General features: G+C 49.5%; 1 protein-coding gene across 1 annotated transcript; it reads right to left on the bottom strand.

Moving 5' to 3' along the window:
- Window positions 1-587: 587 nt before the first annotated feature.
- KCNK12 (potassium two pore domain channel subfamily K member 12) lies at window positions 588-47,715 on the bottom strand. The gene is made up of 2 exons (XM_069495096.1): window positions 47,325-47,715; window positions 588-1,489 (listed from the first exon to the last, which is right to left on the bottom strand). The coding sequence occupies exons 1-2, from the start codon at window positions 47,713-47,715 to the stop codon at window positions 588-590; spliced, it is 1,293 nt and encodes a 430-aa protein (XP_069351197.1).
- Window positions 47,716-60,948: the final 13,233 nt, after the last annotated feature.

The following is a 60,948-nucleotide window of genomic DNA, read 5'->3' as shown; positions in this document are numbered from 1 at the left end:
TCTCATTGCATAATACTACACCATTCTCTGTGTGTAGTGGCTGTTCTATATATATACATCGGGAGGCAACATATGGCTCTCCCCACCCCCACCTGTCAAAACTGTGACTATATCACTTCTGACGACCAGAAGGAAGCTGCTAGGCCGGGCCAGGATTCTAAATGCTGAGGAGGTAATTCAGAGCCACGAAAAGTTGCACCATATGCTTTGGGGTTGCCGCTGCTTGTGTGCATGGGGACGGGGTTTAGTGCCAGTCTGCAAAGCCCAGGGACCGCACTCTTTCCGCTGCGGTATGCACCTGCTGGGGGTTTGGGGGTGCCACTTTTTCTCTTCCTGGAGGAGAATCTTCTGGGGGCCACGGTTCTCCAAGAGGGGGCTCACAAGGGAAAACAGGCTCCCCCAAAACCTGCCCTTGATAACATCAAGCCTGGCCAAATAGTATTTCTTTAAAAAACCTTTTTTTTTTTTTTTTTGGTTTCATTTTATTGGATAAAGATTAAGAAAGCGCCAGCGTCTGAGAGAGGTGAAGCAAACCACGCCTGGCGGCCCCGCAGCCCGGCGAGGGTCCCGGCGCGCGGGCGGGCGGTCTACCTGGAGGCGCTGGTCTCCGCCAGCCGGTTGTTCATGATGCCCAGCGCGCCCACGCCGCCCGAGAAGCCGTTCTGGCGCGTGTTGACGCACACGCTGCGCGGGTAGCCGTTGGCCGTCTCGGACAGCTGCTTCTGCAGCAGCGCCAGCGACACCTTGTTGGAGGCGGTGAGGTCGCGCATGGAGATGAGCTCGCCCGACAGGCGGCGGCCCTCGGCGTCGCTGTCGCGGGCCGCGGGGTCGGCGCCGAGCGCGGCCAGGCGGCGGCGCAGCCGGGAGCCCGGGGTGATGGCGTTGCGCCGGGCCAGGGGCGCGCCGGGCGCCGGGCAGCAGCGCGCGCAGCAGCGGCAGCTCAGCTTGCGCAGCATCCAGTTGAGCACCTGCTTGATGAGGATGGAGATGACGTTGAAGAGCGAGTAGATGCAGCACACGCCGAGCAGGATGAAGAGGAAGTTGCCCAGGCGGTAGAGCCCCTGGTTCCGGTAGGCGGCGTGCTGGCTGCTCACCAGGTCCCCGAAGCCGATGGTGCTGAAGGTAACGAAGCAGAAGTAGAGCGAGTCCACGTAGTCCCAGCCCTCCACGCTGGTGTACATGGCCGAGGCGCAGCACGACAGCAGCACGGCGAACAGGCCCAGGATGAGCAGCACGTGGTACACCGAGGGCTTCCAGCCCGCCAGGCTGTCGGCCTCCGACAGCGCCGAGCCGCGGCGGAAGGTGGCGGGCAGCAGGCCGCTGCGGCGCAGCTGGCGCTCCCGGCAGGCGCGCATGATGAAGGCCAGCAGCGAGATGATGCGCTCCAGGAAGAGGTTGAAGAACAGGATGGTCCCGGCGCAGCCAAACAGCCCGTAGGCGATGAGGAAGGCCTTCCCGCCCACCGTCGCGGGGGTGGTCATGCCAAAACCTGCGGAGACAGGACAGGGTCAGCGGTCCTGGCTGGGCAGGTGGTCCCTACCAGGCGGGGGGCGGGGGACAGCGTATGCAGGTGCTGGCATGGCTCCTATCCTGAGTGGCACCACTCCGGTGGAGGTAAACAGTTCTTAGACATTTCCCTCCCTTGGTGGCACCAGAAATGGTTCCTGATCTCCTCCAACCCCTGAGCGGCTGGAGGAGACACTGCCCTTCATGATGGGGATCTATACACCGGGGTGGGGCAGGATAGTCACCAGGAAAGACCCTCAGGACACGCAAAACAGAAACCGCACAGAACAGATGCCCACAAAGCCAACAAGTGGCACCTTCGTTCCCACCCCTAAGTTTCTTTTTTTATGTAACCCGTGGCAAACCTGGGAGACAGCCTTGTTAGGACAGAATTCCTTAAGGGCCTTGCCTTAATTGGGATTGTTCACTCTGGAACCAGGCAGAGTGTGATCAGGTAGCTATAGTTAATGGTTTGTGAAAAGAGCTTTATGAAACTGACAAAAGAATTTTTTGAGAGTGAGTGTGGCTCTGCCCTTCGGTGTCAGCTCCTTCTTACCCAAGGACCACCGTTGATCACCCTTGCTCACATTTGTGGCCAAAGGTCCTGTGCTCCTGCTATGTGCCTGGGGTTGCTTTTGTTCCTGCACTGCAGCTTATTGCTATGGACCCTTATATGCAATTCTTACCCACTTGTTCAAAGCACAGGCTTTAAGGGAGTCTTTATCAACTGATTTCGGTAGGAGACTTGGCTGCCCACCAGTATGCTTGCCCTACCATCCAGGGCAGTGCAGAGTAGCAGCTCTGCCCTTCCATCCTGAGCTCTCTGCCTGCTGCTGGCTGTGGTCTCTCTGTGGGACCCATGGTTGCCTGACTCTGGTTATGGGAGGGGGTTTAATCTCTTGATGGGGAGATTCACCTGCTGCTTGCAGTCTAAGCTGAAAATGTATCATTTCTCTGAGCAGCACCAAGGCACCTGCCAACCCCTCTGGCAGTGAGGGGCATCCCTGTTTAATCCATGCCCATGGCAGGAGGGCTACCTACGTGATGCCGGCGGGGTGGAGTCAGCCCTGGGAAAGGGGTGGAGAAGGGTTTGTTGCATTTGGCTATTTGCCTAAACAGACTATAGGAAATATTTCTTGTAATACTTTCAGAGTAAATTCCTTAAACCTGTGTGCTAATTTTCTACCTTCACTGGAGGAAATGCCCAATTGCCTGAGCATAGTGTTGATTTTATTCTTAATGACTCAAGTTAGGGGAAAATCTTTAGACATTACCTGCTTTGAGGAAGATGGATTATGTCCCTAGATTTAGAAGTTGGCCCCAAGAGAGTGAAAAAAACCAAAGTAGCAGTGTAACCAGGAACTTGACAGAGGGATTTTGCTACACTTTAAAGCCAAACTCAAGTTCATGAGTTCATAAAGAAATCAGCTCTGAATTTATATGGCCATATATGGAATGGTAGTGTGTGTATTTATAAAATATCCTAGATCAATAACCTGAATGTCCAGTAACACTATTAAACAATTGTCTATCCATGCAAGGAAATACTATACAGCAATGAAAAAACATGAACCACAGCTACTTGCAACAACATAGATGAATTTCACAAAAAGAATGTTGAACAAAAGAATACATTCTGTATTATAATATTCCATGAATATAATCAAAACCAGTTGAAACCAAACTGAAATATTTTCTAGGGATGCATACTTGGCTGGCAAAATTATAACGGAAAGTGAGGAAGTGATCTGGATAAAAGTCAAAATTGGGGTTTCTGCTGGGGGGTGTCAGGGGGTATAGTGACTGGGAGGGGACACAGGGAACCTCTGGGGTTCTAAAAATGTTTTGTTGACCTTGGTGGTAGTGACATGGGTGTTAGCTGTATAATTTATTAAATTGTATGTTTTATGAGGTTTTTTTGCAGTCATAAAAACTTTTAACAATTCCTAGACTATTAGAAGTGTAATGGACTTTAATTCTGATGTACCCCTCACTGAGGGAGTAGGGGCTGAGGGGACATGACCTACAGCTGGGGACAGACTGCCATTGTTTGTTCTGGCTTCAAGCCTGGTGCTTAGACCAGTATACACAACATTGCTTCTATTAGTGGAGGAAAAACAAAATCTCTTGTTGAGGAATCACTTTGCTATTAATAAATTCCTAAGGAAATTGAAACCCCCGAGTCTGGAAAAGTAATACTTTGTCTAACTAAGAGAACGTTGAGTTAGATTCTCCTGTTCTTTGGGATTTTCAGCTAAAGTCTCAAAGCTGAGGGCAATACATGCTACATTACTCCCCATTATAAAGAGAAGTTCTAGACATATCCATGCTGGACTTACTAAAACAGCAAAACAGGTCTGGCAGCCCCCTCCCACCCAGGCTGTACTGAAAGCCTAGCCCAAATCCAAGGATGGTGGGGAGGACTGTTGTGGTGGGGAGAGTGCCTTGGTGGGGGGAGTTCTGGGGGGGCAGTTCTATGGGGGCCATTCTGTGGTGGGGGAGTGCTGTGGTGAGGGAGTGCTGTGGGAAGGGAGTGCTGTGGTGAGGGAGTGCTGTGGGAAGGGAGTGCTGTGGTGGGATAGTGGTGTGGGGAGGAGTGCTGTGGGGGGAGTGCTGTGGTGGGGGAGTGCTGTGGGGGGAGTGCTGTGGGGAGGAGTGCTGTGGGGGGAGTGCTGTGGTGGGGGAGTGGTGTGGGGGGAGTGCTGTGGTGGGGGAGTGGTGTGGGGGGAGTGCTGTGGTGGGGGAGTGGTGTGGGGGGAGTGCTGTGGTGGGGGAGTGGTGTGGGGGGAGTGCTGTGGTGGGGGAGTGGTGTGGGGGGAGTGCTGTGGTGGGGGAGTGGTGTGGGGGGGAGTGCTGTGGTGGGGGAGTGGTGTGGGGGGAGTGCTGTAGTGGGGGAGTGGTGTGGGGGGGAGTGCTGTGGTGGGGGAGTGGTGTGGGGGGGAGTGCTGTGGTGGGGGAGTGCTGTGGTGGGGGAGTGGTGTGGGGGGGAGTGCTGTGGTGGGGGAGTGGTGTGGGGGGGAGTGCTGTGGTGGGGGAGTGCTGTGGTGGGGGAGTGGTGGGGGGGAGTGCTGTGGTGGGGGAGTGGTGTGGGAGGAGTGCTGTGGTGGGAGGAGTGCTGTGGGGGGGAGTGCTGTGGGGGGGAGTGCAGTGGGGGGGAGTGCTGTGGTGGGGGAGTGGTGTGGGGGGGAGTGGTGTGGGAGGAGTGCTGTGGTGGGAGGAGTGATGTGGGGGGGAGTGCTGTGGGGGGAGTGCTGTGGTGGGATAGTGGTGTGGGGAGGAGTGCTGTGGGGGGGAGTGCTGTGGTGGGAGAGTGGTGTGGGGGGGAGTGGTGTGGGAGGAGTGGTGTGGGGGGAGTGCTGTGGGGGGTGCTGTGAGGAGGAGTGCTGTGGGGAGAGTGCTGTGGTGGGGAGAGTTCTGTGGGGGGGAGTGCTGTGGGGAGGAGTGCTGTGGGGGGAGTGCTGTGGTGGGGGGTGTTGTTGTGGGGGGAGTGCTGTGGGGGGGAGTGCTGTGGTGGGGGGAGTGCTGTGGTGGGGGGAGTGCTGTGGTGGGGGGAGTGCTGTGGGGAGGAGTGCTGTGGTGGGGGGAGTGCTGTGGTGGGGGGTGTTGTGGGGAAGTGCTGTGTGAGGGAGTCCTGTGGCATCCTCCCCCTCCCCTGCAGCTCACTTCCCAGCTGGAGGCCAGCTGAGCTGCAGACACATGGTGAGAATTTTGGGAGAACCAGACAGCCAGACAGTGTACCCTGGCCGAAGCTGTGCTGGAGAGTTCTCTGGGTGGGAGGTTGACTGGGGCAGCCCACACTGGCAGGGGAGGAAGAGGGTGGTCATGGGAGCAGTTTGCACTGCTAGGACTTGCTGTGCCAGGATGGGTGAGGGTGCTGCAGGTCACTGGAGGGGTAACAGTGGACACTGAAGGGAGGGACCAAAAGGGACTGCCCAAGAGGGCTGCCTGCTGGGGAGGGGGCCCTAGCAGGAAGAGACCCAGGGCAGAGGGCTGGAGACAGCAGGAGGGGTAGTCACAGGAGGGAGGGTGGAGAAGGCAGCGCCCACTCAGGGAATGGGGTAGGACGGTGGTCCCGGGGCCGGGGGAGGGGGGTGGTGGCACAAGGACCCATAAATGGGCTCCACGAAAGCACTCATGCCTGTTCTAACAGTGGGCATTGCAGCCCCACCAGCAAAAGCTAAGAAAGAATGGTAGTGGCTCCAGTGATGTAAGACTGAGAGCAAACATTACCACCCTCCCCCAAACCCCTCTCAGGTCCCTGAGCCACATGTCAGGCCAGAGCAGGGGCAAGGGAGGCTAAGCTTTGATTAGAAGTGAGTTTGGGCCTGGCGAGGTGGCTCACGCCTGTAATCCTAGCACTCTGGGAGGCCGAGGTGGGTGGATCGTTTGAGCTCAGGAGTTCGAGACCAGCCTGAGCAAGAGCGAGACCCCATCTCTACTAAAAAAATAGAAAGAAATTATATAGACAGCTAAATATATATATAGAAAAAATTAGCCGGGCATGGTGGCACATGCCTGTAGTCCCAGCTACTCGGGAGGCTGAGGCAGTAGGATTGCTTGAGCCCAGGAGTTTGAGGTTGCTGTGAGCAAGGCTGACGCCACGGCACTCACTCTAGCCCGGGCAACAGAGCGAGACTCTGTCTCAAAAAAAAAAAAAAAAAAAAAAGAAGTGAGTTTGGCGTGCACTACCTGGGGAACAGACACGCCTGGAGCTCTGACTTGGGGGGAAAGGCGGTACAGGAGCAACGTATGTAACCTGCAATTCTGTATCCCCCATAACAAGATGAAATAAAAAAAAAAAAAAAGAAAATTACTCTACATAATTCCATCATTAGGGACTACTCCAGGATAATGATCCTAATGGGCAGTCATATTTTTTGAAGAGGAAGCTTAAATTTAGCAAGTCATAAATTTAAGTCCAAAATACAGAGCTATAAACACTTTTTTACAAGAAATTCCTGAAATGACACTTCTTTTATTTTTTATTTATTTTTTTTTTATTTCAGCACATTACGGGGATACAAATGTCTAGGTTACACATATTGCCCTTGCTCCACCCAAGTCAGAGCTTCAAGCCTGTCCATCCCCTAGATGGGCACTCACTTCTTAATCATGTAGAAATTGCTAGATTAAAATTGCCAAGAATATGACAAACCTGCTCAAACTTTAAAATTCATAACTAATTTTTTATTGAATGTTCTGCTACCAAAGGAAAAAAAAAAAAAAAAGAAGTGAGTTTGGGCTGGGCGCAGTGGCTCACGCCTATAATCCTAACACTCTGGGAGGCCAAGGCGGGAGGGTCGCTCGAGGTCAGGAGTTCGAGACCAGCCTGAGCAAGAGAGAGACCCCCGTCTCTACTAAAAATATGCATAGGAAAAATTAGCCAGGCATGGTGGCACATGCCTGTAGTCCCAGCTACTCAGGAGGCTGAGGCAGAAGGATTGCTTGAGCCCAGGAGTTTCAAGTTGCTGTGAGCTAGGCTGACACCACAGCACTCTAGCCGGGGCAACAGAGCCAGACTCTGTCTCAAAAAAAAAAAAAAAAAAAAATGAATTTGAAGATTTGATTTACCATCTGAGAATGAATGTCAGTCTTGAAATTGGTGCTAAGAAACAAAACAAAAGAACTATTTGGAAAACTCTAGCATCTACCCAAGATGTTCAAGGATCCAAAAGGGAGTTCTTGAGACAATAGATGAGACAAAGCCATTTCCTGTGTCAGCCCATTTAATAAACTGGGTCCATCAGGATTTACTTTCTGCTGTGGTGAAGGCCACCACCAAACAGTGCCAGCCCTGCGTGTCTCATCTCACTTCATCTCCACCACAGCCTGTGGAGGAGGCACCAGCTCAGCAGACGAGGACACCGTGGGGTACAGGGTGAAGCAGCTGCAAGGCCCTGCAGCTTAGAAATGGCGGGGCTGAGCCTGAGAGCCAGTCTGCGGGTGTCTAGAGTACATGCTGTTTCCACCACACCGCCTGCCTTCTGAGGGCGCCACAGGACACTCCACGCTCTTAAAAACCAAATTGCAGTCCTTCCGGGCTGCAGCCAGGAAAGCATCTTCATGGGGGAGAGGCTACCCCTCAGTTGTGATTCCTGTTCCCAAGAGTCCTGTGTCCTCTGTGGCCATTACTGCTGCCTCCTGGACAGGGGAGAGGGGCCACTGCTCTTCCCTTAATGTTCCAGCCAAGGTTGACTCCTCACCTTCCCGTGGCACAGCTAAGACAAACTAGGCTATTTAGATGAGGCTTGACCCGGGGCGTGGGGACAGCACAAGCACAAGGTGCAGAGGGGACTGCTGCTTCTGGCTAACATCTGCCCCTTGGGGTCCCCACAGGACTGCCTTGCCTGACCTACTTCCGTGTCTCCAAAGCCATCTCCTCCACCCTCTGGGAACATCCTCAGATTCCTCTGAACTCCTACAAGTCTGGACTCCTGGCTTCTGCCCCAAGACACCCCCCCCCCCATTGCAGTTTAGGATCTAGAATGAGGCCTGCATCCTGACCCCTCTTACCCCCTACCCACAGGAGTGTGGCCTTATGCTAGGGCCTCAACAAGGCAACCAACACCGGATCTGCAGCTGTTAAGACCAACATCAGCAGACATTTACTGAGGACCTAGCTCGGCAGCTCAGAGATATAGTGGGAAACCAGACAGGTGCAGCTCCTGTCCCCACAGAGCATCTGGGCTGCCTGCTTAGGGTCCCCTCGCACTGTCTCTTAAGGGTTTTACACAGACCCTGGCCCTCTGCTGCCAGCAGGCTCACCCCTGGGCAGGGCACAGCTCTTACCTACTGTCCCAACATAGAATCTGGACCAGAACTTGTCCTGGGGTCATCTGGTGGCCCTGGCTAGCTTACACTCAGCATAACCATTTAGCCAGGAGGTCACTGTAGGCCCAAAATCTCGCCAGTTACTGGACCAGCTGTATGGGACTCTCCACTCAGAATGAAGGGGCGAGCAGATCAGGAGGTTCTCTGACAGTGCAGAGGGCAGTCAAGAAGCCAGTGCCCTTCGTATGCTCTGTTTCCTGAGATCTGACTCCCTGGGCCTGCTTCGCTGCCCTTTGCTTTCCTGCAAACCACAGTCAGCTTGGGAGGCAAGGTTGGGGGGGCACAGTCCACCCTCTTGCCTATCAACATCAGTAGAATCTGAGCTCTGGGGGACACTGAGACCCTGGGGACAGGCTTCTTGCTGAGGGCAGTGGGATCTGTGCCTAGTGTCACTGCCTAGCCAGTTGCTCCCCAGACTGGGAGCCAGGCTGGCTCTGGAGAGGGGCCTCAAAGCTTCAGCCAGAGAAAAGGCAAACCAAGCCACCCTGAGAATCTCCTCCTCCCCCAGTCACACCCTGCAGAGGCGTAATCTGTCCCCGGTTTCACACCAAGCCTGCTATTTTGTTTATGCCACAATTGATCTGCCATCCCAGTTTGCAAAGAGCAGACACTTGGGGGCTTTATTATGCCACTTTGACAAAAGCTGTGAAGCTCATTCCCACAGCCTGTCTGGTGCCGCCTTCGCAAATGGGGCCCTGGTGACAGGGCCTTTGGAGTTCAGCTCAAAGAGCAGGGAAGCGAGATGCAGAGGCCAGCACCGATCTGTACCGTGCACCCCTGGGTGGCAGCCTCTATTAGACCCTCGATACCACCCCCTCCCGTCCCCCAACCGCTCTGTGAGGGAGGCAGTGTTACACCCAGCTACACAGGCACTCAAGTGGGCAGAGGGAGATAAAGGGACTCATCGACTTAGTTTGTAAGTGGCTGGGCTGACCCTGAAGCCCGTGCGCTTTCCACTGTGCCAGACAGATGGGAAGTCTTGGCTCATTACCCTCTGGGATCTTTTCCTGCTGGGCTCTGCGCTGTCAACTCTGAGGGAGGGAAGTATGATTTACTGTATTGTCCAATCTGGGATACTTTTGAGAGTAAAAGTGGCACTACGAATAACTACCCCAGGACAGCATGTATAAACCAGGATGTTCCAAGCAACTGGGATGCATGATGGACATGCAGATTCCAAGGTTAGTTTCACTGAGAGGTATATTTAGTGGGTCAGAAAAGGTCCCTAGCAATCTGCAATTTAACAAATATCCCCAGATGAATCAGATGTAAATGGGCTAAAGCCATTCCTTTAAGAAACAGCTTTAATACGGTGTCCCAGATGACCCTACTAGTTGGAATCTGTCCCATTGCAAATATTTTTATTTAAGCTCCCATCAACCTAAAACCCTTGTGGTGGACGTTGTAGCTGTCTCCTTAACAGCCATCCCCCCCACCCTGGACCGTGTAGCAGCCGGGCCACTTGGACAACTGACCCAGCTCCAGGAATGGGCTCTGTTGGTGTTGGCCAGTGAGGATAATCCAGTTCCTCACCATGACTGGCAGCCTACGTTAGTCAGTGCAGGGCATTCCCATGGCTACAGAGGTTGGCTCAGGAATGGGCCTGTGACCCCATTCAGGCCAATGAGATGAGAGAATAATTTTTCTGAGCATTTCTGGATTAAAAGCTTCTCACTCTCATAAGAGCTGCCCTGGGCACGCAGGGAGCAGGAGGTGGTCCCAGGTGTGGCTGGCAGCCATCTGCAGCCACACGGAGAGCCGGCTCTAGGATGAAGGTGATGCTACACAGGCTGAATGGAAGGAAGGAGATCTGGGTTACCCTAATGAGCCGTCAGATCAAGCCAGCCATGCTGCCTGCTTTACCTCCAGACTTGCACCTGCAGGAGCCCAGGAACCCCTCTCCTGCTTGGGCCTTCAGTGACCTGCAATAAACACACTCCAACTGGGGCCAGTGGTTAAGGGACCCGATTAAGCAGCCCAATGACACGGAAATGGTATCAGTCTTGAACTCTGTTGTGGCCTCTATCAGCCAAGTGATTGAAGCAAGTCACGATCACTAAGTTCTCTGAGCCTTGATTTCTTCAGCTAGAAAATGTAAACCTCCCAACATGACCCTCTTTGCAAACTGTAATACACTACGCCAAAGTGGGTTTCTTGGGATAACAGGTGTAATGGGGGTGGGGTGGGGAGAATTCCCATGATTTTTTCAAAAAGATAGGTCAAATAACATGAGAAAAATTTATTTACATCAGGACTTTGCTGAATGCTTACTGTGTTGATGTGATTTATGAATCCTAGCACTATTCTGGTTCCCCAAGCTACTGTGACCACAGAATGTATTTGACCAACTCAGTTGACTTGAGTGTTTCAGAGAGCTTGTCTGAGCTGGTCAGTGCAGCCCTGAGATGCCAGGGAAGGCTTTGCCCGGTGCCCTCTTAGTGTCCAGTCCTCTTCAACGGAGCACGGCCAGGAGCCTCCCTCCCACTCCCAGAGAGTCAGTCACACCCTCCACCCCGCAGCCCACCCTGAAGCCCACCCCACACCTCCCGCTCTCCCCTGTTTGGAGAGGGAGGGACATGGGAGGGCCTGGCCTTGGGTGAGCCTTTGGGATCCTTGATTATCAAAGTGAGGCTTTTAATCCCAACGCTAGCCAGTCAGGAAGGATCAAACGAGATGGGGATAACATACAGAACACCCAGTTAGATATGACTTTTAGGTAAATGAGAAATCATTTTTTGGTATAAGTATGTACCGAATGATGCGTGGGACAGACTTATACTAAAAATGGTTGAGTGTCTGAAATTGAAATTTAACCGGGCATGTTGTATTTTTATTTGCTAAACCTGACAACTCTACTCATGACCTGCTGTGCCGAGCTGACAGGCAAGGTCATGAGTAGGCTTGTCAGGTTTAGCAAATAAAAATACAACATGTCCGGTTAAATTTCAATTTCAGACACTCAACCATTTTTAGTATAAGTCTGTCCCACGCATCATTCGGTACATACTTATACCAAAAAATGATTTCTCATTTACCTAAAAGTCATATCTAACTGGTGTCCTGGCAACCCTAACGAGCCATGGACCATGCCCAGTTCCTTTTTTTTTTTTTTTTGAGACAGAGTCTCACTCTGTTGCCCAGGCTAGAGTGAGTGCCGTGGCGTCAGCCTAGCTCACAGCAACCTCAAACTCCTGGGCTTAAGGGATCCTCCTGTCTCAGCCTCCCGAGTAGCTGGGACTACAGGCATGTGCCACCATGCCCGGCTAATTTTTTCTATATATATTTTTAGCTGTCTATATAATTTCTTTCTATTTTTAGTAGAGATGGGGTCTCGCTCTTGCTCAGGCTGGTCTCGAACTCCTGAGCTCAAACGATCCGCCCACCTCGGCCTCCCAGAGTGCTAGGATTACAGGCGTGAGCCACCGCGCCTGGCCATGCCCAGTTCTTGAGTCGTTTCCTGTCCCCTGCCCACTGAGCCCACACCTCAGCCTCCTCACTCTCTCTGATATTTCTCACCCTTGGGGTTCTTGAAATTTCTACTTCCAGTCAACAAATAACTATTACTGCCTACTTTGTATAAGATTCCCCTATTCATTGTAGTGAGTAGAAGGATTAATAATAATAAAAACCTTTACTAAGGGCTTATGGATGTACTTACTAGGCACTGTCTTAAGTGTTTTACATATATTAACTCAATACTCACAAAAAAATCATTGAGGTAGGTATTGTTTCATCATCTCCATTTTACAGATGAGGAAACTGAGGCACAGAGAAGTTGATTAATTTGCTCAAAGACACAGCCAGGGAGTGGTGGAGCTAGGATTCGAACCTGGGCAACCTCGTTCCAAATAGCCAATATGATGTGGCCCCTACTTACAAGGGGTTCCCAGTCTCATTGCGGAGGCAGGCCCCAAAAGGACAAGGTTCAGACAAGCCCTGAACCTTCTGGGAGCGCTGGTACTGAAAGAATGACTGGAAAAGTCATTAAAGCATTTACAGGGTAAGGAAAACGTGGGGGGATGATAACAGCTGCCATGTATGGAGCCCTCACTATTTCCAGGCACCGTGCCAGGTGCTTCGTGCACATCAATTCATTTAATCCTCACAACTCTATGAGACACTGAGTTTCATTGATTCTAATTCACAGCTTTTTTCCTTCACATTTTAATATCTCTGAAATCAGAATACATCTTACAGTCAATGGCCTGACAATTTTTTTGGCAGCATTTAAAATTCTTAATGGTACGTGCAGCAATGCTGCATTTATAATCGATGGTGTCTTAGATTTGACGAACTGTCGTGGGAATGATTATCATCCTCATTTGTGAAATGAGTATACTGAGTCACATTTAATAGATAAAGATGTTGAAGGTAAGTAACTTGCCCAAGATCAGAGAGCAAGCAAGTGGCAGAGTCGGGATTTGCAACTAGAGGAAGGAGCTTGCACTGTGATAAGGGAATTTGGAAGGGAATTTGGAAATATGCAGGAATTTGGAAGAAAGAGTAGGTTGCTTTTGGCTAGAGCAGCAATGCTCACCTCTGGCTGAACAATAGAATCACCTGGGGAATTTAAAACACGTCCCAATCCCCAGCTGCATGCAGTTCAGCTGAGATCCGAATCAGGGCTGAGGTCCGCCTGGTGGAATCATGAGCAGAGGTTTATGGAGCAAGGGGTGTGTTCAGTTTTAAAGATGGGATTTCAAGAGTGAGGGAGCAGAGGCCTGAGCTTAAGAAAGGCGTCCCCCGCGGCAGAGTGCCAGAGTGCGGTGCACAGGGCTGGCCAGTGGGGTGAGGGATTCAGCCTGCTGGTGTCACACCATGCCTGGTGTGGAAAGTGTTCAGGAATCTGAGGAAGAGGGGAAGGGAAGAAGCCGAGAGCACCTCTCAGCCACCTCATACCCTACGGAGCTTTATGGAACGAGTGTTGCCTGGCACCACCAGTGGCTTCTTCAGTATCTGAGCCTGGCGCCTGGTAGTGGGCCCTGCTTTGAAGTTTCCTTAGAAGTTTCTTTAGAAACTTCTAAGCTCTGAAGCCTCACGCTGAGAAGATAAACTCAGCGAGTCTCCACTCCCGCAGGCTTGGGAAGGGCCAACACCACCTTCCTCGGAGAGTTGGGAGCAGAGCAAGGAGCAGGGGCTGCGGCACAGGCTGTGGCATCTCCACTTGCTCAGGGGTGGACACATGACTCACCCTCTCTAACCCTTGGCTTCTCCCTCCAGAAACGGCCCAATGCCCGCGCCCACTTCTGAGTGTCATAGTGAGGGTTAAATGAGGACGTGCTTCCCACGTGCTTCCCACAGTGCCCAGGCACAGTGACTGCCCCCAAAGCACCAGCCTCAACTGGGAAACGCCACGGGAGAGGCATGGCCCTTACAGCTGAGGTGCCCCAGGTGGAGCACGCAAGGATGGGCAGATCACTGCAGAAGGGAGGAATTCTGGCGGCAAGGAAACGTGCCTGTGTGTACATCCAAGCCTGGCTCTGCCACCGACGTGCTGTTCTTTCACTTCACTGGGCCTCAGTTTCCTCACCTCTGGGCTCACTTCCAGCTCTGGACCCGCGCTCAGTTGGAGGCCCAGCTGGAGGTAGGTACCGTCTTTCCCAGTCCCCACATTGAGTGTGTGCGTGGCGGGGGGTGGGGCAGATTAAAAAATGGGACTGCTGACTGTGGGCTGCTGCATTTGTTGGCGCTTGTGGATTTGTCTAGTTTGCAGAACTGGATGGTCAGGTCCCTGAGAGCAGAAGCCCTTGGTTTCCCTCCCTCCGCGGCTGCGTGTGGGGTAGGAGTGTCCGTAGCAGGCTGGCTGCTCAGGGACCCAGGACAGCGAGACACCTGGAGCAAGTGGTCCTCCTCCCTGTCCTCCTGCTTGCTCTTGGCTTGTTCTTTGGGGGCCTTGGGGATGATTTTCTTCACTTGGTGACAGCAGGAGGTGGGTTGGGGACGAGAAGGAGAGCTAGGAAAACAGGACTGAATGGTGATTTAAACAGTTTTGGTAAACTATGAGCAGATAGCAAGTGACTCCCTAGAATCGGCTTTGGAGCAGTTCAGCTCGTCTTTGCTTGCCAGTGGGGCCGACTTCCACCCCCCGTTCTGTACTTTATCTCTGGGATTAAGGTTTGCTCTCCTCACCAGAAATCATTCAGCAAAATGAGTTATTAAAAGCTGGTTAACTACTTCTGCCTCCGGGTAGCTAGTGCTTAACAACCTCTCCTGGGGAGCAGCTGTCAGGCTCAGGCCCGGGAGCTGGCGGGAAGATGACTCATTTACATAGAGCCCGGCTCCATCCTGGCCCCCAGATCCGTCCCTGTCGCTCAGATGACTAATCCTCTTCAGGGATGAGATCACCTCCCCTCCTGCCCCTGACAAAAAGGGCAGAGCCCTGAGCTCAGCCCGGAAGTTTAGGAGAAGACTGAATCCAAAACCAGGGAAGGCCTTGGATGGGACAAAGCCTGGTCGACAAGTACCTGGAATAAGGGGCAGCAAGACGAGGAGGCCCTGCAGCCCCCACCTCAGGGTGCCCACACAGGGCTGTGGTCACAGCCGATGGCTCGGCCGGGGAAGAGCTCTGAGGTCACATCACCTCTCGGGAGGGAGACAGACCATCAACCCCAACTTGGCATGTCAATGCAATGTCAACTCAGTCACACTTAACTTCAAGTCCTCTGTGATAGAGGAGCAGATTTTCAAAGGAAATCTGGTTTTGTAAAGCAAAGAATCCTGCTGTCAAGCAGACAGTTCCCACCCACTCAGTCAATTCAGTTTTTATATACCTGGAGAAGCATCCCTCATCCCTGTCCATGTAGCTGCAAGGCACGTCTGAGGGCCTCAGTGCCCAGGCCAAGGGGCATGCAGGGAAAGGGCAGAGCCCCTGAGGAGCCAGACACTGAGCCTGGGATGTAGCACTAGCATGACTTGCTGATGCAGACAGGCCAGTCCCCAAGGCCCTGGCCCTATCCCACTGAGGTACCCCACACCTGGCCTTCCCACAGAAGGCAGCCTGGTTGGCTGCTTCAAAGCTGTGGTAAAGATGAGAAGGTGTGATGAAAACAAACCCATAATTGACAGCTGCAGCCAGGGAAGTACCCTAGAGGGCCCCGGAGAACTCCGTGTCTGCCCCTCAGTGACATGGCCCTACCCCATGGGCCTGTAGAGGGGCTGCCACCGCGCCTCAGCACAGGGTCTCTGCCAGGGGCTGGCCTGTGGCCCTGGGCGGGGCTGGGCTGGGGAGCACCCCTCCTCCAAGCAGGGCAGGGCTGGTTCTCACTGCACATTCCACTCTCAGCGCACAGGGGTGAGGGCTGGAGGGAGCTGGATTTGTGGAGCCCCCACCCAGGAGGTGTCATCATCCAAGGCTGTGAGAAGTAAGGCGGTGAAGGGACAAGACAGAACACAGGTCCCAGACCTCACACCCACAGGCCTTTCCTTGCCGCCTCTTGAGGCCTGGCTCAGCCTTAGGCTCAGAGAACACAACTGTGATTTCGTCCTGAAACAAGCATCCAGGTGTACCATGCTGGGGGACTTGCTATGGCCAAAATGTCCTGGATATGTGGCGTGAGTTTGTACCAGATCCTGTGTGACAGGAGGAGATGGAGGCTAAGGCTCAGAGATGTTAATGACCTTGAAGGTCAAGGTCACAGAAAATGACACAACCAGGACTGCAGCTCAAGTTTGCCCAACTTCGAATCCACCCTCCTTCCACGTCATTGCCCTGCCTTTGGTCCTCCTTCCCTCATGCGCACCGAGGCCCTGATGACCTGGCACCTAGACGCCTTGGTTTTCTGGAAACATTCTCTCCTTTAGGTCCATTCTGCACACTGTCCCAGATCCGTGGTATTGAGGCGCAGCTCTGCCCCTGTCACACTCCTGCTCAAGCCACTCTGAGCTCCCCCGACCCCACCTTTCACGGTCAGGAATGATTTATTTCCTTTTCTCTTCGCCTGTCTGGATCCCCTCCATTGTCTGGGGCACTTTCAGCTCGCCAGGCATGGAGTTCCGTGCTGCCTGTGACAGCGCCTGTCCAATCAGCTGTTGTTCCAAAGTAGTACTTAACCCTTTGTGTTTTTCTGTGTTGCCTTGCCAGTGGGGACACTGCCATGTCTCAGGCTTTCTCCCACCCTCTATAACGCAGGTGCTCAGGGCACAGCTGCTAAGTTCCTGACAGAACTGGCAGTTTGTCTAGTGCTCACCACCAGGCCCTATACCAGAAACATATTTTCATTTTACCATGTTTTAGTTAATTCATTTCACATGTTTTTGAGACCTGCTGTGTGCCAGGCATGAGGGCAGGGGAAGGAATACTGTGATGAGTACTATTGTCTATGGCCTGCAGCCAATGACCCCAGGAACACACCAGCAGCCGAACACAACTGGGTTTACTGGCTCATTGCAACAAGGGAGACTGACACCATGGGGAGTTTCAGAGGGGACTAATTCTAGCATGTGGGCTAGAGTTGGGTGATTTGGGGAGGGCTCCAGGAAGCAAGGTTTTGCTCTGGATGGGATGCTGCCAGGGAGCAGGGGTGGTTCTGGGATTGGGCATTTTAGTAATTCTTAGCTAGTACATAGGAACAAGGGCTAAAGCTGTGATTGGTCAAGAAGCAGCAGCTGCTCCCGTTAACTAGATGGGTGATGTTTGGTCTGTGTCTGGACACGATAGTGGGGTGAATAGTCTTGCTTTTCTCTCACTCCGTCACGGTCATAAGGTGGCCTTATCTGCTGCAGGGGCTCCAGGAAATGCTTGTGCTCCACAGGAGAACCCCCAGCCCTGGCGTGGGTGCCAGGCCAGCTCCTGGCACTCAGGGGCTGCTTTTATCTTTCTCAAGGTGCTTCTGCACACAGAGGCTCCTAACAGCATTTTATCAGATGCTATTCATTTTTTTTTTTTTTTTTTTTGAGACAGAGTCTTGCTCTGTTGCCTGGGCTAGAGTGAGTGCCGTGGCGTCAGCCTAGCTCACAGCAACCTCAAACTCCTGGGCTCAAGTGATCCTACCGCCTCAGCCTCCCGAGTAGCTGGGACTACAGGCATGTGCCACCATGTCCAGCTCATTTTTTCTATATATATTTTTAGTTGTCCAGCTAATTTCTTTCTAGTAGAGACGGGGTCTTGTTCTTGCTCAGGCTGGTCTCGAACTCCTGATCTCAAATAATCCACCCGCCTTGGCCTCCCAGAGTGCTAGGATTACAGGCATGAGCCACCGCGCCCGGCCTATTCATTATTTTTTATAAAAGAAATTCTTTCCAGCCTTCCAATTTACGTGGCTATGTATGTGCATGTGTGTGCACGCACACATACTTGGTTCCATATATGGAACACACCTCTAGGTTGTAGAAATATGGGTCATTTTTATTTTAAGTTTCTTCTATATGCTTTTGTAAATATTTCACATTTTCTATGGTGCAAATGATGTAGTTACTACTTTTGAAACCAAAATTTTACCTCCAACAATCATTGTTATTTATTTATTTTTATTTGACACAGAGTCTCACTCTGTTGCCCAGTCTCACTCTGAGCCAGGTGTCAGCCTAGCTCACAGCAACCTCAAACTCCTGGGCTCAAGCAATCCTTCTGCCTCAGCCTCCCGAGTAGCTGGGACTACAGGCATGTGCCACCATCCCTGGATAATTTTTTCTATATATTTTTAGTTGTCTAGCTAATTTCTTTCTATTTTTAGTAGAGACAGGGTCTCACTCTTGCTTAGGCTGGTCTTGAACACCTGAGCTCAAACAATCCACTCGCCTCGGCCTCCCAGAGTGCTAGGATTACAGACGTGAGCCACTGCGCCCAGCCCATTGTTATTTTTTTAAGTTTATAAATAAAAATGAATAAGATATGGTTTCTGCCCTCAAGACAAACAATGATCATAATACCCTAGGAAAATGACAGCAAAGGAGATACCAGGAGATGCCAGAAGACAAGAGAAGAGGCCTGGAAGGGCTTCCCAGAGGAGGTGTCACTGAAGCTGAGTAGTTAAGATGCCTTAGCCAAGCAGGTGCAGGAAGTGGGGGAGGGCCTGGGAGGTCCAGGTTGGCATTCAGGGGTTCAGAGGTCATATGGATAAGATTTCCCAGGGAGCACACACAGTATGAAAATGGGGACCCCAGGATTTAAAGGGCAGATGAGGAGCCTCTGAAGGAGGCTTCATTCATTCAACAAATGTTTACGGAGGGCCTACGATGTGCCAGGATTCATCAGTGATCCACACAAAGTTCCCTGCCCTTGTGAAGCTTATGTTTTCGTGTGGGAGATGGATAATAAACTGTAAACATAATATGCAAGCAAAGTATGTGATACGTTAGAAAGTGGCAAATGCTATGGAAAAAATAAAAAGAGCTGGCTAAAGGGGTGGGGCATGGGTGGAGGCAGGTGTGGTATGAAGTGGAGCAGGCCAGGGAGGCCTTATTAAGGAAGTGGCCTTTTTATTTTTTTATTTTCTCCTGAGACAGAGCCTTGCTCTGTCACCCCAGGCAGAATACAGTAATCCTCCTGTTTCAGCCCTCCCTTCCGAGCAGCCAGGACTACAGGCGTGCGCCACCATGCCCGGCCAACTTTTCTATTTTTTGTAGAGACGGGGGTCTCACTCTTGCTCATGCTGGTCTCGAACTCCTGATCTCAAGGGATCCTCCCGCCTCAGCCTCCCACAGTGCTAGGATTACAGGAGTGAGCCATGGAGCATGGCCAGGAAGGAGGTGAGATCTGGGATAAGAGCGCTCCAGGCCAGTCAGTAGCCAGAGCAAAGGCCCTGAGGCAGGGGGCTAGAGATGGACACAGAGGGGAAGAGGGACAAAGAAAGAAAATGCTGGACAAAGAGATTAGCCAGCAAATCCCTCATGTGAATCATCAGGGCAACGTTTAGGTGACACAAATGCCCTAGAAGGTGAGAAAACCTACCACTCTCATTTGATTGTGGCATGAGGTAAAGCAACAGTTTTACAAAAAGCGGGAGAAATATATATTCAAGTAGATTTCAAGCAACAGCAGAGATGCTGAATATATTTGATAACTATCTTTTGTTTCTCCACCAGCAGAATCTCATGCTACTGTAGAAGGCAATTAGATTAAAAGAACAACCATCAACATTTTTTTTTTTTTTTTGAGACAGAGTCTCACTCTGTTGCCCAGGCTAGAGTGAGTGCCGTGGCATCTGCCTAGCTCACAGCAACCTCAAACTCCTGAGCTCAAGCGATCCTCCTGCCTCAGCCTCCCGAGTAGTTGGGACTACAGGCATGCACCACCATGCCCGGCTAATTTTTCCTATATATATATTTTTAGCTGTCCATATAATTTCTTTCTATTTTTAGTAGAGATGGGGTCTCGCTCTTGCTCAGGCTGGTCTCGAACTCCTGAGCTCAAACGATCCGCCCACCTCGGCCTCCCAGAGTGCTAGGATTACAGGCGTGAGCCACCGCGCCCGGCCGTCCATCAACATTTTTAATAGCTCTGAACAGCACGGAGCAGATTTTTATGTCCTGCCTAATTTGGTCATCACCATAACCCAGTAAAGACAATGTCATCATTGTCCCCATTTTGTAGATGGGGAAATTGAATCCATGGGAAACAATGTGGCTTACATGACATCTCACTTCCTCAAGTCTGAGCCAGAATTTGTTCTCAGCCTCATCTCTCAAGCCCTTAGTCTTTCAATTATAACAACAGAAATATGTGAAGGTCTATCAGTTTGTATTTTATGGCTATTATCTATGTACTCTCAATCAAAGTTTATCTATTACAATTTCTTATGTGGCAGTAATGAAAAACACAGTGTCTCTCTGGCTGCAGTGTTGAGGACAGATCGCAGGACAGGATCGGCAAGTCCAGTTCGGAGGCTGTGGACCAAACACGTGGGGGTGGCCCAGACCAGGGCAGTAGCTAGAAGGGGACAAAGGAAAGGAGGACAAAGGCCACAAAAGCAGGAGAGAATGAGATTACCAAAACTGGAGGAGGCAAGCAGTTCAAGAAGGAAGGAATGAAGGGTCAGGGGACCAGAAAATTCTAGAGGGGTCTAGTCTAGTAAGTGGAAACCTGACAGTTGCCCTGGGATTTGGCAATTGGGAGGAAGCAGCTCTAGGCAGGAGAGGAAGGGCACAGCCTCGTGGATGCCAGACTGCAGAAGGTGCCTGAAGGGGAAGAAATGGTCACGAGTAAGTGAGGCTGCCACTGAAGCCACTTCCTGGGGAGGCCAAGGACACCCACGCCTGGAACTTCTCAGGACCAGAACAGACACTTCACTGTCTTCACTTTGGAGAGGCCGAGTGACTTGCCCATGTGTCGGAGCACAGTGGCTAAACCACGGGCCGTGGAATCAAACATTTGTGTCTGTCCATCCCCTATCACTCACTGGTGGCCTTCAGCAAACTACTCGCTATGCCTCAGTTTCCCCAGCTATCGAATAGAGATAGCACTACCTCACCTGGTGCTTGTGAGGATTAGATGGGATGGTTTGTGGACTTAGCAGAGAGCTTGGCACAAAGTGAACACTCAGCAATATAGTCCGGAAGCTCCTCCGTAGGGTGAGACTCCCTGCAGAGGGCAGAGCAGGGAGCAGAAGGTCTCGCAGGGCAGACCTCCAGCTTGGAGAAAATACAGACAGAGGTCCTAACATTTCACAGCGGTCCATCAACTCCCTCTCAGTGTACACTCAGCTAGTTACTCACTTTCCTAACACGAAGAGCTGAGCCCATGCCAGCCGAGAGGTGTGGTCACTGTGCCACGGGGCTTAGTGCCTGGCTGGGAGTCCCAGGGCACAGGCAACTGTGAGCACTAAGTCCCCTTCTGTGGGAACTCCACGTGCCATCTCTATGTGCAGACAGGTCATCAGAAAATATGAATAGAAACATCCATTTGAAATCCATTCCCGTGTCTTGTGTAAAACCAAAGAAAAACCATCACTGCCCATGTCCCTTATTTAAAGGTCTGTGAGATTCCCTCCTCCTAGAATCCGGTATCTGGAGTGCTGGTTTCCTAGAGGCACTTGTTCAATTTATTGAACTGAGTGCCCTGGTGTCCGCTCTGACCGTTCCAATGGGGAGCTCAGGGCCAACGTGGCAGCCATCGCCGCAGTGCTGCTTCCCAGCGCTGGATACGTCTCTCGCCTCCTCTCAGTTACTGTGTATCTTCCTTCACCCCTTGTCCTCTCCCTCCTGTCTGCAAGGTCCCTTGAGCACGTGCTGTGTGCAAGTGCTGTGCCAGGACACAGTCTTGCCCCCTTAGAGCTTGCGGTTCAGCTTATTCTGGTTTTAGCACTTTAATTTGTTTAAACCCTTTGAGGAAACAAGCTGCCTCTTAGTTGTATATAATCAGCAACAGCAATTTCCAAAAACCTCCAGGTCACAGTAGTGCCATAAAATATGGAATCCCTTTCTCTAAGGTGACCTCCTTCACCCAGGAAGGTTCAGGTGAGTTTCAGGCTGAAGGCAGGACGGATGGTCTCAGTGACCTCCTGGGTCCCTGGACGGGCTGAAGTGTGTTCCCCCCAAACTCATATGTTGAGGTCCTAATACTCCAGTACCTCGGAATGTGACTGTTTCGGTAGATATGTCCTTTAAAGAGGTCATTAAGGTAAAAGGCCACTAGGGTGGACCCCAATCCAATATGACTGGTGTCCTCATAAGAAGAGATTAGGACACACACAGACACACACACACACACACACAGACACACACGGGGAAGATCACGTGTGGACCCGGGAAGGAGATGGCCGTGCACTAGCCCAGGAGACAGGAGGCAGAAGAAACCAACTCTGTTGGCACCTTGGTCTTAGACTCCTGGTCTCCCGAATTGTGAGAAAATAGGTTTCTGTCATTTAAGCCCCCAGTGTCTGGTGCTTTGTCTCGGCAGCGGCAGCTGACCAAGACAGTGTTTGCTTCACTAGGCCCCGCGTTGCTGCACCCTGGCTCTTTTTGTGCTGCGGCAGCGGCGGCGGGGAGCCCCACATGCAAAGCGTAGTTTCTGAGCCCTGATCAGGAGGTTGTGTTTATATTTATCCCACTAACTGCAGGGGACTGTTTATACCCAGAGAAATAACCTCCCAGGTGGGATAAGGGCAGCCAAGGAACCAGCTGCTTCCTCCAGGCCTGCTGGGTTCCTCCAGGTCCTCGCGATGCCACCTCCCTCTGGGCTCTCCTCAGCCCACTCCGGCTCAGGCCCAGGGGCACAGCCCAATGACTGGTGCCTCTGCAAATGGGTCACAGTTCTAGTCTCTCTCAGATTCAGTGGAACACTGGCACTTAGTAGGTGCTCAATAAACAGAATAACAAGGGGCTTTTTGGTTATAAAAAAATTAGTCAAACCTTGATAAAATGTAAAATGCCTCTGCCACCCACCTTCCCTTCTTGCTCCCCTTTCTGGGAACTCTGAGGGAAGGTCTCCTGGGGTGGGTTCCAGCAACCCTGGGCTTGTTCTGGGGTTTTGCAGCCAGGCTGGGCTTTCAGGAGCCCAGGAGCTCTCAGGAGATTTCAGCTGCACCCTGGCCACACTGCATAGATTTTTGTTTTATCAGAGAGTCACTGCCACACTGTGACTCTTAAGGTACTCAGCAAGGATGGCGTGAGGTGAGAGTACCAAAGCCAGGTGGAGGTGCCCGGGCTGCTTCTGCCATTGAGTGTGTGGGACGCCAACACATGTCAGAGCAACAAACAAGAAAAGACACGGGAAAGCGTGCAGGTTTTCAGCACTGGCTAGTGGGAACACACTTTATACTTCTGGGTGAACAAGTACACGGGGGGGGGGGGGGGGGGTCAGTGCACACGTTGACATGTGAATGTGTTCTTTTTATTTTTAATTTTTTAGAGCTGGGGTCTCGCTATGCAGCCCAGGCTGGAGTACAGTGGCTATTCACAGTCATGATCATTGTGCACTACAGCCTTGAACTCGTGGGGTTAAACCATCCCCCTGCCACAGGTACGTGCCACTGTGCCCGGCAAATGTATTCTTTTTCAAGGAATTATTTGAGGTGGGAACTTTAACTTACTTAAGCAGATGTGTCAATGTAACTGTGAAAAAAGAGCTCCCAGAATCTTATACTGCAGACCCTGACACAACCACTGCCACCACAACAAATAGCAACAGCCACCACTAAAATGAGCACAAAGGACAACTTTTTCTTTCAGCTCTGATTGCTATGCTGTGTCTCTTTCCTCACTAAGGCTTACGTGGGATTAGTGATCATTTGCACACAGTTTATTTACCATGCTCCACAACCATCTAGTGAGACAGTTTTTATCCTCAGTTTTTAGATGCACAGTCTGAGGCTCAGGAAGTCATGGGCTAAGGTCACTCAGTGAGTAGGTGATAGAGGTGGTGTCAGGATTCAGGTCAGAGGCTCCACGGTGGCTGACCCTTCCTTGCGGATCTCTGGCAACGCTGTCTGGGACTATCAGAGCAGAAGCTCATTGGAAGCTCAGACGTACTGCTGGGTGTTCCTGTTCTGTTCCTGGAACCCCCAGGAACAGGCAACAGGCTATATTCCCCAGGACATGTGCTCTTTGGGAGAAAGGACAGAGTATGGGATCAGGATGGTCATGTGGCCCTGGATGCTGCCAAGGGGCTGGTCTGAGAGCTGGGCTAGCCAGCTGGGGGTGGCGGCTGGGTCATTCCCCCTCCTCCTGCTGTCGCTATGACTCTGGAGATCTGTAAAAGGATGTTTAACATTTTTAAAGTCTCTGTTTCCCATCCCTCTGCCAAGAAGTGAGGCATCGCCTACCCAGCTTCAGTTCTCATAGCTACTTCTGCCACTGAAGGGAGGAGGGCAGAGGTTCTTCCCACCCAGGGGCCAGGAGGATGCCCATCCCTGCCCCTGGGGGCTCCCAGATGTGCTGCTGAGTGGCCAGGGCTACCCTCCCTCACCTCTTGGTGGCAGCGAAAGACCAACAACATTCTAGAAACATCAACACCCATTTCACCTCTCTTTCTGTTGGACTGACTTTGTTGCCTTAGACCTTCAACCCAACATCCAACCCAACATCAGGCACGCAGACACGCACGCACTCACGTCTTGCACTGCCCTGGGGTCCCTACTTCCCCCTCATCACACGCATGGTGTCAGGAATAAAGCTACCCCAGAGGATTTCCTGCAGCAATTCTTAGTATAGCCTTAGCCTGTAAAGCTTCCCTTTTGAAGAACTGTCCCTCTGGCAAGGCCTCTTGACTCAGGGAACCCCTGGCATCTCTGCACGGCGCATAAACCATACTAGCTCTGAATTACAGGGATTGTTTACTGAGAACAACATTTGGGAAAACCTTTCTCTTTTAAACCCTTCCTTCCCAGGCCCTAGTGATGGCTAACATCATTGTTCTAACATCAATGTTCCCACTAAAACACATCAGTCCTGTGTGAGTAACACGTAGATTGCAAAAGCTATAATTTCAAGGGATTTGTTTTAAGTGCCCTTTGTTGGCAGACGTGGGCTCAGTCTGAGCACTCTGTAATTTTCCAGCCTCCTAATGGCCCCCCTGTAGCTAACACATACCACGCACCAAACATAACCCACCCTCTTTCCACCCCCGAGACAAGCCAGTTACTCACACAGTCTTCACCAGGGCCCTCCTGGGTGGGTCCCCGGGCAGGTCCCGTGGGGGATGCAGTCATGCTTATGACGAACTATGGCACAACCTCTCCAAGGAGTACTACGCATCCAGCAACAGGGATGCTTTAACAGTTTATTTCAGCGTCACGTACCAATACACAACAAGCAAGACCCCAAACTTTCATCCAGAAAAAAGACTCAAAGGCAAACAAATCTCTGTAATACTGTTTTAGTGGCGAAACTGTGGGGATTCTTTTCCCTCTCACTTCTTTGTGCTTCTTTCTTTTACAAGTGTTCTAAAACAAGCACATATTAGTGAAGTAAAGAAAACAGTGCTCAGACATGAAGCTAAACAAACAAACAAACAAACAAAAAAAAAACAAAGAAAACTCATTCTGTCAATATTTTTTAAAGGCAGGGTCTGACAGTTGGGTGGGCCAGGCAGTCACACACGAGTTAGGAGACGGCATGGTGGCGGGGGGTCAGGCCACCACCGGCAGAGCCAGGGGAAGGAGGAGGCGCAGTGAAGCCTGGATGGGCTGGGGGGCTCTGCAGAGGGAGTGGACCTGCAGTGCCACGTGGATTTTGGACACGTGAAGGGCAGGGCACGGGCACGGGCACTCCAGGCAGAGTGAAAGCTGTGACAATGCCTGGAGGTGGACGGTCCAAGGTCTTGCTGACTGGTTTGGCTAGAAGTGAGGCTGCAGTTTGGAGAGGCTGGGGATGGTTGGTAGAAGCCTGAAATGCAGTAGCCTCTCCCGGAGGAAACCAGGGAGGCTGCCACCAGGGGACGGACCCTCTGGGAGGCCTGGGCATGGATCGGTGTCTTCTCCCAGTTTAGTCATTTAGAAGCAGCCTGTATGTCTCCAAATTCCTCATCATTCCTGCAGCACCAGCTTTCTGCGGGGGGTGGCAGGGCCCAGCGCTGCGGGTCCCGGCGATCTGGTCTGGAATCCTACGGCAACTCTGCCCTTATTGCAAAGGAGTATGAATCTATTTTTTCATCGAGCATTGTTCACAACCTGAATTTTCTCCTACATGCTTGTGCTATTATTTTCCAAAAACATGTAAATGGTTTTCTGATGAGGAAAAGACACACTTCAAAAAAAAAAAAAAGTGCTATTGAATTAATTCAAAGGACTTTGTGTGTCAATACGTATTTTCCCTATTAATTAATGGATACTGGAAGTATATATGAATTCTATCATATCAATGCTATGAAAATATTTCTAGCATTTCAAGTGACCCTCACATTTCAAAAGCTTGGGGGACTTCTGGTTCACGATGATCATCTACTCACCCTGTTAAAATGATGGTAAAAGCATATGAAGGCGTAAACCCGCAACAACACAGAGAACGGGCAGAGGGTTTCCAGTAGATGAGAAACTTCCACATACTTCTGGAAGACGGACAGCTGGAGAGAGCGGTGACTAATGAAGGTGGGCCGAGGAAGCCGCAGCTCAGAGAGGGCACTGCTGAGCAGGGGAGGGAGGTGACCTGCCCCGAAGAGTCCTGGAGAGACTGGGAAAGGCCATGTTGACAAAGGCTGGCTGCCCGCCCCCGACCCAGAGACAAAGCTGGCCGTCCACACGCCCTGCCTACGCAGGGAGCTTCAGTCAGATTTGCTATTTTGGATTCTTTGGTGTGAGTGGATAGCCACAGTTCAGACATTTGGGGAAAGCCTGCATCCTCTCTCTCTCTCTCTCTCTCTCTCTCTCTGATCTCCGCCTGGCTCGGCCTCCTTCATCTTCAAGGGCACCGCTGCTCCGTCTTCAGATCTCTTCTCTTCTGGCTCCCACGGTTACACCCTAGGACTCCAGGTTCCAACCCTGGCTACAGCGGGAATTACCCGCAGGAGGAGTTTTACAAAATACTAATTGCCAAGTCCCCACCCCAGAGAGGATGACACAATTGGTTGCAGGGGACAGGGTATAAGCTGGGCAGCAAGACTTTTAAAAACTCCCCAGGTAATTTTAACATGCAGCCAGGGGTGAGAGCTCTAGCTGATCTTTGGCTGGGCTTTAAATAACACTTGAATAAATAACACCCCTGACTGCACATTGGAATCATCTGGAGAGCTTTTAAAACTATCATTTCCCAGCCCTGACTCCCAGAGGTTCTGATTGAATTGGGCTAGGATCAGATCTGAATGCTGATTTAAAAAAAAAAAAATTTCTAGAGTGATTATATTGCTGTAGCCAGGGTTAAGAATCAGTGGTCTATAGGTTGGCAAATCCCACATTAGTATCTCAAACCCAACCTGTCCCTTGAGCTCTGGACTCGCATATCCAACCATTTAACTGGCATCCAGCTTGGATGTCTGAGTCATCTCAAAACTAACATTTCCAAAACTGAGATCTTGGTTCTCAGCTGCTTCCCAACCATCCTCTGCTTCATTCAACTTCAGCCTTCTCTATCTTCGGAAATGGCAACTCCATCCCTTCAGTTGCTAAGGTCAAAAGTCTTAGAGTCCTTTTTGGTTCTTTTTCTCTCTCTTACACCCTATATCTGATCCATTAACAAATCTTGCCACTGCACTTTCAAAACCTATCCAGAATCTAACCACTGACTTTTGCTTCAGGCCATGAGGGAGTAGCTACATCCAGACCTCCCTCCCACCACAATCAACCAGGAAAATCTATGAGACAATTATTTAAAGACATTGGAAAACAGGTAGTTCAGGACCATGGTCCTTGGGAGAAGGGGAATAAACAAGGAGAGCCCTTCAAATGCCCTGGTTTTCTGCCTGGTGGCAGTTTTCAGACAGCAATAGTGGGAGAGGGCATCCAAACAGAGCCCAGCACTCTTGCTGAATTGAGGAGAGAGATTGAGTTCAGGGAGGATAAGGCAGCTATCACTGCTTACCTACTATAACTGCTACAATTGCTATAGCTACCGTAGGGAAGATTCCCGGAGAGGAAGGAACTACCAAGAATAAGAGCTCCAGAAATCTGCATGGGACTGAATAATAATCTGTACAGGTATAGGGTAAAACCTAGTAAAAAACAAGACCAAACTGAAAAACGACTTCCAGGAAAGAACAATTGTCCAGGAGCTACAAACTACACAGTTCCCAGAGTACTCTCAGAGCCAGGAATCACCTGAGTCCCACTCAGGGTGGGAAGTCTTCGCTGAATACAGAAGACATTCAGTAGAGACTCCAGAAAGTTAATGCCTTAATTACATGGCTAAACTAGTCCCAGAGAAAATGCTCCTTTAGATCTGCCTTTAAAAAGCTTGAAACAAGCCTGGAAAAGATCAAACAGATCTATGGGTAACTCAACTATCCGGCATAACAAAGTCCTTAAGAGAGTACAACACAATCAAGTATCAACAATGTAAAATTCATGATGTTCTGATCTCTAATGAAAAATTATCAGACATGCAAAGAAGCGGGAAGAAGTGACCCACAAATAAGAGAAATATTAGTCAATAGAAGCAGACCCAGAAATACCAGAGATTAAGGAATTAGCAAAGACATTGAAATAGCTGTTATAAAAATATTAAATATGCTCTAGAGTCAAAAGACAAGATAAACAGAATGAGTAGAAAAGTGGAAAAAATAAAGAACCAAGTAGAATATCTAGATATGAAAAATATAATGTCTGAAATGAAAATTTCACTGGATAGGATTAACAGCAGATTAGAGACTGCTAAAAAAAAAAGATGGAACTTGAAGACAGCAATAGCACCATCCAAAATAAAGCACAGTAAGGAAAAAAAAAAAAAAGACTGGGAAAAAAAAGGAAGCATAAGAGCCTCAGCTACCTGTGGGACAATATAAATTATACTAACATATGTGTAATTGGAGTTTACAAAGAGAGCATGGGCTGGGTGTGGTGTGTGCATCTGTAGTCCCAGCTACTTTGGGAGGCTGAGGCAGGAGGATCACTTGAGCCCAGGAATTTGAGGCTGCAGTGAGCTATGATTGTATCATTGCACTCCAGCCTGGATGACAGAGTGAGACTTTGTCTCAAAGAAAAAAGAGAGAGGGTGGGGGTAGCAAAAAGAATATTTGAAGAAATAACGGTCAAAATTTTTCCAAATTTGCTAAAACAAAAACAGATCCAAGAAGTTCAATAGCCCCTAGATAGGATAAACACAAAGGAAACTACACAACAGCAACATCAAAATCAACCTGCTGAAAGTCAGGGATGAAGAGAAAATCTTGAAAGCAGCCAGAGAAAAGAGTAACATTAATTATAGATAAACAGAGATTAAAAATATTCACAGAAAAAAAAAATATTCACAGACTTCTTATCAGAAACTGTGCAAGCCAGAAAACAATCTTTAAGGTGTTGAAAGAAAAACAAGAAGAAAACCCTCACCCTTCAACCTAGAATTCTATACCCAGTGAATGTGAATGTACCTTTCTTTTCTGAAAGATTTAATCACTTCTCCCTGGCTTTCCCAATCACACCCTGGTCCAAGTCACCATCATCTCTCACCTGGAATATTTTTGAAAAGCTTGCTAACTGGTTCCCATGTTTCTACACTTGCCACTTATATTAATAGTTCTTTATTGGATGAGATTGGGTGTGTTCAGGGTGGTATAGCCATAGACAATAGTTCTTTATTGGAACAGTATCCAGTGTGACCTCAACTTAGAAGTCAGATCATCTCACGCCTCTTTCCTAAATCCTCCAGTGGTTCCCCATTTCACTCACAGTCAAATCCAAAGGCCTTGCCATGGCCTGAGAACCCTGCATGATCTAGTGTCTGGTTATTGCTCTGACCTCACATTCTTTCTTTCTTTCTTTTCTTTTCTTTTTTTTTTTAGTGACAGGGTCTCACTGTGTTGCCCAGGCTGATCTTGAACTCCTGGGCTCAAGGGATTCTCCCACCTCAGGCTCCTGAGTAACTTGTACTACAGGCACATGCCACCATGCCCAGCGTGACCCCACATTCCAACACTCTCCCACTTGCTCCTCCTCCAAACACTATTCCATCCACACTGGCCTCTTTGCCACTCTTCCAGCAAACCACGTGAGCTCCTGTGTAACCAGGAGGTTCACATGCTAGGGTCACATGCTTGGAAACTTGGAACATGCTTCCTCTAAGTAGACCCTTCACTCAAGGGTCACATCATCAGAGAAACCCTTTCTGACCACCTTATCAAAAATAGCACCCCACTTCCATCACTATTCTCTTACCCTGCTTTTTCTTCTTTGTAGCATTTTGTAATCTGACATTTGTTTATTTACTGTCTCCCCCAACTAGTATGTTAGCTCCATTTGGTGGAGACTTTGTCTACTTGTTCACTACTGTATCCCCATGGATTTTAACAGTTTCTGGCACAATGGAGTGCTCAATAAATATTTGCTCAAAAAATAGATGAATGGGGATCATGTTTTCTGGATTCCAAATTGGAATACAGGGCCTGCTATGTGTTCTAGAAAATATGGAATGTGAACTCAGTGTTAACCACTGCCCCCCGCCGTCGCTGTGTCCATACCTCAAGTTTTTCTGGTGCTCTCCAATTCTAGACTCCTTGATACATAAAAACATATTGGTGCTAGTTCTGGAGAAGGCAGGCTATTGGTTTCAGCTTCAGCTCCAGGCACAGGCTGCCCTATGCATAGCTCCAAGGGGCTGCAAGGAGCTCTGAATGACATGTGTCTCACCACAGTAGCATTACAGGAGAAGCCTGGAAACATTACAAGGGAGAAGAGCTCAGGGCCTTGCAGATGCCAGCTCATCCGATCCTGTAACTTAGACAAGTTGGGCTTCTTCCTGCCGAGTCTACATCTTCTCCTTCTTCCCTGCCCAGCCCTGGGGAGGGGGAAAAGGTCAGGAACTGGGTTAGAATTAATCAGAGTGCTGTACTGGCGCCAAGTCTGCAGCTAGCGTGCCCTGTAGTCATAAACAGCTATAAAGGAAGTTTTTAATGAAAAAACATTAAAAAAGAAATAAAGCAGGAATTCAGATGGAAGTGAAGGAGATTCTAGGGACAAATATGCCATGATTTAAGGTCATCACTACACACCTGCCTCTGCTGCCTTTCCCACCTGCCAGTGCCTTTCCCCCCTGCAGGGCATAGGAGGATGCCCTCGGAGGTCTCTGAGCAGGGAGGGCGATCAGGACTGCCCTGCTGAGCCCAGCGTTGGAGGAGGGGCTTCCTCCAGCCTCAGCCTGCTTCCTTCCCCAGCTTCTATGCGGCTGCAGCATCCTCAACTGCCTTCCTCCCATTATGAGACACATACACGAATCTCCAGGCCCACAGTCAGGCCCTGTCCCTGGATATTCATGGGTGGACTTGATGTCAAGAAATGGGAGAGGAACAGAACTAGAAGACCCAAGGTTAGCAGAGGTCATGTTGATTTGTGGTGAGTGCCAGTCACTGAGCCCTGCCATTCAGCCCCTGAAAACGTATCTCTCACTCCTTTTCTTCTGCTCCTTTCCAAAGGCCACGTGATCCCCCAGCCCATCCCTACTCCCCTCCACCCAATTCACTCGGCACACAGATACCCAGCATCCTGGGATGCCCCATAAGCAAATGAACAAACATTTACTGGCTTTCAGGCTATTACAATACACAAGGGTCCTCCCCACAATCCTGGGAGGTAGACGTTATTGTTAAAAATACTTATATATAGCCCCTAAGTCTAATGTGCTAGAATCTGCTCACTCTTTGTTTAAAGTGCATACACTAATAGCTGGGAAATTATAACTACCGCAGATCGTGAGCCACTTAGAGCTCGTGAGGAACAATACACGTTGGCAACCGCTTGAGTGAGTCTGGGATCACGTAGCAGTACAGAGCTGAATATACAAACCAAGTATGTATTCCTCAAGGACTGACCACCCACAGAGACTCGCAAGCTCTTGACAAAGTGAGGGGACATCCGACAGTGGGCTGACTTAAATGCTTGAGTGAACAGCCGAACGAGGGATGTCACAATTGTCTGGTCATTCCCAAGCAATCTAGAGACCAACAATTTAGACTAATGAGATTGACTGACTTAATGGCATAACTATATAGCTACTAAACAGCCAGATTCTTCTTCTAAAACACTCGTCCTCACATTACACCCCTGCTCAAGAGCCACAATGGCTCCCTATTGCTCCATTCCAAGTCTAAACGTTTCTGCCTGGTTTTCAATGTCCTCCAGTATGATCTTAACCTCCGGAAGCAGTTTTACCAGTCATTGTTCCTTACCACGAGTAAGGCAGGCTGGTCCTGACCTCCCTCTCACTTTTCTCCCCCAGGCCCACCTACCCTGCAACCTTAGGGGTGGCATCAGACATGCTGGAAAGAGCAAAAGATTTGGGGTCAGAGAACTCAGCTCAGGGTTTAGCTTTGCCACTCACTGTGTGACCTCAGCCAAATTGTCTATTAATATTAATAAAAACATGAGCCCACTTTAGAGTGCTTATTAAATACCAGGGCCAGACTAAGCACTGACATTCACTGTCTCACATAAATCTCCCAATACGATGTAATGTAGGTGCCATTATTATTCCTATTTTACAGATGTTAAAATGGAAGTTTGGGAATTTCATTCATTTATTGAACAAACACAAGGTGCTGTGCTAGGCAGTGGGAATATTATAGCGGACAAGAGAGGCAAGAACCCTGTTCTCATGTGGCAGGGAGTGAGCAGAGGCCAGGCAACAAACAAGAAAACACTTGAACAGGATGATTTGTGAAGGTGGTATATGCTCCAAGGATAATTAAGACAGGTGGTGCGAGAGACAGCGAGTGGGGGCAGTAGGGGGGACTGCTGCACTCAGGGACCAGGGAAGGCTCCTCAAGGGTGACATTTTGGCTTTAGACATTGAAGCTTGAATGTGAGAAGAAGTCAGCCATGCTACGACTCATGGGGCAGCACTCCCAGGAGCTGGAACAGCAAGTGCAAATGCCCAGTGTCCAAGAAGTCCAGTGGGGCTGGAGTGAGCTGAGCCAAGGGAAAAGGAGTGCCAGTGAGGCTGAGGGGGAGGGAGCAGATCATGCAGGGCCTTCGGGTCATGATGAAGAGTCAGACTTTGTGCAATGGGAAGTCATTGAAGAGTTTCAAGCAAGGGAAGGACTTGACCTGACTTATGCTTTTAAAGATCTCTTTGGCTGTGTGTGGAGAACAGGTTGCCAAGGAGCAGAGAGAAGGCTGGGGGTTGGTTAGAACACTGATGTTGCCCCATTGAGAAATGATGGTGATGGTTGGATAGTGATGGGCAGGGAGACAAGTGGATGGAATCAGAATGCATTTTGCAGATTGAGCTGATAAGATTTGATAATGAATTGGATACAGAAGGTCAGGAAGAAAGAGGAATCAGGACAATGCCTTGTGTGAGTGACATTTATTGAGGTGATGAAGACCGGGGAGGGGAACAGTCATGAATGGGATAGGGCAGGAATCAAGAGTTCTATTGTGGGCTTTTTAAAGTTTTGATACGTATTAGATATCCATGTGGAGATGTCAAGAGGGCAGTTCGACCTGTGGTTCTGAAGCTTAGTGTGGAAGACTAGGGTTACTCATCCACAAAATAGATGGGGTTTAAAGCAGTGGGGTGTGAAGAGGATCAGAGTACACCATCCCTAAATATGCCACTTTGACATAAGGATTATTTTGAGTTGTATGCAATCAAGAAGCAGCAGATGCAGGAAAAGCTCCTTACCTTCCTAAGGAGAGTATTTTTACCCTTCTACCTAAAGACAGGGTATAAATCTCCCTTTGTGAAGGTGTCCCATCCCCTCTCCCATATTCTTAACCGCTAGAGAGATAGCTTGAGATTGAGTGTGCTTAACAAACCTCACTAAAATAGCTCTTATCTTCCATTAATTTCCCCCCATATTTACCTTCCCACAATTTACAACTCTTAGAAGCCCACAGTCCCCTTCCTTCATCTCCATTTCTCCACTATTTACCACTCTTTGTTAAAATGGTATATAAGCCCCTGGGTCTAACAACTTCTTTGGGTCTTCACTTCTTTTCTATGAAGGCCTCCCTATGTATTTGCAATAAACTTTTTCTTCTGTTAATCTGTCTTTTGTCAGTTTAAGTTAGGACCACAGTCATTGAAACTAAGGAAGTGGAGGAAAAAAGTTTTTCCTTCCCTACAGGTGAGATGAGATTGTCCAGAGAGCAGGGTCTGAGGACTGAGCATGGGGCCTTTCAACAATGAGAAGTCACAGAGAGGAGAGGACCCAGCAAAGGACGATGAGGAAAGCAGCAGTGGGGGTCAAGGAGAGGATTCTGAGGGGAAATGGTCAGCCATGCCAAATGTCACTGAGATGCTATGATGAGCACAGGGAAGTCATCATGGATTTCCAGGAAGGAGGCCACTGGGGCCCTCACAACACACTCACTGGAAAGCTTGATGTGGACCCAGGAGACAGGGGGGTGAGAAAGGGAAAATGTTAGCTACTCTTTTGAAAAATTTTCCTATAAAGAGGATCAGAGAAATGGGGGCATAGCTGGAGGGCAGTGCAGGGGTCAAGGGTGGGGTCGATTAAGTAGGAGGAAAATACACATTAGCATGCTGATACAGTATGAATTGATGATGCACAGGGGAGTGGGTAATGGCAGGAGCTAAGTCCTTGAGAAAGAGGCAGTGGGACCCAGCAAAGCAGACATTTGGGAGTGGACAATTCCTCCACTGCCACGGGAGAGAAAGCAGTGCCACATGGTGGGTGGACTTGGGGGTGTAAAGATGAGGGAGTCCCTGTCTGATTACTTTTACTTTCTCAGTGTGGTGTGAGGAAAGGTCATTAGCAGACAGTGAGGGGTATGGGAGGCTGAAGGTGGGAAGATGGGGGATCAGTGGGGAATTGACTAGTAGGAAGTGTTGGAGGGGCTGCCAGTGTGGTGTGTCCTGGTACTCAGGGTCACTAAGTTAAAGTTGGGCCAGTTGGCACCAGTGCATGGTTTTCTCTAGCCATATTCAGCTGCTTGGGGGAAGGTGAAGAACAGGTGGGAAGTTGGCATTTTGATGGTGGCAGAGTGGGGACAGGGGTACAACAGAGGGAGGGAGGGGCAAGGCAGTTAGGGGTCCCTGCAGAGAAAGTAAATTGAAGCTGGGTTAAAAAAGAAATGGGGGCCCAAAGATGGTGGAAACATAGGAGTGGGGGTGTTAATGACCTGCAGGTCATGTGGCTGAAGGATTATTGAATTGGGGACAACAGAGGATGGAAGCCAGAAGCATGGGAGGTGATGGTCAAAGGTGAAATGCTTGGAGTCAAACACTTTGAGGCAGCGTGGTTACTGGTAATAGCAACAGCACAGAACCATGTGACCTGCTAGCACAGGACAGAGAAAAGCACTGCTGTGGATGAGATGGTCAAGGAGCCCAAGTCTTGGATGGGTCACTCGTGGGGGACTGGAGAGGACTGGAGAGGAACTTGATGAGGTGGACTTCAGTGAATGGGCAGGAGACATGTGCTGGCAACCCCAGCAACAGAGCTCTCTATGGTCTGAATGTTTCCTCCAAAACTCATGTTGAAATGGAATTGCTATTGTATCCGTATTAAGATGTGGAACCTTTAAGAGGTGATTAGGTCATGAGGGTGCAACCGTCATTAAAGGATTGATGTCGTTATCCCAGGAGTGGGTTGGCTATCCTGGGAGTGGGCTAGTGATAAAAGGATGAATTTGAACCGATTCTCTGTCTCCCACTCACCATGTGATGCCTTCTGCCGTGGATGCCCTTCCCCAGAGGCCAGCGCCCTCAGTCTTGGACTTCCCAGTCTCTAGAACCGCGAGCCAAATAAACTTCTGTTTCTGTGAATTAACCAGTCTGTGGTATTCTGCGATAGCAGCAGCAAACAGACTAAGAGCTAAAATTCAAACCCAGGACCAGGGCCCTCAGCACTCTCTCCCTAACCGCTATATCGCACTGCAAATTGTTTCCTGGCAATGCACATTTCTCCATTCTTAAAATGGAGACATGAATAATGCATCCTTGCCGGTCAAGGAGCTCTGCAAGGCAATTTCCGTATGTTAGGCCCACAATCCAATCTCTGTTTGACTGCTCAGGAGGCCCAAACAGCTCTGGTTAATACAGGGCATGCGACCCACTTCAGCTCTTGTCATGCACTCTTCCGAATCATCTCCTGGTCATGTGTACTGCTTACTCATGTGACATTAGGGACTGGGCTGCCTTAGGGACTTGGGACTCAAGGGAAGGTAGAATTGGCAGCAAAGTGGACTTCGTGCAGCTCCTGGGTTCCTGACCCACTGCTTGCAAGTCACATCTCGCTCTAAATGCTCTGCTATACCTGGCTCCTTACAGAAGCCCTGGAGTGAATCCCTTCAAAAACTGAAGCTTTCTTTTACAAAGTGAATCATCATCTGATTTGCAAGTGGGGGATTTCTTATTTTACTTTTTTAAAAACAGGTGCCTAGGTAGAGTTGAGAATCTTAGAAAAAGCCACTCATTCAAATGTACATTTATTCCAAAAATATTTCTGCAGTCCTTCCCATGTGCCACAGCCTGCGTCAGGCAATGGGAGATGCGGGGTGGGGGGACAGAGGAGACGGGGTGCTCATCTTCCAGGAATCCAGAGTCTGGCAAGGGAGGCAGATGCTGAACAGTCACAGATGATTCCAGGCTGTTCCAGTAGGAAGTGTGGGGAGTGACGGGGAGAGGGTGCTGGCAGGGCCAGGCCCTGCAGCCTCACTTCCTTCCGCACTGACACAGGCAGGGACCTCTTGCCTGCCTGCCACCGGCACTGCCAGACCTCCTTCACAATTGGCTCACATGTGATCTCAGCTTTCTTTCCTGGCCTTCCGTTTTAGACAAGAACCCAAAAATCAAAAACTGCACGGCCTCCAAAATGCATCTTGGCCCTATAGGAAATGCCAACAAACTCAGCATGGGCAGAGGTTTGTGTTTTCCTTTCCTTCTCGAGCCTCGGCTGTCCCTGCAGCATTTCTGGCAGGTCCTGGTGTTAGCAGCTAAACAGGCTTACATGAGGCGCTCAGAATTCAGAACACTTGGCAGCAGGGAAGGAGATCATGGCCATTTGGAAAGGATTACGGAGAAGTCACGCGGCGTGTGATTTAGGGTTTGCGTTCATCTCAACTGAAACTTTCCAGAAAGCTGGGACAACCGATTCTGACAAAAGCTTCCCCAAGTATTTTTGGAGGCACTGTGATGGTGCTGGGCTGTGTGGGTGGGGGTGGCTTTTCCTGGTTTGTGGAATTGCATTTCATTACTGATAAAACTTCCATCAGATTTGTGAGCCAACATTCAGTTTCTAAGGGGTGTGTCTTGGGCAGGTGAAGGGAGAAGGTGGCACCCCTGGGCTGAGGGGCAGAATTCAGCAGGGCCTCCGTACAGCAGAGAGATGGGGCCATGGCCAGGGACAGATGGGGAATCTGAGCCAGTGGGAGAACTGGGACCAGAACTCTTTGTTCAGGACTGAACTTTGCCTATCACTCCTCAGGGGTGACAAGAGCGAGGCTTGGGACTGCCTAGTTTGGTTTCACTCCAGGGATTCTGGCTCAGCCAGGCACCCTTATTCTGCTGGGCACCTGGCAGGGTCAGGGCAAGGACCCAGCTGACTCAGAGAGCCACACAGACAGCATTGTCAAGCAGGGGAGCCCCAGACAGAATGAGCTGGCTGTCCCGCTACACACCTGCCAGCTGCTGAGAGATCGTTAAAGCCATGGTCCAGCGGAGAGGCCAGTGTGCAGCCAGCCCCTCCTGCTGCAGGGGCGGGGAGGGGTGGGAGGAGGCGCTGAGAGGTTCCTGGAGCACAGCCTGGACCCAGCTTGCTCAGTTTTCTGTTGTTGTTAATTTCCAGCAGTCCAAAGTTTTCAGTTACTCATTCATTCATTCCATCCACTCAACATATGTTGATTAATCACCTACTTTGTGCCAAGCATTATGCTCCATGATTGACAGAAACTACAGCTTTGCTCCACTTCAAAGCAGTCATTCAATGCATAGCTGCTACCATTATGGTTATTACTGTTTTATTGATTGTATCAGTGACAACACTACTAAGACATAGCTGCTAATCTGAAGGAAGAAGAAACTAATTTTTCTGCATACCTACTATGTGCTAGGTCCTGTGCCAGTTTTGGACACATCTTATCCCACTAAACAGAGGCTTACATCATAGCTGGAAAAGCTGGCAGAGAAACAATTAGCACATGTCTAGGGGCAGTAAGAGGGATTTCATAGAGAGTCCTTCTCTAGTGGCACCATTTGAGCTGAGCCTTGAAGATGAAGTTCACCCAGTAGAAAATGGGAAGAGATGGAAGGGCATTCCAGGTGGAGGGAACAGCATGAGCAATGACCTAGAGGCTTAAAGTGTCTGGAGTGTGGGCCTGAGGGCTGCAGGGAGGGTGGTAGGGGGTGGGGTGGAGGGTGGCCAGAAGTCAAGGATGGCTAGAGAGGGGGTGGCACTGTCAGGTGCTTGGTTTCACATGTTCTCCCAAGGTCTGGGCAGGGTCTGTCCCTAGGACACGAGCTTAGGCAGTCTCCCTCAAACTAACCAGCCCCTGAGGGGCTGAGTCCTGAGCTGGCCATGTCCCCAGACTTTGCTGGAAAGTGACGACCTTCTGAGCATTTGGTTTTCTGTCCCGCCCCTTCCCACCCACTGCTGCTGTTTCAAGTGCAAGGCTGAGGGACCTCAGGTCTGGGCAGGAGCTCGGTGCAATGGGCCCAAAGTTCCCTTCAACACAAACTCCCAGAGTTCTAGTGAGCTCTGCAGGAAGCACATGCTGTCTCCCTGCTCCCCTCTGCACAGCAGCCTCCTTCACGGAGAGGCTGGGTGGGGGATGGAAAGCAGGTAGCCTTCACTTCAGTGTAGCCATGAGACTGCAAGCAGCACAGCACAGCCAGACCCCAGAGTCTCTAAGCTGTGCTTTAGTCCCTGCTGATCCTCCATCTCCACCCCGACATCCCAGCAGACTCCAGACAGGACTGGGATTCTTCCCCCTCTATGGAACTGCACAGTTCAGGGCTGGCAGAGAAGATCCTGGGCAGTTAGGAGCCCTGGATCGTCTCTTCTGCCACTGATTGACTTGCTGTGTGATGCCAAGAAAGTCACTTAACCTCTCTGAGCCTGTCTATTCATCTGTGAAATGGGATATCATCTTTGCTGTCCTAGGGTTTTGGGCAAGTTGGTTCCTGAGTAAACATAGATAAAAACACAGTACATTGGCAAGCATGACATGTGGCAGCAAGGGGAGCCACTTGATGAGACCAATGGTGCCCCAGTCATCCCCTTCGCTCCCCAGAACAAAGGCACTGGCTGCTGGCATGGTGGAGCCTGGAGGGGACACGCTGGCAGGCTCTGCAGCCTCCCTGGCCCCAGCTCCCATCCTGCCCCAGGAAGCTATGCCTGGGAATGGGGGCCTGGTGCTTTCTCCACCCACCCCAGGGAGCTGTAGTAGCCACAGGGTACAGGGTGCAGTGGCCTGGCTCCCACCCATGTGGGTCTGTTTGCTGCAGTGCCAGGACCGTCCTCCAGCGGCCTCCACCCGGCAGTCCTGGACACCAGGGGTACACCTCAGAGAAGCGTGGCCGGGCCTGGCCTCAGCCGGCCAGCCTCCCTGCTGCTCTCAGCTCCATGACATCCCCCTAAGCCCGAGCACTGCCAAGAGGCCCTAGCACACTCGGGAAACAAGGAGGGTGGGCAGAGGTGTGGCTGCCCAGGGCGCTGCTCTGGGGTGGGGGCGGAAGCACCCAGTTATTCACCATGCATGTTCTTTACGACAATCAAAAGAGCACCACACATGTGAGGAATGATTAATGATTTCTTTTGAGGACCCAAAGAAAAAGCATCTTGAAAAGCACCCTTCTAGGCCAATTATGTAACAGCATAGGACAGCAACATGCCCAAGAGGGAGTGGCCAACTAGAGTGTGGCAGATGCCACACTGCAGGGTGGCTGAGGCCAGAGGCCATGCACAGGGTGGTGTGGCCAGGTGAGCTCAGGGGATGAGAAGTGCTTCGGTCTCCCTCCTGCACTAGCAGGGTTGCCCAGCTCTGGGGAGCTAATGCCACTCAGGGTTACAGGCACTGCATACATAGGTTAGTGCCTTCAATCTTTAAAGTAACCCTGTCAGCAAGAATCATCATGAGCTTCACTTCACAGAGGAGGAAACCGAGGCAAGGAGAAGTACAGCCGCTCTCCAGGAACACACAGCTCGTAAGTGGCAGAGCTGGGACTGGAACTCGGGCAGGCAGGCTGCAGAGCTGGCGTGGTGGGTCTACACTGAACTACACTGGGAGGATATGAGCGAATAGGTCTCCTGGACATGAGAACGTCAGAGCTGGGAGGGGCTCCGTGATCTCAGGCACTTCCTTCTTTTAGGAATGGAGAAACTGAGGCACCAGATGGTGGTGCGTCCTGCCCAAAGCCGCACAGCTGGTGAGTGGCAGAGTTGGGTCTAGGCTCCCAGTGCCTGACTCACCGCTGCTTCTCTACAATCTGGCTCCCCCGAGTGCAGTCTAGGGACCGGTAGCATGGCACTGTGGGGCATGGTGAGGGGTGCAGAATCTCAGGTTCCACCCTGGACTTTCGGAACAGAAACCTTCACGGAACCCAGATGCCCAGGGGGCTCACATGCACAATGCAGTGTGAGAAGCGCTGCTCCACGCTACCCTGCCTTCCTGGTCTGCAACATCTGTTACTGTGAGTGTAACCACATTGTATCCAGACATTGTAAAACTTGAAATTACAAGATGCTCCATCTTGGAGTCACTTCAGAACAGGTCCTCTGGTATTTGGAAGAAGCAGATGGAGCAGGTCTCCCAGAGCCTGATCCTTCAACGAGCCCAGGCACACCAGTTATCACCGACCTCCTAATGAGCTAGGAGCTCAGCCCTGAGGTGGGGGTCAGCCAAGCTCAGGGAGGCGGTGACACTCACAGACAAGGTCCAGAGTATCCCCCACACAGGACTGGCTGGCTGTCTGGAGAGGGCCTGGATTCCCCTGAGGAAGAACTAGACCCGGAAGTTGGCTAGGGAATGGCAGGGTTTAGGGTAGAACTTCCTGGGGCCTGAATCTCAAAGCAGTGGTGGCAGCCAACAGCTGGCTTGGGGTGAGGGCCAAGGGACTTCAGTACCCCTCTTTACTCTCTACCAGCACCCCCTAACTCCATGGCAAGTGCTATGCTCCTGTAGTTTCAAGGCCCTCTAGGGCTCTTCAGAGAAGACTGTGGGAAGTGGCGGGCACTGAGGAGAGGCCCAGCGGTCAGGGCTCCCGCCCCACCCCCAATTAGAGCAGCTCTGCTGCTGCCTATTTTCTATAATGGGCTGCTTGTTAGCTTTTGTTGACAAAACGGTTTAAATGCTTGGAACGTTCTGGAGGATTTTTATGGTGCTTTCAGCTGGAATACTCTAGGGTGTATCTTTGCTCCATTTGGCACAATTCTGGGCTGTTCAAGGCTGGGGCCCTTGGGCATAGTCAGGGCTAAGTGGAAGAATGCTCCCTCTTGGTTGACTGGATTCAGGAATAGTGGCGGACCATTCCCAGGAGCCCAGGGCACAGGAGAAAGAGGGTCCAGGTGCCCTTCTTGTCTTAGTCTTTGATGGCCTGGCAGCTGCCCACATCTGTTTCTCCATCTTGCCCTTCTCCACTTACCCAAAACTTCACAAAGGAAGCAGCTCTCTTTAAAGCAAGGAAGGCTGAAGACACTAAAGCCACAGCCTTTTTCAGGAGGCAGCTCAGCTCCTGGAACTGAGTGTGATCCTAGAGAAAAACCAAGTGGATGTGTGGCTTGTTTCCATGGAGCGATTAGCTGGATAACTGTCGAATCTCTGCTAGGCTTTGTAGAGGCGTAGGCTCAGCTAGGGAGAAACCAGTCTCTCACTCCAGCGAGGCTGGCCACAAGCACCAGGAAGACAGCAATACCCGCTGACTCAGCAATTTCACCACTGGGCAGTCATCCCAAGGAGATTAAAGAAAAGGCCACATGCATAAAGATGATCACTGTGGCATTACTCAAAATAGTCCCACACTGGGAAACACCCAGCTACCTAGAAATAGGGGTAATGAATTATAGAACATCAACTAGATGGAATATTATGCACCCACTAAAATCAGCCTGTAAAAGCTATGTGACAACATAGGAACAGCATTGATGATAAAACATTAACAAAAGGAAAACAGCTCAGCACATATCAGTTAGTTCCTTTTCTTTTTCCTACAAAAGATATAGACAAGGAACTGCAGGGGAACCTGCAAAAATGAAGAGAGTTATGTTGGGGCAGCGATATTACGAGTGACTTGTTCTCTTATTCATTTAATAAATAATTATACCAGCCTGAGCAAGAGCGAGACCCCATCTCTACTAAAAATAGAAAGAAATTATATGGACAACTAAAAATATATATAGAGAAAAATTAGCCGGTCATAGTGGCACATGCCTGTAGTCCCAGCTACTCGCGAGGCTGAGGCAGGAGGATCACTTGAGCCCAGGAGTTTGAGGTTGCTGTGAGCTAGGCTGACGCCATGGCACTCACTCTAGCCTGGGCAACAGAGTGAGACTCTGTCTCAAAAAAAAAAAAAAAAAAAAAAAAATTATTGAGCATTTACTATGGGCTGGGTGCAAGAATGGAGTAGTGAATGGAAGTGAATTTTCTGCCTTCCACCCACAGCTTCAAATCTAATGAGATATTTTTTCTCTAAATGTCCTTGGAAGCTGCCATAGCATCATCTTTCAATAAAAAATAGTTGGTGAGAGAAAAAAGTGAGGAAAGGCACCCCTTTCCTTCTGGATAATGTATCTCATATCAAAACCACCTCCAGCTGGATTACATACATGTTAGAAGAAAGCCCAATGTAAATGTGGTAGTGACATTCTGAGCTCATAATGTCTTAGTTTCCTTTGTAGCAAAAACATTTTTTTTAAAAATCTATGTTGAAAAAGGGGGAAAAAGTTAGGACTTGTTACTAATCTCATGGCTGAATAATTAAGTGTGCCTAATTCTGAAAGTAGCAAGCTAAATTATGCAGTGCCAAAAGTGACAGCTCTTATACCTACACCATCCCGTCTACAGCGGCATGATTTTAGTTTTATAGCTAAAAAACACTGCCAGAAAACCTAATAAAAGGAAGCAAAAATATTTCTGTTTATATCAAGCTGCCATTTGAGAAAGACTTTTAAATATGTTCTTTCCTATGTGTAAATCTGACAGCAGATGCATAATTAAAACCCCAGTGGAGAGTTTCCTTTTAATCTTTTCAAAGTAAACCAATAAAACATCCTTTAGGATGTGAAATGATAGGTTAATACGCTTTGGATGGTTTTGAATATCTCTGAGCTGGAGAACTGCCTCCAGGAGTATATTTAGTACTAAAAGACCACAAGCCACCATCTTTATCTTTAGGAGTTCATGTAATCACAGGAGACACAGATACTGATGTGCCAAAGGCCACTCATACCCCTATGATGAGTTATGCTTGTCTTGGATGTTTGTTAAATGGAGGCATGAATAAATGGATGCATTCACATTAAAACAAACTTGATTTCAACCCCTAGGGACTACGTCACATAGCATAAACGGGAGAAATAATAATTACCCAGGATTTCAGTTCAGTGTAAGTAATCAGTATAAATAATTTAGACCACAAAGTAGATTTTTATTTTGCTTGAGCTATTCAAATTGACTTTTTATAGAGACCTGCTGAATAATCACAGGTGAAATTTTCCCACCGGGTCTGTGTTGTGTGGACACATGTGTGTCTATACAACTGCAAACTGTCCAGCTCTAGACATGGGGCCCTGTTCAAACCAAATGTCAGGACAATATTCCATCTCATTGTGGTGTTCCATCTACCCTTGAGTACACACAGCCATACCTGAACTTTCTTTATGTATTCCACTCATTGAAGGCCTATTTCTGCCCCTTCTTCTCCTCCTCTGTAGGCACTCTTAAGAGCACGCATGAATGCAAAGTGAGCATGCACACACACACACACACAAACACACACACGGTGCAAAAAAAGGCAGAAAGTAAGTGGCTTCTGTCCTTGGACCAGGGTTTACCAGAATGTCTCCTTGCTAGTGCCCCTATCTCTGACCTTCTTTATCCTGGCTCTTGCCTGCCCAGCTAAGACCTGCCAGATGCTTCTAACCTGGATGACCTACAAAATGTGTCTGATTCTTCAAGTTTTCCCTGGGCTTAATGATTTGATAGCCTGACCATCAGAGCAGTCCCTGCCCTGGTGTCAGAACACACACACGCTCATTCAGACAGACACGCACACACACAACCTTTATCAAACTCTTCAGTCTCGAACAAGAATGTTCCCACCAATTATATGCATGAAATTGGGGGAACACACTCTGCATACTTGGTTTCTGGACCTAGCTGAACCCCTCATTAACTGTGTGACCTTGGACATGTCCCTTAACACTGTGCCATATGAGATTATACCAAAGGTCCCCTTCTTTTAATAACCCTTAGTGAGGATGGCCATGACATGCTGCTCGTAAATGCTACAATCCAGCTGCTCATGTTAGAATATGCTTTAACCTTTGCCATGTAGAATAAGCTTTAACCTTCAAACTATAGCACTGGGCCTGATATACACAACACATCATATTTATGGAATGAATAAAGGAAGGATTTTTCTATACTAAAGTCTAGATGAATCATTTAGCTGGGTCTATACAACACACACACATACACACAAATGTCCTGTTTGATTAGGCAGTATAAATAGCTGAACCAAATCATTTTGGTCCCCTGAAAATTTCACACTACTGTATGAACCAAACACACTGTGATATTCACTCATCAAATAAAAATGAGTATATGCTAATTTTCCTCTTCACTGGATGAGGTGGCAGATAAAGAATCCTGACTGCCCATTTGGGTCTGAGCTCTGGCTCCCTGAGCTGTTGAATCCATAAAAGCATCAGTAATAATAATTGTCTCTGAAGACTCAGGGAGTTTAAGGGAAAGAAACTATGTAAGCAGAAGAGAAATGAACCTATGTAGGTCTTTCCTTAAATCTCACCCCAGTGTATTTTGCAAAGAGAAGGCTGAAATGCCAATCATGCTACTTGTGGATTCAGCAGAACTTATCTGACTGACAGAAGTGACCAATCTGAACCACTGCCCCAGAATGCCCCAGCAGGTGGCTAACCAGTAGAGCCCCTGCTACTTGTGTGGCTATCTTGGCACCCCTGCACAGGGCTAGTTCAACCCTGAGCTGTCCACAGGCTGGTTCGAATGTTTCCCTGCAGATTTTGGAAGCAACATGCCGGGTCATTTGTAACATGGCCACATGCTTCAGTGTAGCCTTCCCACACTGCTTGCCTATATCTGAAAACACAAATGAAGAAAGAGAACGTAGTTTCTTTCTGCTTGACTAAAGAGCCAATCCTGCCAGTAGATTAAAGGTTGGGGAATAGAACAATTTCCCAACATGCTGACTTAATTTTGTGCGCAGAGCTGAGAGAGAGAAGCTTTAGAAGCCATGCCTGGCCTCAGAATCTCTGCATCCAAAGGGGCAGTGAATAAAAGATTGATGGAGCTCATCAGAGAGGCATAAAAACCACAGGTCACTGGAATGAGGCCCTATTTGGATGGACTCATGGCCTGAAGGGAAAGAGGATACTGCAAACAGCTTCCCCTTTAGCCTGTGGGTTCCATCAGGAAGCCAGAGCATGCCACTGGGAAAAAAATGTTGTGACCACCCAATATGTACACAGGTGCCTCTAGGTGGAAGACAGCAAAAGGGCATGTTTACAAGAGGAAGAGCGCAAATCAATTACAAGCTACGAACGCATGATGTCATCCTCTAGGACTAAGCATCCTTAGTACTTTTAAAGCACTTAAAAAAAACTCTAGTTGCTATAGCAACTTGATGCAGCTCTTAAAAGGGGATTTTTCAAGGGGGTCATTTTATATCTTCTATCACCATAACAACATGATATAGCTTTTAAAGGGTATTTTTATCCAATTTGTGTGTGCCTTGGACTTGGGCCATATTTGCCTTTTCTATTTAAAATAATCATATCAAGCATGACACATGAAAAATCATAGAAGGCAAGGAAGCCCTTTCATAGACTATACATATACGCTCAGAGAGACATCTCTAGCTGCTCATATTCTGCACATGAATGCAGCCTTTCTCCCTGCCTCCAACAGCCATCTGCGGTGGCTTACACTGGTCAGTTACAGTCCCTGCCCTGTCTCTGAGCTGGCATACCAACCACCCCAGAACCCACCCACGGAAGGCGTGTCTATGACATCCCTCACTTCACAGCCCAGCAAATCCAGCCCCCTCCTCCAAAACTGCACCACCAGGGACAGTGCCTTGGGATGACTAGAGGTGTGACCAGCCAAGTGCCTTCTCCCACGCTGGGACTCCAAGCAGGAGTGGGGGACATACACAGTCTTGCCAAAGTGAGAAGCTTGTATTTCTTCTGCACTCTACGCAGGTGAGTAACTGAGGTGGGGGAGGAGAGCTGTGTTTCACATGGCACCCAGGGCCCAGGGAAAGGGGGGCATGGGAAAGCGAGTGAGAGAAGAGGGAGAAGGGAAGTGGTGGCGTGGACAGCAGTGGTGCTCCAGAATTTCTCCACAGGAGCTCAGGGGCAGCAATCTGGCCAAAGAGGGAGGAGTGGGGGGCCTGAAGGAGTATTTACACAGCATTTTTTTTGTCAAATTGAAAAACCATGAACTGTTTACGACAAAAATAGGGAAAAGGGATGATGGAAAGTATAGGGAAACTATCCCTGTTCCCAGCTATCCCTTGGCACTACTACTGATTGGAAGAAGTGGCGAGGGAACAAAGAAAGAGGTCACGAAATTGGAGAAGAGGCTGGGGAGTGGGGGGTTACCAAGGGAGGGAGCATAAGTCCGGGCCTCTACTTTGGAGGGGGGCAGTGTAGACTGTAGGAGAAGCGGGTGGGAAGGAGATCTAGGGAAAATGATTCTGGGGCAAGTGGTCGCCCTCCCCAGGGTAAAAAGGTTAGAGGCCGCTGAGGAGAAAACGCAGGGTAAAGAAAGGAAAACGGTGTGAAAGAAGAGGAAATAAACATGCTTAGAGTGGACGGAGAAAGGGCTTTCGAAATCATCTGGGTGAAGAAACTGAGGCCGGGGGTGGAGGGTGGCGGGGGAATAGGGAAAAAAAAAACCAAAAAAAAAAAAAAAACAGCGGCCCTTGACACATATCCTCACATTTTCTCCTCTTTTAGAGGAGAAAACAGAGGCGCGCCAAGGTCATGGAGTCTGCAAGAAGTGCTGGAGCGCAGGCAGCCCCGGGCTGCACGGCGCCTGGGTGAGGTTCTCCCCATTCGGCTACACTGCCAGGCGAGTCACTGCTGAGCGCGCGCCAGAGCTGGGCTTTCCTCCTGCGGCGAAGGCCGGGGAAGAGAGAAGAGGCAGCAGGAGAGGGACGGGTGGAGGGGAGAGGGCGAGACAAAAGTCCGCAAAGGGACATTAGAAGGGAAGGGGAGGAACCGAGGGACGCGGACCGAGCCGCCGAGCAGTGGAAAACGCGGCTGGTGAAAGGCGCAGAGAGGAAAGACGCGCGCAGGGCGCGCCGCTCACCTATGGTTGACACCACCGTGCCCACGAAGTAGAAGGCGCCAGGGAAGTCCCAGCGCGGGCGCAGCGCGTCGGCGCGGACGCCGGCGGCCAGCGCGGCCTCGTAGTGCCGGAGGAAGGCGCGCAGCTCCGGCTCGGCCACGCCGTGCGCCGCGCTGAAGTTGCGCAGCGTGGCGCCCCAGCGCGCCCGCGCCTCCGCCTCGCCCGGGCTCTCGAGCGCCGAGAAGACGGTGGCACCCGCCACCAGGTAGAGGCCGATGAGCGCTGCCAGCAGCACGAAGCGGCCGGTGTCCTCGTTGAGGTGCGAGCGGCGACAGCAGCAGCAGCAGCAGGAGGGGCGCGGCAGGCGGCGGCGGCAGCGGCGGGGCGGGGGCCGGGGGCTGCGTGAGGACATGGTCCGGAGCTCAGCCCCGGGGCCGGGGCGGCGCTCGAGGCCCGGGCCGCGACATCCCCCCCGCGGGAGCAGGAACGTGAGGATGGTGGCCAGGGGTCAGGGGCCGCCGTGGAGCCCCTCGCCGCCTCCCCCAGAACCCGGACGGAGGGGCGCCTCCGCCTGCTCCCCGGCGCTCAGGCCACACACGAGTCCCGCGGCCCAGCGGGCGCCAGGGCTGGGGCGCTCCTCTGCGCGCCCCGACGCCTCGCCGGCTCCCGCGACTCCTTACCCGCCGCCCTCGGGCGCGGGGCTCCGCAGCTAGGCCCCTGCCGCCCTGTGGCCGGCGTCCGCGGGGCCCCGGGCCTCATACTCCTCTCCAGACAGGCCGCGGGCTGCGGGCGGGGCGGGCCGTGGAGCCCGGGCGCCTAGGACAGGGACGCGGCAGCAGGGCGCAGAGAGAGCCCCCGGGGGCGTCCCATAAGGCGTTCCGGGCTCGGCAGCTCCCAGGTGCAGGCTGAGCGGACAGTCCTGCTCCCGCCCCCGGGGCTGAGCTGGCGGCGTCGGCTTCGGAGCCTCAGAGCTGAGCCGAGTCCGGGGAAGCGCTCCCTTCCCAGCTCCAGCCGAAGAGCCGCCCGGCACCGAGAGGCGGAGTCATCGGCGCCCGGGGCGGGGTGTTGGGGAGGGGTGAGGAAGGAAGGGAGGGAGGGGGTGGAGAGTCGGGCTGCTGCGACGCCTCCCGGTGGTTCTGGCGGCACAGATGCGGGGCACCGGAGCAGGTTGTCCGACTGCGGCGCTGGCTACTACCCCGCCTGGGAACCCCGTCCTACCCCTCTCTGAGCTTCGCCGCCGGTATCCCTCCCGCATCTCAAGCCGCGGTGAAACTTTGCTCAACTTGATGGTGCTCTGCGGTCTCAGGGGCTGGGGGGCCGCAGGACGCGAATCCCCGACATTGGGTTGTCGGGCTCTATCCGAAGTTTAAGTTCCCTTCGCTTATTCCTTTGTCCTGGATCCAACTGCAGCGCCAGGACTAAGAGGCTTCCTTTGGGGAAATGATACCGGTTGGGAAGTGGGGAGAGGCGGCCACTCGGCCCCGGCGACCCGGGAACCGGGGCGTTTGCTCCCCCTCCCGACCGAGCGGGCAGCCGGCGTCAGCACCGCGGACAGCGCATCGGTGCCGCAGCCCCGGGGCGGGTGGCGTTGGGGCTGCGGGGGCTGGAGGCACGCGGCGAGGCCGCTCACCCCACTGCACCGTGCTCCCCAAACCCTCCCTGTTTTCCTTTCTACCTCCCGCGTGCCCCTCCCCACCCCGAGGCAGGTGCAATCGCTGAAGCAGGGTGCTGACAGGGCGGGGACTCTGCGGAACAGAGACAGGGGAGGAGTCAAGAGCTGGTGGGGGACCGAGGTGCCATCGGAGGAGAAAGCTCCCAAGCTCGGCGGGCTGCCGGGTCTCCTCTCGCTACCCCAGCTCACCGACCCCTCCAGTCCGGGGTGGGGGAGACGGGGTAAGACCTTCGCTGCGGTAGAGGGTAGAGGAATAGAGGAGGTGTAGGGGAAGCTCACTAGCCGCTCCCCCCGGGCTCGGGGAAGGGTGTGCTCTGGAGCGCCTCGGCGAAATGGTGGCCCCTCCGCCCCACTACGGCAGAAAAAGACGGCGGGTGCTCTGTGCTGCCACGGGCGCTTCTCTGCTGGACACAAGCCGGTTTTGCTGGGGCCACAAAATTCTGTGGCAAGGAACACTCTCGGTACAGCCAGAAAACCATCTCTTTTGGGCAGACAGCTCCTTCTCTGTCCTCCTCACTTCTACAGTCTGTGGGGAGGAGGACCCTGATGATGATGGTATGATATAGTGGCAGAAAATAAAGATAACGATGGTGACTGTGCTTAGATACCCCAGGGAGGTGAACTGTAGCAAAATGCAGAGCGCCCCCCACAGCCGGCCCCATCCAGCCCCAATCCTGGCTCTCCGGCCTCCAGAAATAGGAAGCACTCCGAGCTAAGTTCAACCCAAAGTGTGGGTGGCAGAGGCATCAGTCAACTGGGTCAGGGTGCTCAAAATGTTCCCTCCACCACTCATTGAGTGTTTGACCACTCTGAAACCGGGTTCCTCTGACCCCGGCCCCACACAGCCTGAGGGATGGGCTGGGGGCAGGAGAGCTGCAGAAAGCTGAAAGGCATCTGACTTAGGACGTTGATTTGCCCCAACGAGGGTGTGTTGGAGACTTGGGGCTTCTCAAAAATGCTGCTCCAGTTTATAGATGGAGCTAACTGCACTCCTCTCTGTGGTAGGGAGGGGACAGAAGAGGAGAGATGCCACCACCACCATATTCAGAACTAGGCTTCCTAGCACTGGATGGCAGATGGCTAGTTTCACAGGGTTCTTCTTAGAATGGGGCAGGGGAGGCTTCGTGTGAGGGGAAGAATATCTCATCCACCCAGAAAGCTGAGCCGCCTCCTTTTCTGGAGCACAGTGGGAGGCTTATACAAATACAAATTATTGTCATTGTAGAGTATTATTATTATCGTCAAAATGAAGTCAACTGTTCTTTCTCCAAGTCTTTGCTCCCCCTGGGCTCTCCACAGATGCTGCCCTAGGCTCTGTTTCCCCAGTATCCCCACCCTTACAAGCTTCTGTGGGCAGTGAGGACAGCCCAGCCTTGGACCTCTGGGGCTTGGTTCCACTTGGCTGGTCAGCTCTGACAGAAGCCTTGAGAATTGTCGTTCCAGGAGTTGGCCCTGGAGACCCCAGATGCAGCTGAAGGGCATTGCCAGGACTCTCAGAGGATGTCTTTGCCCAGACTTCTTGAGCAGGGACAGGGTGCTTTGCTGCAGTGTTCTGTGCCTCTGGGACCAGCTCCTTGCCCAGTTGGCAGAGAGCCTGCCTTGTCCTCCAACTTGTTATTCTAGCCTGATTAGCAGCAAATCTCTGGCATCCATTTTGACTCTGATGACCTAATCAATTTATGTAATAGAGAAATGATGAGTTCCCTGCACATAGGCACGGGTCCTTTAGGGAACCAGCCCCATGATGAATGCGGCTTTTGCCCACTGAATCAATATTTAAGCTACTGACTTCCAGCTGGCTATGCCCAAAGCCTTTACTTCAGCCCTGAATTGCTGCAGCAGCCTCCTAAGGATGAGAGCATGCTATGTCAGATGTTTCCCTGCTTAGGTCCATCCTGCCTGCACCTGCCAGTCATTGCTGTGATCATGCCCATCTGATCTGATCACATGACTTATGTCTCTAAACCACAGTCTCCAATGGCTCCTCCAAAGCTATAGGAATTTAGTCTTTAAACCCTTGAGGTTGCCATTCAAAGCCCTTGATGATGTGATTCCCATCAAATTATTCCAACCTCACCTTCTACTACCTTTTATTCTCTCCCCAAGTACTCCATACTCAACCCAGTCACCAGGCTTTTGCTTGTGCGGTGGCCCCTAATGGAGTGCCACCTTCTTTTTTCCTACTCTCCAGCTCTTTAAAAAAAAAAAAAAAAAAAAAACAGCCCACCTCAGGTTAGAATTTTTTTTTTTCCAGAAAACTTTTCCTTTGTAGGATATTGTCACCCAATCACTTTGATGCCATCATTGCAAACCCATGATTATTGAATCTGCCATGTACTCAAGAATTTCAGAGAAGACACCTGAACAGGTACCACCTCTCTCTGTTTTTCTCTCTTTCTATCCCTCTCTGTGTGTCTTTCTGTTTTTTTATAAAAGAATACACAGTGCAGAAGTGTTAGCCAGGAAAATTAGGTAAGGTCGAATGCAACCAATTGGCAAATCCACTCCTAGTATATACCCAAGATATAAATGTACATTCACAAAAATTTGTACATGGATATTCATAGCAACGTTATTCATAATAGCCAAAAAGTAGAAATGACCCGTATGTCCATCAACTGATGAATAGATAAATAAAATATAGTATATGCACACAATGAAATATTTGGCAACAAAAAGGAATGAAGTGTTAATATGTGCTACAACATGCATGAATCTGATAACATACTAAGTGAAAGAAGCCAGTCACAAAAGACCACATATTGTATGATTTCATTTGTATAGAATGTCCAGAATAGGCAAATCCATAAAGATAGAGCAACTGAGTGGTTGCTTAGGGTTGGGGGGTCCCAGGGTAATGGGAGTGACTGCTAATGGATATGGAGTTTCTTTTGGGGGTGAAGAAAATGTTCTAAATATACTGAATATACTTGAAAGCATTAAATTGTACACTTTAAGTGGATGAATTGTATGGTATGTGAATTATATCTAAATAAAGCCATGAAAAAACAAATATAATACAACGAATTGAATAAATATTCATTAAAAATGGAAATAGAAGAGAATTTATCCCAAGGAAAACAATTTCTTTAAAATAAAATAATACAGTGGTTCACATCTGTTATCCTAGCACTTTAAGAGCCGAAGCAGGAGGATTGCTTGAGGCCAGGAGTCTGAGACCAGCCTGAGTCAGAGCAAGACCCCATTTCTACAAAAAATAGAAAAACAAGCCAGGCATGGTGGTATGCTCCTATAGTCCCAGCTACTCAGGAGGCTGAGGCAGGAGGATCACTTGAGCCAGGAGTTTGCAGTTGCAGAGAAGTAATGAGAGGAGACCACTGCACTCTAGCCTGGGTGACAGAGTGAGACTCTGTCTCCTAAAAGATAAAAAAATAAAAATTTTGAAAAAATGGTTTAGGAAAATCAAAGACAGTCATCTTTTTAAAAATGGGAAAATTGGAAACAGTTTAGCTGTTGGCCATAAAGAAAATTTGGAAATTAAATTTGAATAAAGAAATTTGCTCCAGAAAATACTTTCTCTTAAAAAGTAATCTGTGATGGTAAAATTTTGATGAAAAAGTCTGCATACCAAGAAGCAGATGCAAAATGTCCCGGCTGCTTCCAAACCTCTTTGATCTCCCTGTTCTCAGAACTCCTCTAATACTCACTGTTTGCATTACTCATTGGCAGTTAGCTGTGTAACAGGATACTTTTTTTTTTTTTAATCTGGAGAAGCTAAATTATCTCTATCCTGTAAAGGGTCATTTGAGTTGACTTTTAGTTGTGTAGATGCAACAACCTTCTTCTCGTTATTCTCCTGGAATTAGGGTTTCATAAAATCTTTTATGTTTTAAGTGATTTGGCAAATGCTTTCTCACATCATGTTTCACAGAGCTGGAGGCTGGGAAGGAGGGAACAAATTTCACCCAGGGCCTTCTGAGATGGAAAGGAAAGACATCTGATCTGTCTTCCCTGAATTTAAGGTCAAGGAGTCTTGTTGAGAAAAGGGGGGAGGGTGTCTGGCCACAGCCCAGGAAATGGGAGAAAGGCCTCTTGAAATGAAATTATTCTGAGGAAGGAGGAGTGTGACTTGAGGCTCAGGCTCAGGCTTAGGCTCAGACAAGGGTTTAAGTGCTTTGGTGGCACAGGGCATAACTGATGCTGGGTGCTTTGTAGGTCAATCTCCCTGAACTGTGTGGGATTTGAAGACAAGGGTTGAGCCTGGACTTGTGACCTAAAAAGAAAGCAACCTTGGTGCCCAAGGTGGTACCTCATGATAAAGTGCATCTGAATGGTGACAGACAAGCAATGTCACAAATGGTATAGCAGCTTTTACAATAGCACTTGTAATAACGTTTATAATACGTTGCTCCTTTGTTTTCCAATTGGTATTTGGAGGAGGGAGGTTTTTTTGGTTGGAAAAAAACTTGTGGGAAATAAGCCTCTATTGCCTTATTGATCTGTGTCTAGAAGTTCTATCCATTATTGAAAGTGAGATATTGAAGTCTCCAATATTATTGTAAAACTCCTTCAACTCTATCAATGTTTGTGTCATATACTTTGGGGCTCTGTCGTTTGGTGCATATATGTTTATAATTGTTATAGCTTCTTGGGTACAGGAGATATTCCACACTTTATAAAATAGGCTTTGTGTGGCCAGGCATGGTGGCTCACCCTTGTAATCCTAGCACTCCAGGAGGCCAAGGTGGGAGGATAGCTCGAGGTCAGGAGTCCGAGACCAGCCTGAGCAAGAGCGAGACCCCATCTCTACTAAAAATAGAAAGAAATTAGCTGGACAACTAAAAATATATACAAACAATTAGCTGGGCATGGTGGCGCATACCTGTAGTCCCAGCTACTTGGGAGACTGAGGCAGAAGGATTGCTTAAGCCCAGGAGTTTGAGGTTGCTGTGAGCTAAGCTAAGACCATGGCACTCTAGCCTGGGCAATAGAGCAAGACTCTGTCTCCAAAAAAATATATAAATAAAGTAAAATAGCTTTTGTGTTAGATGATTTTGCCCCACTGTAGGCTACTGTAAGTGTTCTGAACATGTTTGAGGTAGGCTAGGCTAAGCTATGATGTTTGGTAGGTTAGGTGTATTAAGTGTACTTTTTGACTTATAATATTTTCTACTTACAATGGGTTTATTAGAACATAACTCCATCATAAATTGAGGAGCATCTGTATATAATGTCTTGGGTTTTTTTTTTTTTTTTTTTTTTTTGTCTCTTCTAACAATTTTTGACTTAAAGTCTACTTTGTTTGGTATTAGTATAGCCACCCCAGTTCTCTTTTGGTAATTGTTTGGATGGAGTATCTTTTTCCACTCTTTCATTTTCAATCTATTTGTGTCTTTAGATCTTAAGTAAGTCTCTTATAGATAACAGCAGATAGTTGGGTTGTGAGAGTATGTGTCTTATGACTCCACTTGTTAAAAATTACTATAATTGTTCAGTGGTCTTGGGGTGTATTTCCAAATAATCAATGCACAGATATTTATTGAGAATCTACCAGGTACAAAGCAGTGTACTATGAACTCTGTGTATGTGATGAGTCCTGCTCTCCCTGCGAGAGCTTAGAGTTTGTTGGGGAGACAAGATGCACGTGTCTGAAGCAGTAAGGACTAAGACACAGCAGATGCAGTTAGGAGCTGACTGTATGGTGCTGATCGTGGGAGGTCAGAGAAGGGAGCCTGTAGTGAGGGCTGCAGGAGCCTGAGGAAGCTTTGGATAGCAGGCAGAATGTAGGCTGGGCCTGAAGGATGGGCAAGAGGGAAGAGTCTCTCATAATCCTTACTCCACTGGCTAGCTTCTCAGCCTCTCAGTACAGCTGCAGTGTATGCAATAACTGACCCTGTGAAACCCAAAGGTAAGTTTTTATTCATTCCAGAGTGAGGGTCCGATATCTAAAGTACATGGACTTGGGTTTGATGGAACCAATTTCATGGCAAACTTTTAGTTTCCACACAAGCACTGCCATACTGAGAGGCATAAGCTATGTCTGCAGAGGAAAAGGAGGACAATGAGGAACATATTGGGTGCAGAGTTAGGGGCTGCAGTGTTAAAACCTCCCTGGGCCACATCTGTCTTTGGGAAGAGTGTACTGTGTCATTTCTATGTCATCATGATATTTGAGGATTAGTGAAGCTGCTGATCATGGCCTGTTTGTAAGGAGTCTGGAAATGAAGACCAGAATCACAGGGCAAAGAGGAGCCCTAAAGCCTTGGGGAGACTCCTTATTTCCTGATCCTCTTGTCCAGAAAGCTGTGGGTTCCTTGTCTGAATATTTCCATGGAGTCTTCTCTGCCAACACTGAATTATTCTTTATTAAGAAGTGACTTTTTTTTTTTAAAACTGATTTTAAAATATATATTTCAATTTTTTTATTTTTAAAATTTGAGACAAAGTCTCACTCTGTCACCCAGTCTGGAGTGCAATGACATCATCACAGCTCACAGCAGCCTCAAACTACTGGGCTCAAGCCATCCTCTTGCCTCAGCCTCCCAAGTAGTTGGGGCTCCAGGCATGCACTACCACACCCACCTAATTTTTTTGGTGAGACAGGGTCTTGCTAATGTTGCTCACATTTGTCTTGAACTCCTGCCCTCAAGTGATCCCCCTGCTTCGGCTTCCCAAAGTGCTAGGATAATAGGCATGAGCCAACACAGTCAGCAATCAATTTTTTTATTATTTTAAAATCTGATCCAGATTTTTTTCTGTAGGTAAAGCCATACATGTATTGATTTTGTCTCAAATGGATTTTGATATAACTTTTACAACCATATAAGTAATGCATAATTAAATTTAGATATAACTTTTAAAAACTCTATAAAATAATTCATAATTAACTTAGAATAATTGGGAAATTCGGAAGACCAAAAAATAAGAAAATAAAAATTACCCCAAATTCTGTCCCATTATCAAGAGAGAATTACTGTTATCAATCATTTTAATGACTCCCCTGCCTGCCTGCCTGGCTCTACTTATGTGTCTGTGTATCTATCTATCTGCACATTTACACACATACTTGATTTTAGTAAAATTATGGGTTATTTTGCATACTGCTTTAAACTTACTTTTTAAATTTAACATCATATGTAATTAAAAAAATGTTTCAATTCAAACATATTTGTTGAGCACCTACTATGTGCCAAGCACTGTTCAAGGTACCTGGGATTGATCAATGAACGTGGAGCTTACATTACTTTCATGTTAATAAATATATACAAGGTATCATTTACTGGCATAGTGTTCCCCAAAATAAAGTTTTAGCTGAATTTCACATTGGCAGGTGTTGCTGGATTTTTTAGATTTCCCCCTCTGCCCTCTCCTCTGTCTTTTGTTCATCACTCTTTGTTTCCCCGTTAAAATGTCAGTAAATGTTCAGATTTGGCTTCTCAGTGAGGCTGATAGTTCCCACCCAAATCCATGTTCTACCTCTTTTTCAGCAACAGAGCACCTATTTTATTTGAAGTGTCAATGTGCCCAATTAAAAATCCCTATTTTCCAGGCCCCCTTGTAGTAAGGTGAGACTGTTTTTAAGTCCTAGCAAAATATTATGTGGGACTTCAAGAAGGCTGCATAAAGGAAGCTAATTCCATGGGGAAGAGGTCCTTTTTGCCCTTTCACCATTTCTCCTTCCTCAGTCGCGCTTCCTAGAATGTGGATGAAATGGCTGGAGCTCCAGCTGCCACCTTGAATCAGGAAGTGACTTTGAGTGTGGAAGCCACAGTGCAAAGGAGAAAGATGATGAAATGAGCTTGCATAACAGAGAAATGCCTAACTTACCTCCAATCTTCTTTAATAGGAGAGATTTAACCTTTATGCATTTGGCCCACTGTTGCCCAATCTCTTTTGCTGAGTGTTCTTGAATATTCAAACGTTTCTGCTTGAAATGAGTCTGAGATGGGAATTTAGACCTTCAAATGTGGTGAGACAATCAATAGGCCTGACTCCTTCATTTGCTTCAATTTTCCCCCAGTCTCCCCTCTTCTCTCAGGTATTTGTACCCCGTGGTCTCATTATGGTTGACTTTCCCGTGGGATTTTCCCTCCAGTTGATTCCTCCCTATTCTCGCAGTTGGGAGAGATGAAATGTCAGTAACTTTTCTAATCCCAAAGCACTAGGCTGTCAGAACCAAGAGCGAAAACGAAGCAGGAGAGGAAGGCAAAAGGAGAAAGCTGCTTCGGGATTGCCATAGCTAATATCTCATCGTTTGAATGAGTCAGAGGTCTACGAATATTGAACTGATCTTTTTAGAGAGTTAGAACTCTTGCATTAGCTGGGCAACTTTCAAAAGAGGGGCGAGGCCCCAAGGAGAAAGGAAAGGAAGTCAGCGCTGGAGAGTGGGCAGAGTTTACGGCAGCGATTGTTCTTATAACCAAACCATTCTTCATTTCTTAACTTGGCTGCGGGTTGTGTAACGTGTGCAAAGACAAGAGATTTGTTCATTACACATTAATTAAAACTCCCAGCGCAGAACATCGTGCTCGACTTAAAGAACTGAGGGGGGAAATGGGGCTGTTTTCATTTCTAGTAGACCAGAAATGAGCCCTGGGGAAGTCAGAAGTTGGGTGTGGATTGGGGGCTGGTGTTTGGAGGGGTAGGATTGGTGGGAGTGGATGTGAGGAAGGGGTTGAGAGAAGAGACTTGGGGACGCCTTTCCAGGTATTACGAAAGTCAATAGGACTTCGGGGGAAGGAAAGTTCCTTGTGGATAGAAGGTCTTCTCTCAATCTGAGCACGTGAGTGTGGTCAGCCTGCCTCCCTCCTTCTCTCCCTCCCTTCCTTTCTTCCTCACTCCCCCACCCCCTTCCTCTCTGCTACCTATGCAACAGATATTTCCAAACCTCTACTCTGTGCCAGGCACTATGCTATTAGAGATTCTAACTCATTACAAATTGCCTTTATTTTAACAACTTTGTAGGAGAAAGGCTGGGAGTGCCATTGAGGGTAGTTGGAATCTCAGATAAGGAAGCTAAGGCTCAGGAGGGCAGTGGGAGGTTCTCACCCAGCAGCGCGTTTGTGATGTGATCTCCACCAAGCCAACAGTCCCCTGGACTGGCTGGGTGTGAAATTGGCTGTGTTCTCCCTCCCTGTGGCCCTGACCCTGCTGCATCCACGTTCCCTTGGACTCTCAGTGAACACACAGATCCTTCCATTCAGCACTTTCAGCAACTCACACCATGTAGTAGAATAACTGGAGGAGAATTGCCAGGTGGAGAGATGAGGGAGAATGAAAAAGGAGACAGGAGGGACCTGCTCGGGAAAGGTTTGCTGGGAAAGTTCAAGTCTTTCCAAGCATATTGAGCAGGAGGGAAAGTGCTGAATCAATGCACTCTTGGACATTGGTTACAGTCTGGGAGGGGTTGGGTCATTATATGAGTCCTCATTATGTTATATATAAAAAGCAAAATGTACTGTAACCTGAGGGTAATAAACCAGCTGAAGCACTAGCTGGATCGCCCTGGGAGCTATCACTGCCCCCGGCATTCCTGGTAAGCAGACTTTATCAGGAGAAAGGCCCAGGCTAGGGTGGAGGAGGCTCCTAGTGAAAATGCCAGGATTCCAGTGACTTTCTCCTCTCTTCCCACTACCCTTAATGGAAACTACACCTCAAAGGGCCCCAGGTTCATTGGAAAGATCCCAGTTTGGTTTGCTCATTGCCTTTTCCAACAAATTATGGGACACCAACTATCTGCCAGATATGCGGCTAGGTGCTGGATATAAGGGCCAAAATTGGCTTGGTTCCTGCCTTCATGGAACTTGAGGATCAAAAATTACACAAGTAGGCCGGGCGCGGTGGCTCACGCCTGTAATCCTAGCACTCTGGGAGGCCGAGGTGGGCGGATCGTTTGAGCTCAGGAGTTCGAGACCAGCCTGAACAAGAGCGAGACCCCATCTCTACTAAAAATAGAAAGAAATTATATGGACAGCTAAAAATATATATAGAAACAATTAGCCGGGCATGGTGGTGCATGCCTGTAGTCCCAGCTACTCGGGAGGCTGAGACAGGAGGATCCCTTGAGCTCAGGAGTTTGAGGTTGCTGTGAGCTAGGCAGACGCCACGGCACTCACTCTAGCCTGGGCAACAGAGTGAGACTCTGTCTCAAAAAAAAAAAAAAAAAAAAAATTACACAAGTAAATGGAAAGTGACCATGGTGACAATAGCTGTGGAGGAAGACTGCCTGCTTCTGGAAGATGCACATAGGAGGATCTGACCTAGGCAGGGCTGAGACGGGCAGGCACTGACCAGGAGGAAGGTGCATGAATGCCGAAGGGCAGCCACACACAGGGGACGGTGTACCTAGGCTGTCGGCAGGAGGAGGGAACTGCAGAAGACCACTGTGGGGGTGTGAGGGGCTGGGCAGAGGCCTGACCCTGCAGGGCTTTGGAATCCCCATAAAAATTCCTAAGAAGAAGGGGAAGCTGTGGTGTTGTAAATGGAGGGTACTGGATTCACAGGCTGCCTCTGCCTCTCCCAAAGTCTCATTGTGCGTCTGGAGTAGCCTGGTCCAGAGCTCTAACTCCCTCTCTCTTGCACCTGCCCCCTCCTAGGTAGACACCCAGCTACCATTCATTTGGCCTTAGCAATTCCTTTGAGAGGGACTTGGCCTGCTGCCTGAGCCCATGGCCACTACCAGAGCAGGAGTGTTGCATCCTCCTGTTCCATTTGAGCTTCTTCCCTCTGTGATCCACCCTCCATGGCTGCTTGCCTTCCTAAAACACACACTTGGCCTCTGCTGGCTCCCCAGAGCCTAGAGGAGCTCCCAGAGGCTCCTACTGACCTGACTTACCTGCTGCCTTATCTCCTTCCTCCTCAATCTCTCCCCACCCTCCATACATCTGATGCGACAGCCCCAGGGGACTTGTCAGCCTTCCCCAAACAGCACAGCATCTCTTTGCTGTTCTCTCTTCCTGGAAGATTCTTCCCTCTTCTTTACTGGAAAACTCCTTTTTCTTTGTCAACATAGCAAAAGAAATGCCAGGACACCACTGACTCTGCAGGCCCTTCTCCCTGGCTGGCTGGAACCCCTGGAGGACAGACATTCACAGAGTGCCTGGCGCATGGTGGGTGGGTGCTCAAGAAAAGATGAAAGGAAAGGTCACGTATCATATGCTCCTATTTATATGAAATTTCCAGAGCAGGCAAATCCATAGAGACAGAAAATAGATTCGTATTTGCCAGGGGCTGGGGGGAGGAGGGAACTGGAAGGCACAAGATTTCTTTCTGGGGTAATGGAAATGTTCTGGAATTAGATAGTGGTAATGGTTACACAATATTGTGAATATACTAAAACCCACTGAATTGTACACTTTAAAATGGTTAAAATGGTGAATTTTATGTTGTATAAATTTATCTCAATATTTTTGTAAAAGAATTGTTGAATAAAATTGATAGGAGGCCATTGGTTTGACAGAGCTCCTGCAGTAGGCCCGACAGACCAAACCAACATGGAGTCACTCGTGCTGAAGTTCCATGTCATCAAACAGAAACTAAGTTGTTTGTCTGATCTTACAAGGAATCAGGAGAAAGAGAGAGAGAGAGAGAGAGAGAGAGAGATAGTAAGCAAATCCCCAACAGGTTGGTTTTAGCCCTCATGATGAGGAAGTCCCCTCTGCTTTAACCCTTACAAGGAAAGGAACTGAAGTAATCTGATGCTGACCAATCCCTATTTGTTCCCTGTTTCTGCTTTCTTCAGTCTTTCTGCCTATAAAGCCAACCTCCTCTGCTCAGCTCATCCTGAGACAGGAAGCCAGCAAGCCCTGTTCCATAAGGGGTCATAGCACCCAAGCCAGGGTCTCTGATAATTCAGGAGGTGGTGGAGAGCAGGCTGAAACCAGCTCAAACCAAGATGGCCACAGAAAAGGACCTCAGCTCCCCTCACTGCTCGTGACACCCGGCTGTAATGTGTCGGCCTACTAAATGAAATAACCCCCGTGCCATGACAGTTACAGATGCCATAGCAACTCC

This window comes from Eulemur rufifrons, chromosome 19 (genome assembly GCF_041146395.1).
Source record: "Eulemur rufifrons isolate Redbay chromosome 19, OSU_ERuf_1, whole genome shotgun sequence".
NCBI lineage: Eukaryota > Metazoa > Chordata > Mammalia > Primates > Lemuridae > Eulemur > Eulemur rufifrons.
Note: the sequence above shows the minus strand (reverse complement) of the source record. Positions and strands in the feature narration are given on the sequence as shown.

What these genes read in the sequence shown, in the direction of transcription:
- KCNK12 (XM_069495096.1), bottom strand. Translation starts at nt 47,715, where the DNA reads ATGTCCTCACGCAGCCCCCGGCCCCCGCCCCGCCGCTGCCGCCGCCGC. An exon ending in CACGGTGGTGTCAACCATAG is followed by an intron (nt 1,490 to 47,324) that starts GTGAGCGGCGCG and finishes CTGTCTCCGCAG; the next exon opens with GTTTTGGCATGACCACCCCC.